Here is a 72,089-nt window from a genome sequence, read left to right as displayed (position 1 = left end):
GAAGTCCATTGCTGGGAACAGGTTTGTGCCTTTTATGGTAGCAGGGGGACAGGATGAGGGGCACGACCTCTTACCCAAGGCACAGATGTGAAACTGAATAAAATAATAACGAACAATTTTTCAACGGGAGTACAGACTCCCAGAGCTGCACTGAATAATGCTGATAATAAATAATATCATTAGTAGCTAACAGTTGCTGAGAACTTACTGCATGTCAGGCACGGCGCTGTGCACTTTGCATACATCGTCACTAAGCTAGGCACCTATTATCACTGACCACGGGCCTATTATCATCCTCATGCTACAAATGAGAAAAATGCGATTCAGGGAGGATGGGACACTTACCCAAAGTCACAGAACAAGTGAATTGTAGAGTGAAAATGCAATGCCAAGGAATCCAACCCCAGAGCCCAGGCTCTTAATCACGACGCTGGCTCTGAGCATAACCGCCATCACTTCTGAAGCTTGAGAAACTTAAATGTCCTATGGGTATGGTAGCAGAATTCTAAAGATCTGAAGTGCTGCAGCCATTTTAATATATCGTAGTAGGTATAGAAGGAAATAGGAAATCATGGTTTAAGATCCAGAGTTAGACACATGTTGACTCTTCTCCTTGAAGAAGAAAAACTGGAGTTCCTTAGTCAGTCATCCCTAAATTCTGGAAATATCAGCTAGCTTCCTCTGTTTTATTCTCTGGTGCTTTACCATCCAATCTCAAGCAGCATCCTGAAATGAAAGATAAAATCCTGGTTCCAGAACTTGCCAATGACTTTTAGACCATGAAGAAGGCAAAAGTTTAAGAAAGCAATTTTCTCCAAGAAAATTCTTCTTTCATGAAAAATAGCAGCAATTATGTCTAAAGGCATAAGAGACAGGCAGAAACAGAGAAACAACCATCAAGGTCTGTCCAGATGATGCACAGAGTCTAAAGTCCCAAAGAGGTTGCTTCAGGCTTAAAGCACAGGACAGTCCTTCTAGTAACAGGACCAAACACATGAGAATAACTTTCTCTGCTTGTTTAGGGAAATGGTTTTCATCACCTCAGATACCATCTCAAATTCTTATCCTTCAATTCATTATCTATGCCCCACTGAAAAACTGGTTGAAGGACAGAAAGAGAGAAAAACAGGAGATTCCAAGACACATTGAAAGAAATAATGTATGTCCTGTTCTAAATACTTGACTGCTTGCCTCACCCTTAACCCTTTCACAGAGAGCTGGTCCCTGGAGCAGACAGTAAACCTCATCCAACACGCCAACACACCCCAGATGGAAGAGGTCGATCCACTGGCTGGCTGTCCACTAACCAGATCGTCTCTCATTAATTTTAAATTAAGTCCCAGGAATCTATAAGTAATCAATGGCAGGTGCTTAGGATAAAACAGTATGCAGACTCAGGCTTTAGGCAGCCTTATTGGGCTTTGAGCAAGGGAAGAAATAGAGGACTCTGGTCAAGAGAAGGATGACCCGGATCTAACAAGAGAAGCAGCTGTGAGGATGCCATGTGGCCCCTGGAGAGATGGGGACAGCAGCCTCCGTGTCTCACTTTCTTTTGGGGATGCTCTTTACAGCTTTGAAATAACCTCACCCTATTCACGTGATCTGAGTTGAGTGATGCCTGTACCTTTCTGCCCAAATGACCTTGACTCTAATCATATTTACATTATCAATAATAATTAACATGCACTAGACATTTATTTTGAATCTGGCACTATACTAAAACATTTCCATTCATATTTCAATATTTCTCACATTATTCCTATGAGAGCAGTGCTATTGTTATCTGCATTTTATAGTTGAGGAAACTGATACTCTAGGAGGTTAAATAATTTGATTCTAACTTCCAGTTGAAGCAGGAATTATACACAGATGAATTTGACTCAAACTTCATACTCATAGCTGCCATGCTAGACTGCTCTTTGACCCATGCTGTGGTTTGAATGTTTGTCCCCTCCAAAGCTCATGTTAGAATTTAATCTCCAATTGAAAGGTAGGTGATTGGATCATGAGGACTATGCCTCATGAATGGATTGATCCATACATGGATTAATGGGTTAATGGGCTAATGGGTCATTGGGGAATAGACTGGGGGCTTTATAAGGAGAGGAAGAAAGCATGCACACATTATGCTCTTGCTCAGCCCTCGCCAAGTGATTCCCTGCATCGCCAAAAGACTCTGCAGAGCATCTCCACCATGAGGAAGGCCCTCACCAAAAGTGCTCCCTCGATCTTGGACTTCCCATAATCTAAACTGTAAGAAATAAATTCATTTCTCTATAGATTACCCAGTTTGGGGTATTCTGTTATAAGCAACAAAAAACTAACTAATACAAGCTGAGCAATCTCATGGATCTGGGAACTATTAAAGAGCAGCCCACACTTCTAAAAGTCTACTGCTTGGTTCTCATTGACAGTGACATTGTAAGAAAGATGGAAGAGTGTGAGCTTCAGTGCAGTACAGTTGGCTTTAAACCCTGCCTCTGCAGTTTACTTAATCACCTCCAGCCTCACTTTCTTCATCTATAAAATCATATCACACACAATAATGTCCAATCCTCGGCATGCGAACAGATTACATTAGGTGGCCAATGTGACAGACAGTGCCTAGATAAAGCAGAGCACCTAGTAAATTTTAATAAATATCAATTCCTACCCCCTATTTGTAAGACAGTTTAGAAGACTAAGGAGCTATATATGAAAAGTGCAATGTACGGTGCTCACAGGTTGATCTTCCCAAATGCAAAAATCCAAAATCTGAAGCTTTTTGAGCAGCAACATGATACTCAAAGAAAATGCTTTATGGAGCATTTCAGATTTTGGATTTTTGGATTAGGGATGCTCATTCAGTGTGTATTTTGCAAATATTCCAAAATCTGAAAATATTTGAATTCTGAAACACTTCTGGTCCCGAGCATTTTGTATAAGAGATATTCAACCTGTAGTATGTGAGGCATGTACATTAGTCCCTTCCCACCCCCACCCAATAACTTCCAAGAAGTCTTGGCTGTCAGTTTGTAGTACAGGCCAGAATCACTTGTAGGCAGCTTTTACATGAGGAGCACTGATCCCAAGTCAAGGCTTTTTTTTTCTAAAATATGTGTGATTCTCGGGGAGCTGAGAGAATAGTCTGTGAACAGTTAAGAAACGCCAGTCTGCTTTTACTTAGAGTTGTCAACAGTGAAATGTGTTACTGTAGGTTAATGAATTTTTTGCAAAATGATGCACTGTCACAGGGTGGGGGAAGGAGGGTGAGAGGAGGGAAGGGGGTGATTACCTGTGTGGCTTAAGCACAGCCTTCATTAACTAAACATGGCTCACTGCAGACAAGTGCAAGTAAATCGCAGCTGGACAGACGGATTCTCGCTGCACCTCTGAGAAGAGCGTCTCCCTACTCAGCCACCAGATATCAGTAAACACACAGCTGCAGGGTTTCTGAGGGTGGTCACCGGATTTTCTCCTTTCTCAGACAACACAAGAGCTTAGGATCCTACTTAATCCTCTTCTTGCAGAAATACCACCTCTCCCCGCTTGCATGGTAGACGATGTGAGCACAAGGAGGAGAAGATGAGAGCCCCTCCCCCCACTTCCACCTAGCCACTGAAAAATCTCATTTCATCCAGGGTGAAGCTGAGTTTCTGAAATTGGTGTCCTCCGTGTGCTTGATACTTAAAGTGTAGTTCATGGACCAGCAACATCTGCATCACCTAATAATTCAGAATCCCAGGCCCCACCCCAGCTCTCCTAAAGGGTAATCTAAACAGATAAATGCAGATTCTGACTCAGGAGGTCTTGGGTGGGGCCTGAGGTTTCGCATGTCCAGCAGGCTCCTGAGTAATTCCAATGCTGCTGGGCCACAGAGCACACTTTGAGCATTAAGGCTCTAAGCAACCTATTAACACCCCGCCCCTCACCCCCATTCTCAATAACTGGCCTGGCTAGGATTAGCTCTGTCCTAAGGCATCTGCTTTATCTCGAACTGTCCTCATTTGATACCACTGGAGCAAAGCCAGGCAACTGCCCAGAAATGTGTGCACCTCCTTCAACAGTATACTGTTATTCCTGGGAGGGAGCTCCCAATACCCAATCAATCATTGCTGAAGAGCCCCACCCACTCCACCCCATCTCCAGGGTGGCCACATGATCAGTTTCCTTCATGAGCAGGAATACTATGGATCACATCAAGGCCAGGACTTTCGAGAAGCGGGGCACCTTCTCCATTCTCTTTCCCCTCTGCCAGCTGTGGACTCTGAGGTCCTGGTGGATGACAGCACAACAAGATAGAAAGAACATGGGTCTAGAAGTCAACATGTGGAAGAAACCCACCCTCTGACCTCCAACCCTGCATCAGATTGTTACATGGGCAAGAAACAGATTTCTGTTGTTTTATGGGACTGAAACTTTGAGATTTCTCTGTTCTAGGAGTTAGTTTACACTTACTAATACTACCACAACCACCACCATTATAGTCTCCCCAAAATTATAATAGCTACATTTTACTTAGTCATGGCTACCACCTGTCAGGCTCTGTGCAAGACGCTTTATATACATGGTTTTTAATCCCCCACAGCTTTCATGACCTTCATTTTGCAAATGTAGAAACTGTAGCTCCAGAGAGATTATATAACTTGCTCAGGATCCCACTTCTGGTAAGAACAGAGCTGGAATTCAAACCACTGTGAACAAGAGCCAAGCTGGGGCGTCAAGAAGTTCTACAGAGATTTGTCTGCAAAACAAGATGAGATTTCATCCTGGGATAGTTATTACCACATTACCCTGCTGTCTTCATGGACCTTCCCAAATGGCTTTTCTCAGCCTACCTCTGTCCTTGGGACTCTCCCTCACAAGGTAATTACTAATAAAAGTCCTGATGGTATGCAGGAATTCTCCACCCACCTAGCCCCAGGCCTCTCCTGGAGCTGCCTTCTCTCCAGTGTCTCTCTGTATTTTGCAGCATGAAATGGTCGCTGTCAAGATGGTTTAATGTTCCTGGTAGGTAAAGGCTATTGGTTGTTTCAGCAATGCCCTTATTGCTGAGCTGGCCTCCTTCACCAGCTGTTTCTATTTTTGTGGGGTTTTATTCCCTCTTCCTCCTCCTTGCAGACACCTAACATGCAGAACTGTAAGAGCAGTGCCCTTCCCAGCCAGGGGAAGCACTAATGTATGGGGAGGAGGCTGGCAACATCCGTGACTGTACTCCCTACTCCACATTCCCAGTCCAGTTAGCCTCAGGCCTAAGTCCCTGCCATTGCATTGCTGGTCATCCTGGCGTGGCTCATGGGCCTGTCTTCCCTCCATCTTCATCTCATGGCCTCTGTCACTGCCTGCATGTAAATTCAGCCAGTAAGGTGGTCACTGTCATTGCACGGCTCCTCTGGTCATCCTCAGCTGTGTTCTAGAAATTACTCCAGTAGGGAGGGTAGGGGTGCAGGGTAGGTGGAGCCAGTGCCAGGATTTGAATTGGGGACAGAAACAGAATGGGTGTTTTTCCTAAGATAGCCAAGGACAAAAAATGATATGATAAGAAAAAAGAGGATCCAAAGTCCTTGCCCATGAACATCACCCACACCTGGTACCATATCTTACACGTAATAGGTGCTCATTAAGTATGAGTTGTTTAAATGATTGAATTAATTAATTAGCAAATAAATAAGTAGGTGTTAGATGCATGTGCAAAATGTCCTAAAGTGGAACTAGAGATTTCATATATCTAAGGGGTCAGGAAAAGCTCCATAGAGGATGAGACATCTAAGCTGGGGTGTGAAAGGATGAATAGGAGCTTTCTATGAAGATAAGAAACAGAAGAAATAACCTGCACTTTGCATCTACAGAGGAGAGCTGAAACTCCTGACAACATTACCTTAGGCGCACTCACCAATTGAGAGTGTCTTGTCTTTTTTGTGATGTGTTTATCTATATCTAATTAGATCCTCCTAGGCCTCTGATTACCATGCCAAAGCAGCTGATAAAAAAGAGAATCTGGAGAGCAGGCTCCTTCACAAAGCATTGGTGACTGAGTTGAGAGGAGCCCCAGGCAATGCTCCCTGAAATAACAGCAAACATTGAGAGCTGGCAGGGCTGGGCCGGCATTGCACATGTACATTACAAATGGTATCTTATTTAATCTTCACAACAACCCTTGGAGGGAAACTGAGGCACAGAGTGTTGGGTGGCTTTTTCCTGGTAACAAGGCGTAGAAGCAGTAGAGCCAGAATTCAAACCCAGGCATTGTGACTACAGAGTGCATGCTTTTCACAATGGTACCAGGGCGCCTGGGGACAGCATGACCCTTCCAACTCTGACCACCACAGGCTGAGGCTCCAGAAGGAATCATCTGCTCCAGTTCACAGGTTGTGCAGTGCACAAAGGCACCTGCTGAGTTGACCAGTGGGGCTGAAGACCTCTCTGTCAGGGTCACCCTGTGCCCCAGGCCTGGAGGGAGGAATGCTTTGACCTTCCCACCAGGCTCGGCTCCCTGAGTCACAGGTCCCTTGGGTGTGCCTGAAATTGGTGCCATTTTCTAATTTCTTGTGTCCAAAGGAGGCGCTTTTTCCTGCTTTGTCAAAGGCACTGTATAGTGCAGCATTCACGCTTCCCAGCTCCCTCATGGTGCACTAAAGCAGATAATTTGAGGGGCCTTGGGGTCAACCAGGCTGAGATTCAAATCCCTGCTCTGCAACTTACAGACTTATGCTGTATGACCTGAAGCAAATCATTTTACCTCTCTGCATCTCAAAAGTCCTCATTTATAAGTTTAGGATAATATTACATGTCTCAGCAGGAAATTCTGAAACTTGAGTTAAAAATGAAGTTACAAGGTTTAAGTGTTTGTTAATCCCCAGGAAACAAATCTGGGAGCCAGAAAACTAAAGTATTTCCCAGAGCAGAATGATGTGCTCAGTGGGGACATTTCACTACTACCTTTGGAAGTGTTTTACAGGTTTTACTTTTGTCACACACAGGAGTGGACACATAGTCTACCTGTCTAGGCACCATCAACCTGCCTTACCAGACTGTGGTGGTCCAGGGGTCCTCCTTCTGCAGTAACTGAAGGTCCTGCTCATATTCAAAGACTAAGGAAGTAACAGAGAGAATTCTAGAAGGGAGCTTGAGCACATGACCTTGGACTAGACACTAGACACTAGAGAGTGTTTTACACTAAAGACCCAGTAGTCTGAGTTCTTCCAATTCTGACATTGACCCTACATATTCCAGAGGTAGTTTTTATTTTTTTTCTTTTTACTTTTCTGAGTCTCAGTTAAGTCCAGGACCAGTTGAGGACAATACCACCTACAATAGGGTTATTGACAATGACATAATATTTCATTATCACAAAGAACAGTGCCCAGCATATACAAACACGTAAGAGTTTTTGAAGATGTTGTTATTCACACATCTCTTATTTACCTTGCAGTCTTGTTAAAAGAATCAAATGCAACCATTTACATGCAAATGCTTTGCAAGTTGTAGAGAGTGCTTGGCAGATATAAAAGACGATTGTCTCATTACTGACCCCTGACCCTTCTGAGCTTCAGTTTCCCCATCTGTAAAGCAGGGAGCATACCACCAGTCCCTGCTCCCTATCTCACGGGGTTCCTAGAGAATCAAGTGAGAGACGGGAAAGTGGATTGGGAGCTGATTCAGTCTACAGATTGGTATAACCTTTGGTTCTATTAACAGCTTACATACCAGCAGGGGGCTGCTTTCAGGAAGAAAGAAATATATGTATACACCCTTTCAAGAAATAAAGAGCTCGATCCCACAACTTTCCTGGCTCCCTGCAAGGAGTCCTGGGGCCATTTTTCCCAGACTGTGGAGCCTGAATCTGCTGGCAGCCAAACATACCAACATTTCTCAGGTCTCTAAAAGTGAGAAAGCCCTCACCTCTTCCTCGGAGCCCCTGGAGCCCACAATAGAGATAAGGAATCAGGAGCCCCTGCTGGGTCCCCATCATACCCCATCCCTGGCTCCAACCCTTTCGAGTGCTGTCACCAGCATCCTCACTGAGCCACAAGGAACAGTTCACATGCCAGGTGAGGCAGCAGGCACTGCAGGGAGGGGCTCAGGAAACAAAGGTCCTGGCTTAATTAGCGGCTTGTCTCTGCACAGCAGAGAGAGCTGAGAGAAGGGAAAGGCCAGCAGCAGGCAGGGTGAGGCAGGGCTGGACAGGCCCAGATCTGCCGCCAATGTGTGCTGCTGTGCTCAGGCTCCAGCTGGGAATCGGGATCAGCTCGCCTCACTCTGATTGATCTCCAGGCCTCTGAATAGGACAAGTCCCCCTGGACATGTGTCTCCATGTGGCCGCAATAGAAGTGGCATTTCAGGGGAGAAATGTCAGACAGAAAGGTCATGAAATAAAGATGCTGACTTCTTCTGCAGCTATTTCAGCCTTGAGCCCTGGGGCTCCAAAGGCCACCCTAGAGGCTCTTCACACTGAGTGGCGCTGCTCACAGGTTCACGAAGCTGTGGCTGTGCAAGCTCTAGACCTCCTGGCACCCCGGGAGGCCTCCACCCAGCTCCACCCACTCCCTGGCCCACGTCCACACTCCCAGCTCTTAGGGGCCCTGGCCATGACTGGTTGCTCTCAAATTGGATGCAGAAATAAAGACATGTCTAGCACCCAGAAGGGGAACTTGACTGAAACAGGGGAAGGAAAGGCTTTCTGACAATGCAGGTTCCTGAGCTGGCTGAGAAAGGGTAAGTAGGAATGAGCCAGGTGAAGGGGGCGATGGATTCCTAGCAAAGAGAGTATCCAGAGCAGATTCATGGAGGTGTGAGCCAGTAGAGTGAGCAGCTATGTCCCAAGAGTTGAGGATGCTGGAGGATGAGGAGAGGATGACACCATGAGTCCAGAGAGGGCAGCAGACTTGGCTTCCCAAAGGCTGGACATGGACCTGAGGACAGGGAAGAGCTGCTGCAGAACCTGCAGCAGGTGGCAGTGGGCTCGGAGGTGCGTTTAGAACACTGATTCTGGCAGCCACCCAAGACAGTATTGGAAGGATCAAGATGAGCTGAAAAGGAGATCCCTGTAGGAGGCAGCGAGGGCCCAGGAGAGAAGTGTTGGTGGCCTGAATTAGTCGAGAGTCTTGAGCATTCAAGAAATTCCCCAGGTGGAACACCTTCAACCTGGTGCCTGCTTAAATGAGGAGTTTGATGTCTGAAAGAAATGTATGTAGGAAGTAGAAATGACAGGCAGGCTATTGGCACCAGGGATCATAGGGACAGCAGGTGACAGGGAATATGAGCACCTGAGGGGGATCACAGTAGAGGAGGTCTGTTGAACTGGAGGGGCCTGGAGACTTGCATTCGGAGATGCAGAGTCAGCAGCTGGTTTGTCAATCCGTGGCTCCCTCCTGCCACCACACTGCAGGAACCATGTCTGGCTTCTTTACAGTGCACACAGTAGGTTCACAATGAACGCCCAATGAATGGATGCTTTGAAGTATAGAGCAAACCACTCAGGAGACACAGGAGGGAAGGGGGGAGTGTATTAACACTTATTGAGACAAAGATGCATCAGAGGATATACAGACCTTACCTGATTTAATTCTCAAAATATTCTGAAAGAGGTATTCTTGTTTCCACTTTACAGCAGAAGAAACTCAAAACCCAAAGGAGCAAAATAATTTCTCCTTTTTCATAGCTTCTCAGTGGCACTCCTTCACTTCAAACCCACCCTGGCTTGAGGAGCAGTGGTTAAGAGCTCCAACCTGCTCAAAGCCTGGCTGTCACCCACTAGCTATGTGACTTTAGGGAAGTTACGTAACAGCACTGAGGCAGTTCCCTCAACTACACGGTGCAAATGTGTATAGTACGTGTCTCCTGGAATGGTTTGAGGACTGAATGAGACATTGTGGGTAAGCATATGACACCGCTCAGTAAATGTCACTCCATGCTGCTCTGCATCTCCTCCCCCTGCAACTGCACAGCACCGTCAGAGGCAGCAGAAAGCTGGCCTGTGGTTGCGGTCTTGTTTTTCTTTTAAGAAAAAGGTCATTTCATCCACTGTCAGGTAATCAGACTCAGGGTTAGAGGCCATTCAATGGTATTTTGTCTTTTTTTTCCTGAGAAGTAGATCTAACACATTGAAAAAGAAAAAACCAGAACTTTCTCCTCAGTGTTGTTTGTGGATGAATTCATTCTTGTCAGCCGTTGATAATGCACTAGCTCTTCTATCATACCCATATTCTGGAACAGAACTCAAGAGCCTGTTTTCAATATGTCATCACACACACACACACACACACACACACACACACACACACACACACACACACACACACACACACACACACACACACACCTTTTCTGCCTTTGAAACAATCTCGCTTTGGCCTTGAAACCTTAGACCAGTATTCTCTAAGTGTGGTCACAGGACCAACAGCATCAGCATCCTCTGAGAGTTTATTAGAAATGTGAATTCTCAGCCAACTAACTTTCAACAAAGGTACCAGGAACATACATTGGGGAAAGGACAACCTCTTCAGCCAATGGTGCTAGGAAAACTGAATATCCATGTGTAGAAGAATGAAACTAGACCCAGACATCTTGCCATATACCAAAATCAACTCAAAATGGATTAAAGACATAAATATAAGACCCGAAACTATAAAACTCCCAGAAGAAAACATAGGGGAAACACTTCAGGAAGTAGGACTAAGCAAAGACTCTTATGAAAGTCTTATGAATAAGATTGCAAAAGCACAAGCAACAAAAGAAACAATCAACAAATGGGATTATATCAAATTAAAAAGCTTCTGCACAGCAAGGAAACAATCAATAGAGTGAAAAGACAACCCACAGAATGGGAGAAAATATTTACAAACCACACATCCAACAAGGGATTAATATCCAGAATATACAAAGAACTCAAACAACTTACTGAAAAAACAAGTAACCCAATTTAAAAATGGGCAAAGGAGCTGAAAAGGCATTTCTCAAAGGAAGACATACAAATGGCTAACAGACCCATGAAAAAATATTCAACATCCCTAATCATCAGGGAAATGAAAATCAAAACCACACTGAGATACCATCTCACCCCAGTTAGACTGTCCATTATCAAGAAGACTGAGAATAACAAATGCTGGCTAAGATGTGGAGAAAGGGGAACACTACTTCACTGTTGATGGGACTATAAATTAGTACAGCCACTATGGAAAAAAATATGGAGTTCTCGCAAACAGCTGCAGATAGAACTATCATACGATCCAGCAATCCCACTTTTGGGTATATACCCGAAGGAATGGAAATCATCATATTGAAGGGATACCTGCACTCCCATGTTTACTGAAGCTCTATTTACAATAGCCAAGATATGGAACCAACCTAAATGTCCATCAGCAGATGGCTGGATAAGGAAAACGTGGTGTATATACATAATGGAATACTACTCAGGCACAAAAAGGGATAAAATTCTTCCATTCCCAGCAGCATGGATGATCTTGGAGAAAATTATGTTAAGCAAAATAAGCCAGGCACAGAAAGAGAAATACCGCATGATCTCACTCCTAAGTAGGAGCTGAAAAATAAATGAAAGAAAGATAGACCACTCACCCACCCACATCCAGACAAGCAACACAGCTAGCCAAGATGCCCACGGGTCCTGAGGTGGGGCCAAGGGCCAGCCACACTCCCGCCTGCAAGCAGACCTCAGAATGTACTTATCAGCCATGTGTGTTTCTTCCACGTGTGTGACTTATCTGCTTATGCCCTTCATCAAATTTCTGCTTATATTTTTCTAATTTATTTTTGTATTCTTTTTTCAATTAAAAAAATAAAATAAATTTTTTTAAAAATTGTAGAGAAAGAGAGAAGAAGGAAAGAAAGAAGAAAAGAGAGAAAGAAAGAACAATCACAATAACATAATGAACTTTCAGGAGGAGAGACGAGAACTGTGGCTACTAGAGGCAGGAAAGGGGGAAAGGAGGATTAGTGAGAAATCCGTTAATGGATACAAGGAATGATTACGTTCTGTAATAATGAACATGCTAATTATCCTGATTTGATCATCACACACTGCATACAGGTATTGATATTCAGTTCTGTACCCCACAAATACGTGTAATCAATTATGTTCAATTAAAAAAAGAAAAAGAAATATGAATTTTCGAGCCCTGTCCTAGATCTATTGAATCAGAAGTTCTGAGAACTGGGCCCAGCTCCCATACCTTGGGGTACCTTGGACAGCTCTTGACCACCAGTGACATCTGTAATCTTGAAAGTAGTTTCAAGCAACAGGCCACCTCGTCCTACCCTGAACCACAAATTCTTTAGCCCCAAATCTAAAGCTGGAAAAAAGATCTTACAAAACCAATGTCCCATCGTCTTTGTTTACAGATTATTCCATCCTGCAAAAGTAGCTGGTGCTTATGTACATGTTTTTACTCCAAGACATGCTTTACAGCAGCGATCAAAACTGCAAACACCGACAGAGATTGGGCTACCAACTTGAATGTGTGAAGTGACCTGGTGTGGACAGTAGTTGGCAGTGGTGAGGCTTGTGGAAAAAAGAAGAGAATATTGCAATTTAAAAGAAGCATTATTTCAGCTGTGGCCTTGCAGGGCATAAGCCTAATGTAGTCAGATTTCCTAATATTTAAAGCAAAGCCAGAAATCCATATGTTTGAGTGAAATCCCCTCCAAGGTAGATGATAGCTCGATAGTGTTTCAAATATTGTGTGGGTCACACAGCTGTGGGTCAGACTTTACAGGCTGACTGTGTGTGACCTGTGTCTTTTATAGAAATACAGATCTCCTCTTCTTAAAAGGTCAGTTCATGGACTTTTTTTTTTTTTTTACTGCAATTGACTTTGTTGCTGATTGTCCTTCTTATTCTGGATGATGCCTTTTACCTAATAAGACTTCAAATCTCCAAGACCAGTGAATGCTCTAGACAGCATTGCTGAACCAGCGCTGACCACTTGACATTCCCTTCCTAAAAATCTGTCGCTCTTCCCAGTTAGAAGGGAAACACTAACAGAGGGGAAGATAAACCATTAACTGCTGTTTTTTGCATTTGTCCCAGGATTAGATTATCTCCTCCAAGGGCCCTCCTTGAGTAAACAGTGACACCCACTGGCCAAAAATCAAATCCCGTGTCATACTCACCTAAATAAAGAAACAGGTTAGCAAGATAGCTTGATTCAGGCTGGCGATTCCCAGTTACCAACAGACAGCTAAAAGAAATGAGTCCAGAGCCAAGAGAAGGCAGATCTTGGGAGAACATAGACATTAATAAGAACAAGAAATAAATGCAATTTGGAAATTCTGGACGTACATTCTGGATAGCTTTGGGTTTCAAACTACAGAGGTTTCTTTACTGTTCCCAGGGTCAGTTGTTAGATGCCAGAGCCAGAAGGGGCCTGCGGTTCTGCTCCATTGTATACAGAACCCCCAGCCACACGTGGCAACTGAGCTCTTGCAACGTGGCTAATCTGAATTGCAATGTGCTACACACTGATTTTGAAGACTAATTACTGAAAAAATTGTAAACCATCTCACTGATAATTGCTATAACTATGACATGTTGAAATAATAATATATTGGATACACTGGGTTAAATAAAATATATTACAAAATTAATTTCACCTGGATTTTCTTTTTTACTTTTTAAAACTATAACTACTAGAAAATTTAAAATTACCCGCAGGCAGCACAGTTATATCCCTTCTAGCCCCATCATTCTCACCCCTACTGAGTATCAGAATCCCCTGAGGGGCTTGTAAAATACACAGACGTGGGGGCCCCACCCTCACAGGTTCTGATTCAAATGGCTGAGGGGACATAATTGACAGAAACATCATGAACTGTCCTCTCCTTCAGTTTCTTTCTTTCGTTTCTACGTCTAAGCTGTCCTTGATCCCCCTGAATTTTATCGATCTGCAGCCCTCCTTAAGTACCACTTTCATCCTGCACTTATGCTTGCAAATATGTGATGTCTTTATTCACTTTACAGGCACTGGGTATCTACCGGGCACTCCAGACAGTGGACGCAGAAAGAGGAAGACACAATTTTCTTCTCTCTCGGAGCTTATGTTTGGGGTGGAGTGGGAGAGATCAATCAACATCAGTCAATCAAGAAAATATTAGCAGAGAACTAAACTAGAGTGCTACGAGAAAGAGACTGCGCAGCTGCTCCAGGTTAGGTGGCTTTGGAAGGCCTCTACGGACGGTTCAACTGAGGTCTGCCTGATGCCAGCCGTGAGACCATGAGAAAGAGCATCGCGGGCGGAGGAAACAGCCAACCCGAAGGCCAAGGAGGCAAGGAGGTTGGTGCATTCAAAGCACCAAAAGAAAGCCATGGAGGCTGAAGTGCGAGGTGGTCAGGTCATGAGGGTGAGCCCTCATAAATGGGATTAGTGACCTTGTAACAGTGACCCCAGAGAGCCCTCCAGTCCTCTTTCTACCATGCGAGAGCCCAATGAGAAGTCAGCCATCTGCAGCCCAGAAAAGGGCTTTCACCAGAACCAATTATGCTCCCCCCTAATCTCAGACTTACTCCCAGCCTCCAAACTGTGAAAAATAGATTTGTGTTGTTTATAAGCCATCCAGTCTACGGCATTTTGCTATAGCAGCCCAGACTGACTGAGACAAGAGGAATAAAGGACTCTACACCTGAACTAGGTTAAGGAAAAGCAGGGGTGGTGAAAGGAACATTCCAAAGAAAAAGCTTCTGTGCAAAGTTTCTGTGGCAGCAGGGATGATGCCCTAAGAACTGGAAAAGGCCCGTGTGCCTAGGACACAGCGAGCAATGGGGACTGAGGTATAAGCCAAAGACATAAGGCAAAGCCAGAGGATGAAGGACCCTGTCACCCCTGTCAGGAATGCAGGCATCATTCCTACCTTCAGTGTTGTTGGAAGAGGGCAGGGTTAGAAGTATTTTTAGAAAAGGGGGCATTTATAGTTTGAAACAATAAGGGGACACGTGTGTGTGTGTGTGTGTGTGTGTGTGTGTGTGTGTGTGTGTGTGTGTGTGTGTGCTTGATTATGCATGGAACATGTTTGAAAGGATATATAAGAAACTGTTAATAATGAGGAAAATATACTTTTCACTGCATACCTTATGCATGTATTACTTCCTCAGAACATAAAAATATTTTATAATGTAAGAACTAAGTTGACGGAGGATTTTTATGGCAGTGAAGATACTCCATTATGATGATGTAATAGTGGATGTATGTTATTACACATTTTTCCAAACCAGAAATGTACAACAGCAAAGTGTAAAACCTAATGTAAACTACTGAAACTGGGTGATTATGTCCCTATCAGCACAGGGTCACCACTTGTTACAAATGTAGCACCTTGGAAGGGATGTTGATAATTGATAATGTAGGAAAATATGCATGGGGTGGGGGGCGGGTATATGGGAAATCTGTGTACCTTCCTCTCAGTTTTGCAGTGAACCTAAAACTGTTCTAAAAAAAAAAGGGCTTAAAAAGTTAATGAGGATTTCTCCTCCCCCGCCCCCTGCAAAAAACAGCTAATAAATGAGGGCCCCTGCACTTACTGTTTTCTCTGGTTGGAACGCTCTATCCCCGGACTTGTTTGTGATTCATGCCTTCATATCCACCAGTTTCTGCTCAGATATTAGCTCATCAAAGAGGCTTTTCCTGACTACTCTGTAGAAGATGGTATCCTTGTCACTATCTAGCCCTAGCTTTATTTTCTTCATAGCACTTCAAATTATATTACTATCTCCGATAATACACACCTACCCAGGTGTGTGTTCCATAAACAGGAAATTTACCTGTCCTGTTCACCAATATGTGTCCAGGATCTTGTTTATAATACCTAGGACATAGTCAGTACTCAGTCAATACTGGAATGAACAAAGAAAACATTACTTAGCTGTAATGTGGAGGTGGGGAATGGAGTAGGACCAGAGTGGAGCAAGAAGGACGTGGTTAGAAGACCATTGCAATAGTCCTGGTGAGAAACAATGGCTTCAAGTGAAATAGAGCTGCCCACACCCTCAGAACATACGCTATCTGCTTCTGTAGAGTTGCTTGCTTAACCTAAGTAACTCCATTTTACCCCCTGTCTGACCTGCAGAATACCCCCTGCCCTTCTGCATGAGAAACTGCTGACCTTCTCATAGAAACAAAAGCCATTGCATAGAAACAGGAGCCATACACAGTGAACTATTACAACAGGAACCATGCACAGTGAACATGGGAACATACACAATGAACACCTGTATGCTTGATTGCTCCAATGGCTCATTCTTGGTTTCAGTGACCTAGCTCCCTAGCACCCGGACAAACCCGTGTGCCACCGGGATATAGTTTTTACCTTTAAAAACCCTACAAGAGCAAGGCCCAATGCCACTCTTCCTCGGTTGCTCCTTGGGAGACTGATGCTGGCCAGCTGGAGTGAATAAACTGCCCTTTTCTGCACAAGTGGCATGCAAGTGCATTTCTTTTGGGAGGGTGCCTCACAACAATCTCATTGAAGCTTAATTCCCACTGTAACTGTTGATGGTGGAAAGTCCTATTATAGTAATTGAAAGGTGGGGCCTTGAAGAGGTGATTGGATTGTAGGACCCTGCAGTAGTGAATGGATTAATAATAGTGGTCAGGGTCGTGGTTCTGAGGGTCTTAAAAGTAGAGCACCTGTGAATCTTTCTCTCTGCTTTGCCATTTTCTGCCATGTGAGACCCCAGAATTGCTGTAAGCCACCACCAAGATGACGCTCACCAGATCTGTTCCCTGGACTTTGGACTTCCCAGCCTCTGAAACTGTAAGCAATAAATTTTGTTTTCTTACAAATTACCTAATCCCAGGTGTTTTGTTATAAGCAACAGAAAAAAAAAAATACAGATTCAGAAAGAAAACAATACATTAAAGAATATAGTTGAATATAAGTCTAGAGCTAAGAGGAAAGCCTCAGCCTGGGGATATAAATTTGAATGACTCGTATTTAAAGGTGGTCATTAAAGCCATGGACGTGGATAAAATCTCCCAGGCAGAAAGAACGGAGTAAATATCAAAGGAAGCATCAGAGCTCGTATTGTAGAAATCCGTCACTTATGGCTGAGTAGAGATAAGTGATCCTGCAGAAGAGACCAGATGGAGTGGCAAAAGAGGAAAAGGAAAACTAGTGAAGTAGGCATGACGCTACGGGTAGTTTCAAATCGAGCCATATGAGGAGGAAGCTCCTTCTTCAGCTTACAGACAGGATCACTTTCTTGTAAGTATCCGAGGGAGTGACAGGTGGAAGGTGGGCTGGCTGGTGCTTGTGTCCTCAAGTAGGACAACATGGGTTAGGGCAGAAGTCTTGGGTAGGCAGTTTCTCCCCAGTGTGAGAAGAACTTCCTTTTTTTTTTTCTTTTTTTCTTTTTTTTATAAAGAAATTGAATTTATTTCTTACAGCATTGAAGGCTGGGAAGTACACAGTCCAGGGCGTGCATCTGGTGAGGGCATTCTTCTTGGTGGGAACCCTACACAGAGTCCCATGTTGACCAGCAATGGCAAGAGCAAGAGAGCCAACCTTCTCACTTGCCCTCCTTATATGGCCATCAGAACTACACCCATTATTCCATCATGGATCAATCCATTCAGGAGGGCACAGTCCTCACAATCGAATCACCTCTTAAAGGCCCTGCCTTTCAAATACCATAATAGGTGAAAATAACTTTTCAGCAACAATGTGCCCAGAGAGTTTTTCATTCATTAAGCAATGTTTCTGGTGTCAGGCACTGTATTGGGCAGCACAAAGACAAGATTTCTTTTGGAAAGGCAGGGGGTTTGTAAACAGGGCATGGGAATGAATTGGGTTAATTAAAATGATGGGCGTGAACCAGGGGCTGAGGGATTGGGTACCTCTTCCACCTCCCTGAAGCTGCTGACCAGATTCTTCCTCAGGTTATCATAGTTCTTAAAAGGCTTTTCTTCTCTGCTGGAGTTTAACTTATTTTCCTTTGTTTTTCCCTGTCACAGTTCCTGGCACATGATTCTGGATAATGTCCAGTGAGTGTGGAATGAACGGCCAATGGCGGTGGTGAAGCCTCAGTGCCATCCCCTGGCCAGCTTCCTGCACTTGGTGTCCGCTGCCCCCTGGGATGTACTCTCTCCCTCTGCACATGCTAGAGGAGACTTAGAAGCCAGACCACTCACCAGGTGAATCGTGCTCCCCCTCTTCAAGCAGAGTGACCTAATCCAGCAAATCATCTTCTCTCTCTGTGCCTTAGCTCCACCATTAGTGAGATGGGGAATGACAGTCCCCATCAAAGGGGAAAGTCAGGTGAGCAGTGCCTGCGAAGTAACAAGCCTTGAGCAAGTGTGAGCTCCTGTTATTCTCTACACATCCCAAATGTCCCCTCACCCCCAGCTATGCCTTCAAGTCCATTTCTTGCCCTATGACCTTGCTCACGGATTTTGTCTAAAGCCTGAAGTGCCCTTCCCAAGACTGACTTGGCCACCTGGCAGACATCCAGGCATCTTTCAAACCCCAGCTGCCCCCCAGCCCCCAAACCATGATGTGATCATGCAGTGTGGGTTTTTAGGTCATTCTTCTCTAGACTAGAAACCCCCGAGGCCAGGAAAGGGGTCTCACCCTCACTGTACACCTGCCTCTAATGCATGGTGTGACACATGGGAGATGCTGGTGGAGGTTTCATGAGGATGAGAACACTGGCCTTGAAATCCCACAGACTGTTGTTTGAGTCCAGGTTCTGCTCTGAAGTTTCCAAAGCCAACTTTTTCCATGCTTTGGGCCTCAGTTTGTGATCTGGAAAATCTGGTCCTTGCAGTTGCCTGACTTAAAATGTTTCTGTGATAATTAAGGTGTAATTACTGTTACTTCTGCATTCCCTTCAGGATTCAGGTGTTCAGTAAAATCCTTCAACAAGCTCGTAACCCTCCCCTCACTAGCCTGTGAGCTTACCTCTCCTGGTTAGCGTGTTTTTAGCTTCTTCTGCTAAGAGTCCAGCCCCTCTGCCTGGTTGTTAAGGCACTGAGACCTGGAATTTTCCTTCTGTCCCTTTTAATAAATGCGGATTCAGGTTCCTTGAATGGGCTGTCAGTGGGCAGTAAGAATCTGGACCACACAATTAAATGGAACAAATGCTTGGCTGTCTCTGTTAACAGCTGTGAAGCTCAGAAAACCCTTATGTCCTGAGAACTGAATTTCCAGCGTCTGTACACTCAGAGCACAGCGCACCGCTGCTGCAGACGGCACTGCTCCTGGCTCATCACATTACTTTTCTCTTAAACTTGGGAGTTCACACAGAGAAATCGAACGGCAGAGGGTGGGAGACGATGAAGTCCGCTCTTTAGGAGAATAATTAACCTGCAGATGTTTGCTGCCCTAGATGGAGAATCTTTCCTGCTTAACCTTAGCTTCCGGGCCCCTGAAATACCTGAACCCTTTTCCTCTTACTGCCTCCAACAGCTCCGTCTCCGGGGCCGTTGGCTCAAGTGGGGTCCTACAGAATCCAGGCTTGGTGGAAGTGAAGTTCTGTGTGCTTCCCCAGCCATTTAGACCACACAGGGGTCAGTGTGACGTTAAAAGAAGCCCAAACAAAATGCCAACCCAGGGTCCTGGAAGGCCCCCTGGGACCACCTGTGTTGCATGTCAATACAAATCCACCCTTGCTAGGGTATCTGATGTCTGTCTTAGACCAGATCAGAACTCATTGTTGGTGGCCCTGCTTATTCCAAAAACAATACCTAGCATCCAAATGCAAGTTCTGGGCTCCCTTGACCGGAATATCTTTCAAATGTCTGTAGGAGGTTGGTTACTTTTTTTCTGGTCATGCTAGCTCAGGAAGAACTGATACTAGCTCTAGTTTATGTTTTTACTTTCCAGGCTAAGAAATAAAACATGTGACACAGGGGGTAGGCCCTGCTTTCTGGAAGGTTATTAGTATTGGTTTATTAATTTAGCCAATGTTTACTGAGTACCTACTATGTGGTAGTTAGGAGGAGAGGCAGTTAACTAAATCAGAATAGATTAGGTTTCTGGGATGGGTGACCGAGACACAGGAAAATTTTAAAAACTAAATAAACAGAAGGTGACAGCTTACAGTGGTCAATGGTGAGTTCTGTTGCAGACCCAGACAGCCACAGTCAAGGAGGCTGAAGACCCACAGTGAGCTCTAGAGACTCGGGGAGCCGGCCGAGTGCCCCCTCCTTCTGCCTCTACCAACTGTGACACTGAGTAAGCACCTGACCCTTCCTGAATCTGAGGTCCTTCATCCACACAATAGAGATGATAATCCCTCTCTCAGGGGGTCAACATACTTAATAGTCCTGGAGCCTAGGAGGCATTCAGTAAACATGAGCTTTTTCCCTTAAGCTAGCCAGAGTGCTGGAGAAAAGGTGGGAACGTTGGAAGCAGACAGAACTGGATTTGAATTCCAGCTCTGTAGCTTACTTGCTGTGGGAGGTTGGGAGAGTCGCGTACCATCTCTGAGCCTCGTCCCCTCATCTCTTAATGGAGATGATGACGTCTGCCTCACAGGGTGGTGAGGGAAGCCCTGATGAGCCCTGGGGAGTCACCCAGTCCAAACTCTTTGGTGCAAGAGATTTCCCACCCTGAAAGGGCAGGGACCCATCAGGATTTGCTCACCAGTGTATCTCTGGATGCCTTTCCTAAAACACCCAACACATCGGAAGTAATGAAACATTTCTGTTGTGGCTAGAAGAAAGGAAGTCAAGTGTCCTCCTCACAAAGAAACGCTTAAGTTTGCCATGATGAATACGCTAACTACTCTGATTTGATTATCACATATGGTACACGTGTATTGAAACTCAACTTTGTATCCCACAAATATCTATAATCAATATGCTTCAATAAAAAAAATCTTTAAAAATATCTTATACTAAATACAGCTTGTAGAGATAACAATAAAAAAAAAAAAAGAAGAATTTTTGTTGAAAAAACAAACCTCCTAATTTTCCAAGGGAGAAACAAAGGCCCAGGGATGTTAAGTAATTTACCATTTCAAGGATAATTTTGCCCAAAGTCCAAAAGTGAGTTGGTGGCCAGCCATGGGGATCTTTCCAGTGCATCATGGGAAGAGAGGCAGAAAGAGGCAGAGTGCACCCCCAGAGACCCCGGAGCAGGGTGCGCAGCTCCTCCTACCTGTGGCCTGTGCTGGCAGAAAGTGCATCAGCCCCTCAGGGCCGGAAACATTCTTACAGTTTGATCAGAGCAAAGACTCCTGGGGATTGTGACTCACCAGGAGGAAGACCCAGAGTGCTGGGAGTCTCCAGCTCCCTTAAGCTCTGCTGGCAAGATGCAGGGCACCTCGCTCAACCAGCAGTGGCATTTTTCACCTCCACATCACGTTCTGATAAATGCAAAATGGGAGCAGATCTGAACTTGTTTAGATGAACTGGAAGAAAAATGAGGCAGAACCTTGGGGTGTTATAGCCTTTCTGAGCTCTATTACATGTGACACCATCTCATCTCCTACGCACTGAGAAAACTACGGAAATCATCCTTTTTATCATTGAGCCAGTGACAGTAACACCCAGGAGAAGCTGTCACATTTGGGGATAGAAAATCTATCTCCAGGAAGTGATGGTATGTGCCAAGACGCACGAAGACCCAGTCAGAACCACCTTGTAAAGCAATCCCAAAGCCTTGGCCGTGGGTGGCCAGGGGCCCATTCCCGCATCCGTGGATCCTCCAAGGCCCTCAGTCAGCCAGTTCCTCCTGACTCACCACCTTCTGGATTTGATCTGCTCGAGATCCCAATTCATTTTACTAAGCATGTGATCATGGGTAAATTTTATAATCCCTATGGGCTCCATTCTCTCATTTAAAAAAGAGAAGCAAGATAAGGGCTCACCTCTTTAGGTTGTTGTAAGCACTAAATTAAACAGCTCACGTAAAACATTCAGTAAAGTGCTTAGGACATAGGAGGCTCTCCAGAAATGGTTTTTGGTACTGCTGTTGTCGTTTTGTTTTTTGTTGTTGCTTGTTCATTGCAGTAAAATATATATAACATAAGGATTGCCATTTTAAGCATTGGTTACTAGAGACTGTTGTTGCTGTTTAAATGCGCATTATCTCATCTGCCAGTGGACTGAACAGAGAGGAATTTAACTTTAAAACACAAATTAGATGATGTCTTCACGTTTATTACTCTGGCTTTTAAAAACAGTCTTGGTGAACGTACAGGCATGTGACTGAGAAAGTGGGTTGAGAACTACCTGCCAATTTGGATCCATCCTTGATGGCCTTCTAGAACTGAGAACAGCAGACACATGCCAAGCCATGGCCATCTCATGTATTGCTGTGTCCTCTGTGATCTACTCTCTGTAATCTAGGTCATCGTTAATTCACATTTAGCCTAAATCCCTTTTTTGCAAGTGCTTGATGGCCCTCCTGCATCTCTGCAGTGGTTTTCAACCTCTGTGAGCAGCATATCTATCCCTCATTCCATCAGGTTAGATCCACACCCTCATTTCAGCCTGCTTGATTCCACAGATGTTTGATTCTACTATCCAAAAGATTCACTATCTCTCTTTCTACTAAACCTGCCTCCTTTATCTTTATCCAATCCTCTGAAAATGTTGGTAATCAGGAAAATAAATGTGTTGCATAGAGTAGGAAAGGGGAAAAGTGGCATTTGCAGAACGTCAACTATAGCCCCCTTTAAGTTTACTAGCAAGCAGTGGAGTTTAAGTTCCTAAAATCGTGTGCTCTAGGGTCAGACTACCTGGCAGTTAACACCGTATAAGGTCAGGAAAATTACTCAGCCTCTCTGAATCTTAATTTTCCCAACTGTAAGATGGCAGGGATGATGGTAAAACCAACCTCACAGGATTCGTTGGGGCTACTTAATAAGCTAATGCATGTTTCTGACACACAGTAGTACTCAGTAAACATTAGGTTTTATTATTACCTCATAGAATCTTCATGACAAGACTGTACATGTTATTCTTTCCATTTATAATTAAGGGAATTGAGGCTCAGAGAATTTAGGTAACTTGCAAGTAACCTCAATAGCAAAGTGGACCTGGAAACCTATCCCAGGTTGCCTGTCCCCAAAGATTCATCAGTGCCACCACATAAGGCTGCCACCCAGGAAGGTGCTGCATGCACATTTTCTGATGAGTGTGACTTCTCTCATCGGTTCCAGTCATCACAATTCAATGTTTTCTTTCCTGTACAACTGAGGAAGAGACAGCAAAAGTAGGTGTCAGGCAAGAGGTAGTGGAAACAATGGCCCTAAGCGTCTATCCTTCTCTGTTAATTTCCCTAGGAGCAGAAGCTCATCTGACAAGGGAGAATCCTTAATAAGCAATTCCTCTCGAAGGACCAGAGCGTGGGTTTGTTTAATCGAAATTCACAGCATGTCCCAGCAGACAGCAAAATATACTTGGCTTTAGATAGGAATAACCTTAGTGTGATGAGTTCTACAACACATAAACACACACAAACACACATGCTCAACTGAGATAAAAACAAAAAATAGATGTTCTTTGCAGGGTCCACTGGGTGAGATCCTACCCAGCAAAGATTCTCTACCTCTGAGCAGCTGCTCAGTCAAACTTCAGACAAGCGTTAGACTGTTACCTTGGCCTCTATGTGTGAGGGAAATAAAGGATGATTCTATCAAAGGTTTGGGAGAAGCAGGAAGGGAGTCAAAACACTAGAGAGGCCTTTACATCACCTGTGGGAGATCACCAGCTCAAAATGGGATTCTTGCAGATTAAAATAAGTCATGTTCCTATATGCAAAGCAGCCCCAGACAGCATGATGGATGGGGGCTAAATATATCCCAGCCCTGCATAATTTCTTCCTGCTCTTCCTTACTACTGGCCGCTATGTGTGATGAGTGAAGGCTGAAAACCTCCCCTCCTTTCCCAGGACCAGGTATCTAGTCAGCAATGAGCAGCTCTGAGTATTAGGCTTGGCAGCTTCCTGAAAGCTAAAGGAGAGAAGAAGCCGATGGTCCAGCGTTTGAGTTTAGACCAGGGGCTGCCAAGCTTGTCTGCACATTAGAATCCCCAAGGGAAGCTTTTAAATATTCCAAAGCCCCAGCCACATTCCAGGTCAAGTAAAACACAATGTGCCAGGTGGGACACAGGCACCAGGAGCTCGGAAGCTCCTAAGGTGATTCCAATGTGCAGACAAGTTTGGAAACCACAGCTTAGACTTATGATTCTTCCATGGGGAAGATTTTGTCCTCCAGGGGACATACAGTAATGTCAGGAGATATTTTTGTTTGTCACAACTGAGGGACAGTGCTACTGACATCCAGTGAGAAGAGACCAGGGATGCTGCTAAGCAGCCCCACAACAAAGAACCATCTGGCCCAAAATGTCAACAGTGTCCAAACTGAGACACCTGAATTAGACCCTTGCTACTCAAAGTGGTTCACGGGCCAGCAGCATCTCAGGCTCTGCCCCAGACCTACTGGATCAAACTCTACATTTTTACAAGATACCCTGGTGATTTGTATGCACATTGCATTTTAGAAGCACTAGTGTGGATTTTCTTATGGCTGTTTTATGTAGTGGGTGGTCTCTTCAGTTTACACTGGTATGCTGGGCTTTTCATACAGAGTAACCATTTCTTTCACATCCAAAATTCTCCCATAACTCCTCAAGCTTGTGTACAGGAACTGCTCAGGTTTCGGAATCAGACAGATCAGGTTTGCATGCTAGCCCTGTATAGGATTATTTTAAATAACTTAACCTAGCTGTGTCTCACTTGCCTAATCTGCAGATGGAGAAATAACGTAAAGAGGAGATAAACTATGCAAAATTAGAGATGGCATCAGCAGTGTGAGTTGGAATTTGAGCTTCACTGACTTATTAGATTTTTTACCTTGAGCAATTTGTTTTCCTTCTTTGAACCTTAATATCCTTGTCTATTAAAAAAAATGCATAATCACACCTGATCATGGAGAAGATTATCCAGATGATGGATTTTTTAAAGCTATCCGGAAGTAGGAGCTTACATGCGGTCATGTGCTTGCTTCCTGAAATACCACAAGAGCTCTATAAATGGGATAATCTTTAAGGCAAATTGCACACCAAAGCCTCAAAAATCCCTTCCCTGGATCAATCTGGTGGGGCATATGTTCACAGTCATAGATTCCCCTTCATCCATTCCAGGGCAAGCACATAAGGAGGATCTTGTCATCTGCTGTTTTGTCTCGTCGCCTCTGTTGAGACTGCAACTCAAGGGTGGGCGTCACGCTCGCCTTCCCCTGCAATACCACCGCAATCCCATTTGCAGTTGGGTGATGTGCACAAAAAGTCCTCCACAAATGTTTTCCACTAGTGATTCAGGATTCAAGGCCCCAAAACTAGTAAGGGGGACCTGGTACTCAAACCTGGATCCCCCAGTCTCAAAACCCACTCTGGCTTAATGTCACCACCACACTTCTCCATGGCAGGTGTTCCTGCCCGCTAGACCCCCTGCCACCCACACACAGAATGCAGCAGTCAATTAACAAATGCCTGGTGGTGTTTTCTGGAGGGGCACAAGTGTTCGTCTTTTCTCCTCAACTGGTCTGTAAATGCCTCTCAGCAGGGGCTGTGCTTTTTTCTCGGGGCCCTTAATACACTGCTGAGCACACAGCCGGAGCTCAATAAATCTCTGTTATTCGATTGACTGATTGGTGAGACAGTTGATTGATTAAGCCGTGGTTGACTGGAGTAAATCAGCATAAGGATAAGAATTCCACAATGCAATGACATAACTTCCAACTCTGTCTTCAGAAAACTCCTGTAACTTCCTAAGGATTTTATTACATTCAGGATAGACCTACTCACCCAGCCCTCACTAAGAACTCCCAGAAAATAAATCAGACACTCTACAAAATGAAAATGGTGAGGAGGGGAAGGGGACGCAATAAAGTCCCATCCCCATAAGGCTTCTTGGTCTTTTGCTATGCGGAAGAAGCCCAACAGGGCACTTTGGAACAACAATTCGTCTGAGCATGGAGAAGTGAGAAAAGGAGCAGCCAGGAGGAATGGGAGCTGAATGGAGCACAGAGAACAGCCCACAAGGTAGAGCAATGAAAAGTTTCCCTAGTGGGTTTGCAACAGGAATGACTGCCCATTCGGACAGGTGGGACAGGCAAACACCTGGCTTCAGGGGCTGTATAGAACATCATCAACACCTACAGGTGCATGAAGGCCACACCAGATGAGCCAGAACAGTTTCAGCTATTCTATCCAGGCAGCAATGCTCCTGGCTCCGAGTGACTCGGCTTTAACCCAGGAACCATGGAGCAGGAGTGTGGGGGGGCTCCAGTTCCAACCATAAAGCACAGATTGGAGCCACCGGACTTGAGCACAGAGATTTTCAATTCTACTTTCTGACACAGACTAAGAACCTGCTATGTGCCAACTGTGGCAAAGCCACCATGAAAGAGACATAAGTGAGCATTGACTTTGCCCAGGTTAAAGAAAGGTATCCTATGTGGCCAAGTTGTTGTAAGAGAAAGCAAGCCAGACCAGTACTGCCACCACTCCTGCCTCCTTCAGACTGGGCCCAGAGGTCTACAGGAGAGATCTTCAATCATTCCCTGAAATAAGGGTCTTCTAGGCCTTCATTGGGGTTGGATTTGCCCAAACTCCTCACTTTCCTTGGGAAATGGCGGACAGCTGTGCATTCACCAGGCCAGAGCTGAAAATCACTAGATCTTAAGCTACGGGGAGAGACCAGCCAGACAGCCAAATGAGGAGCCATAGGACCCTAAGGAGAGAAACAAGAGCAAAGGAAAAGCCCAAACCCAAGACCACAAAGCAGTGAAGGACTCTAGGACTTATGACATGAGGAAGAAACAAGTGCTGAGAGTAAGAGAAGGGCCTATTAGGGAGACATTCTCCAAAGCGAGAATGTTTTTTTTTTCTGGGCTGCTGTTCATGTGCCACCCATAGGAAAAGGCTATTCATGGGGCCCAAAGAGAGAAAACAGCCAAGATCTGCCTCTAGGTTAGCCTGGAGATGCCATTTCTTTCTTCGGGGGAATGACAAGAAGTCTGAGATCACTATTTCTCACACGTCTAAGAGCTAAGATTTGGATCAGTCTGGAATTTTTTGCAGATTGCCTTGAAAGTAACACAGGAAGGGAGAGACCCTGTTCCAGTACGATGGGGAAATGACCTGGATATAGGAGTATCACACTCCGGAAGGAAAAGAGTGCATTTAAAGGAATGATAGCATGGTAATGCTATTTTGTAATTACTGGTGATGAAAAACAGAAACTGTAAGATTTTTAGATTTACATATCCATACACACTCACACCTTCTCCCCAAAATAAAGTTTGCTTATGGTGAAGCTAAACAGTTCAGCAGCCCTTCTCTAATAATGCAATAGAAGGATCCCCTTCTGTCACTGTTAATACTTTAAAAAGAGAAATTTTCACAAAGTCTGGTAAGAATAAAGTGTGGTCCTTCAATTATAAGGTAGGAAGGCAATGGATTTTTGACCACCATATCCCTGGGAGCACCTTTTGACCAAATGCTGTATATAATTTATCTCATCTGACCCTCGGAAGGGCCCAGCGAGAGAACGCTATTATCTCACTTACTGATAACAAAATAGAGATTCAGACAGGTGTAACAATGTTCTCAAGATCTCACAAGTAGCAAGACTGCAATTTCATGAAACATTTGCAATTGACAATCTGATACTGGCTTCTGCCCATTTCTCCCACCAAACCCTCACGCACCCCAACACCCAACTGTCCTGGGTGGGATGATGCATCTCCCCTACACACCATCCGAAAAGCAGATGAGTTTAAAATCAATCTCCCGAATGACCAAGTAGCATCCTCCCTTCCATGCCCAGACCCTGATTCCTGAAACAGATGAGAAAATGCAGTCTTTTCAGAGCACATTGATATGCACCCCGATTACCCTCCTCCTTTTCCATTCCAGTGGCACATAAATTACCAGCTCTGTTGTCAAATGCTGCATGTAATTGTGTTTAGCATAACATCCCGGGGGAAAAGAAAAGCCATCGCTTTGCAACCGGCCAAAACATGCCTGGATACACTTAGAAGGAAGGTCGAAGCCTGGTGTCCACCCTCTCTCTTCCTCCCACCCCCAGAGCCTGGCAAGCTGAGGCAGGGCCCAGGCTCGTCAGGAGCCACAAACAGAAACAGAAATCAGTTCAAAGAGGGTGAGCAATTCAAAGGAAGAAACAGTGAGCCCGTTGCTTGTCAAACCATGCAAACCTAGGCAAGAAAAGTATTTCCACTTACTTTTTGGAGCCCAAAGTACAGGTTCTTTCCGGGCCTATCATAGTAAATCAGTGGAAAGAAACAAACCTTTTTTTTAAGTAATTACTATGAGCCAGATCATGTAATAATAATCCCATCAATCCTTGCTGCAGCCCTTGGGGTAGGTAAAAACCTAAAGTCAGGACCGCTATTTGACTTGCCCAAGGTGACACAATGGATAAGCACAGAGCTGGCAGATTTTTTCCCTTGTACTTACCTTTCTGAGCCACATTCTTTATCCCGGCAATTCTCCCTCCCCACGCCTCCCCCAGCGCACACCCAGGCATTCATTCACCTCATCTATTCCCTCAGAACCTGGCTTCAACCTCTGGCCAGTTCGAAACCAACCAACCAAGAGGCAGTCCTTGGAAAATGCCCCCAAATTAATATAGTTCCCTTGAAAACCAAGAAGAAATTATCCTCACCATCACTGTCAATTAGAATTAAGTTTTACTGCAGAAAAAAATGAAAAAAAAATATTATGACTTAGACAATTTTCTCACCTAAAAGAAGTTCTGGTAAAGCACTCCAACATGGTTGAGGAACCCAGCCTTTCTCTATCTTTCTGTTTGTCATCTTCAGAGTGTGGCTTCCATTTCTAAAGTTCCCTCATGGTCCAAATGGCTGCTGGAGCACTTACCATCACCTCTGAGTGCCAGGCAACTGGAAGGACAAAACAAGAAAGAACAAATGAGCTACACCTCCTTTAAGGAGCCTTTCTAAATTTTCTACCCAACAACTTCAGCTCACATTGTGGCAAGAAACGCTCACATGCTCATACCTAGCTGCAAGGGAGCCTGGAAAATGTTGTCTACATTGGGCACATTGTCACCCTGACTTACACCAGGATTCTTTTCCTATGGAAAAAAAGACAAAATAAAGATAATGGGTAGCAAACAGCTGTCTCTGATATAATCACCACCACCACCATTATCATTCTTTACTAAAGACTAATACACACACCTTTGCTCAGTTCATTCCACAATAATAACCCTACAAAGGGTACCATTTCCCCCATTCTACAGGTCCAGAAACAGGGGCTCAGGGAGGCTACGTAACTTACACAAGGTCACAGAATTGAGATGTGAACCTGGAAGATAGATTTATTGTTAATAATATTTGTCCCAAAGTCAAACTCCATGACGTACCCACTTGACATGAACATCTAATGTGATTTAAGTTAATCAAGTAAAATCTTGTTTTTTAATTCAGAGGCTAATGTTTACCCAGATATCATGTCACTAATCTATCTGGATCCAAAGCCCAGAATTCTAACTACTGCACTACACTTTTACCCTCCCATGCACCAAACAATGGTAGAGAAATTTGCAGAATCAAAGAATCCTCAAATAAGCCAAAAAAGAAGCTACCTGACATGCTTGAGTAAGAACCAACTATAGTACCCTCAGAAATCTCACCTTAGAAGGGTGAGATTATCCCCATTTTACTGAGGAGGATACCAGAAAGGCTGTCAGTGATCCCACACACAAACATACATGTACAAACACACACACACACACACACACACACACACCCCTAATCCTCCCTCTCTCAGTTGAGTAAGAATCATTCCCCTGAACAAAGAAACAGATTTTCCCTTCTTCCTTTTCCTCTACTTAGAGCTAAAAATTCATTTCTCTCCTTAGTTTATTCCTACTGTGTCCTAAAATCTCCTTCATAGTTATTTTTCTTAGGATTTATTTTTCATGACTATTTTAAGAGAGAGGCTGACCTGGTTATAAATCTCACTCCTTGGTCTATACATCCTCAGGCCTAATTAGATGCCGAGTTCCCAAAAGGGGTAAGAAGGGCAGCGGCCAAGAAAAATATAGCTTCCCAGTTCTTACAGAGAACAGTGAACATTCTTATTAGACTTATAAGAAAAATGTCAAACCGTGGAAAGCCTTAGCCAGTAGCATTCTGGCATTAAATGGCTCAGCCTGGAAGACCTGAAACCTGCCTAGTATGGTTCCCTTAAATGTTCTACATTAGGATTATGTTAATACATCATGTCAGTAACAACAGCAAACATACCTGAAAAGACCATATATAGAATCGGACCTGGAAAATCATTTCTGCCATTTACTGGGCACCTTTTCAAGGCCTAGCACCAGTCAATAGGGAGGACATAGGAGCAAGAAAGCCCAGGACCCTGTCCTTAAGTAACTTATAGTCTAGTGGGTGAACCAGATATATGAGCTAGCAATTCCAAACCACGGACTTAGAGCACTGCCTTCTCATGAGTTGAGTGCTTTCAAAACTCAGAAGAGGTTCATCTGCTCTCTCTAGGGCTGTAAGAGGGGACTTCCTGGAGGAGAAAGCACTAGAAGATGAGCCTTGACTCCTGATGTCATGCAGAGGTAGTGAGCCTCCCTTGGAGAACCTCAGTTCTCACTCTTAGAATTTGTTTTGATCCTGTAAAGCCAGGCCAGGTGCTGAGAGCCTCCTGATTATTTTCCCTAGGGCAGTGCCCTGAACTGCTCAGTGCTGTGAACCATCACACTAAACAGCAGAGTCAAGCTGGATTCCACAATACCCACCCACTGTTGAGATCCATGTGCTTTCTGTGAGAGTTTGTGCACTATATGCACGGAAATGTGCAGGGTGCCATTATCATATTGGTTTCTGGTGGGTATGCATTGCCTGTATGGGGCCACCTGCAAGTAATTTGTCCTGCAGGGTTTGTGGGCAGGACTGTTGGTGGAGTCAGTGAGCTGGTAGCAGCATCCATGGTCAGCTACTGAGAACTGCTGCCAGTTGCTGAGCACCCCCACCCTTTTTCCCTCAGTCCCCTGATGATTCATCTGCACCAATCCCCTTATTATTCTGGGTGGAGCCAAACAGAAGTAGGCTTCCTGTGCAGTGTCCTGCAAGACTGGGGAGTCCAGGCACTCCCTTCACCTTCACTTTCCCTCACAGAAGAAATCACGGGCTGAGGGGGCCACTCTAGGATGTTTTGGTTCCACCAGGGTGCTGGAAGCACTCAGCTGGATGCTAGGGCTCCCATAAAAGTATTCTAATCTGCAGATGGTTGCCAAAGTTGATGGTTTCTGTGGGAGGATGAAAGCTGGAACCTCCAATTCCACTATCTTGTTGGACTTTCATTGTTGCTTAGTTGGACATTCAGGATGTTGGGGGAACTGATACCTTGAGATGTTGATAAGATTGGCATGGGGGGTAAAAGGAGAGAAGAGAGGTAGCTGGGAACTGGGGAAAAAGTTAAGCAAGAAAAAGAAATACTGCATAAAGACTCAAAAAATTGTGTTTTCTCTTTAGTGTGTGATTTAACATTTTCTCAGTTTTCAAAAAAATATTCAGTAAAAGTCAACACTAATTACTAATGCACGTAGAGGTAGATCTGCTTCTGGGGCTGGGACAAGGTCCTTAATATAGCCTCAAGAGTGAGAGCCAGGGTTCTCTAAGGGAGGTTCACTACCTCTGGATGACATCAGGAACTAGATGACACTAAGAGAAAAATTAACACAATGGCAAAAGTAAGTTTTTGCTTATCAATAATTACTTTAAATATAAATTGATTATATTATCCAGTTAAAAGACACATAGTGATTTTTTAAAAAACAGAAGATCCAATATATGCTACAAGAGACTCACTTTAGCTTTAAGGACACGCATAGGCTAAAAGTGAAGGGGTCAAAATGTATTTTCAGGGCTGGCCAGTTAGCTCAGTGGGTTAGAGTGCAATGCTGTAACACCAAGGTCAAGGGTTCGGATCCCAAAACTTGCCAGCCACAAAAAAAAAAAAAAGAAAGAAAGAAAAGAAAAGAAAAAGAAAAATATATTCTATGCAAATGGTAACCAAATGAGAGCAGGAGTGGTTATACTTATTTCAGACAAAATAGACTGAAATAAAGTCAAAAACTGTTACAAGAGACAAAGAAGGTCATTATATAATTATAAAGGAGTCAATTCATCAAGAGGATATAACAAATGTTAATATGCACCCAACATTAGTACACCTAAACATATAAAGCAAATATTAACAGAACTGAAAGGAGAAATGAATGGCAATAAAATAATAGCAGGGGACTTCATACCCCACTTTGGACAATGGACAGATCATCCAGACAGAAATGATAGAGAAACAGCCACTTGAACACTGTAGACTAAATAGACCTAACAGAAATGTACAAAACATTTAACCCAACCGCAGTAGAATGCACATTCTTTTCAAGCACACAAAGAACAGTCTCCAGAATAGATCAGATGTTAGGCCACAAATAAAGTCTTAACAAATTTAAGAAGATTAAAATCATATCAAGAATCTTTTCCAACCAAAATGGTGTCAATAGAAACCAATACAGAAAGAAAATTAGAAAATTCACGAATTTGTGGAAATTAAGCCACACCCTCCTGAAAAGCCAATGAGTGAAAGAAGAAATCAAAAGAGCAATCAAAACAGATCTTGAGACAAATAAAAATAGAAATACAACCTATCAAAACATGAATGTAGCACAAGCAGTTATAAGAAGCAAGTTTATAGTAGTAAATGCCTACATTAAGAAAAAAGAGATGGATCCAGGGAAGCTGAACCCAGCTGCAACAGTCACACTGCCACCACCACCCTGGGGCACCACCGGGACCCTGAGGCATGGAGCCAGGGGAAGCCAAACCCAGCCACAACCACCAAAACACCATTTCCATGCAGGTGGCCCACCATAGCCACGGCTGCCGCAATAGTGGCTAGCCTCTATAGCAGCAGTCATAGCCACTAGTACAGATGGCATGCCAGACAGTCAACTGCATTGACACAAACAGAGCCACCAGGGGAACCCCCCCGCCAAAAAAAAGAAGAGGTCCTCTCTCTCCACAAGCACATTCCAGGGTAATAGAAGAAGCATCGGCTTCTTTACAATAATAGGGAGGACTTGACCATACTTATCTCAGTAGTGGATGGATCGTCTAGGCAACGAATCAACAGAGGAACAGTTAATCTATCAAATGGAGAGAACAAATCTGTGGTTATTAGAGGGGGGAGAGGTGGAAGAAGGGGAGAGACTGGATAATGGGCATGAAGAATAAGTATGATTTATAATAATGAAAATGCTAAGAAAAAAAGGAAAAAGAAAAAAAAGAAAAAAGAAAAATCTAAAATAAACTAACTTTACAACTCAAAGAAGTAAAAACATTAAAAACTTTAAAAAATAAAAAACTGAGCCCAAAGTTTGTAGAAGAAAGGAAATAACAAATATTAGAGCAGAAATAAGTAAACTAGAGACTAGAAAAACTATAGTAAAAATCAACAAAACTAAGAGATGATTTTTCTAAACCGATAAACAAAATTGACAAACTTCAGCTAGACAAAGAAGAAAAAGAGAGAGAAGACTCAAATAAATAAAAGTGTAAATGAAAGAGTAAATATTATAACTGGTACCACAGAAATACAAAGGATCATAAAAAATTACTTGAAAAATTGCATTCCAACAAATTGGATAGCCTAGAAGAAATAGATAAATATCTAGAAATATGCAACCTATCAAGACTGAAAGATGAAGAAATATAAAATCTGAACAGACCAATAATAGGTAGGGAGATTGCATTCGTAATCAAAAATCCCCCAACAAAGAAAAGCCCATGACCTGAGGGCTTCACTGATGAATTCTACCAAACATTTAAAAAATAATTAACTCAGCTCAAACTCTTCCAAAAAAAAAATTGAAGAGGAGGGAATATTTCCAAATTCATTCTATGATGCCAGCAATATCTGACACCAGAGCCAGCAGACACTGCAAGAAAAGAAACTTAGGGGTTAATATTCCTGATAAACACAGATGCAAAAATCCTCAACGAAATACTAGCAAACCGAATTCAACAGCACATGAAAGGATCATACACCAGGACCAAGTGAGATTTGTCTCTAGGATGTAAAGATGGTTCAACATGCACAACTCAATAAATGTGATATAGCAATTAAGAGAATAAGAACATAAATCATATGATCATCTCAGATGATATAGAACTGATGACAAAATTCAAAATCAACATCTTTTAATGATTAAAAAAAAACTCTCAACAAATGAAGTATAGAAGTACAGAAGAAATGTATTTTAACATAAAAAAGGCCATATACGACAAGCCCAAGCTAACACACATGATAAAAAAAATTGAAAATTTTTTTCTAAGATTTGGTATGAGATAAAGATGCTCACTCTTGCCACTTCTATTCAAGTGGAATAGTACTGGAAGTCCTAGCCAGGTCAATTAAGCAGGAAAAAAATAAGTAAAAGACATACACATCAGAAAGGAAGAAGTTAAACTGTCTCTGTTTACAAATGACATGATTTTACATATGCAAAACCCTAAAGATGCTATCAAAAACAATTAAAACTAAAAAAAAAAAAAATTCAATAAAGTTGCAGGATAAAATATCAACACACAAAAATCAGTAGCATTTCTATATGCTAATAACAAACTACCCCCCCCAAAAAAAATCAAGAAACAATTCCACTTACAATAACATCAAAAAAATAAAATAGCTGGAAATAAACTTAATCAAAATGGTGAAAGATCTGTACACTGAAAACTATAAAACATTGATGAAAGAAGTTGAAGAGGACACAAATAAATGGAAAGATGTCTCATGTTCATGGATTGGAATATTGTTAAATGCCCATATCACCCAAAGGAACCCCTATGAAAATTTCAATGACATAGAAAAGCAGAAAACAAATTTGTAAAGTTCATATAAAACCACAAAAAAAAAAAAAAAAAAAGCCAAAGCAAAGGTGAATGGAAAGAATAAAGCTGGAGGCATCACATTACCTTACTCCAAATCTACTTCAAAGCTATAATAATATAAACACCATGGTACTGGCACAAAACAGACATATAGACCAATGGAACAGACTAGAGAGCCCAGAAAGAAATCAATGCTTTTATGGTCAATTGATTTTCGACAAAAGTGCCAAAAACATGCAATAGAGAAAGACAGTTTTTTCAATAAATGCTTTTGGGAAAACTGGATATCCAGATGCAGAAGAATTAAATTGGACCCTTACTTCACCCATATACAAAAACCAACTCAAAATGAGTTAAATGAATTAAAGACATAAACATAAGACCTGAAACTATAAAACTGCTAGAAGAAAATACTGGAGCCATGACATTGGTCTGGGAAATATTTTTCGGATAATACACGAAAAGCACAGGCAAAAAAAAGCAAAAATAGTCAAACGGGATCACATCGAACTAAAAAGCTTCTGTGCAGTGAAGGAAACAATCAACAGAGTAAAGTGACAATCTATGGAATGGGAGAAAATATTTGCAAACCGTATATCTGAAAAGGGGTTAATATCCAAAATATAAAAGGAACACAAGCAACTCAATAGCAAAATATAAAAACAGAAATAACCTGATTTTAAAAAAATGGGCAAAGGACCTGAATAGACATTTCTCAAAAAAGACACACAAATGGCCAACAGGTATATGAAAAAAAAATGCTCAAATCACTAATCATCAGAGAAATGCAAATTAAAACCTTAAAGAGATATCACCTCACACCTGTTAGGACGGCTATTATCAAAAAGATAAAAGAGAGCAAATGTTGGTGAAGATGTGGGGGGAAAGGGAACTCTTGTACACTGTTGGTGGGAATATAAATTAGGACAGCCCTCATGGAAAACAGTATGGAGGCTCCTCAGAAAATTAAAAATAGAACTATCATATGATCCAGCAATTTCACTTCTGGGTATATATTCAAAGGAAGTGAAATCAGGGTCTTGAAGAGATATCTGCATTCCCATGTTTACTGCAGCATTATTCATATAGCCAAGATATGAAATTAGCATAAGTGCCCATTAACAGATGAATGAATAAAGGAAATATGATATATATGTGGTAGATAGCCCCAATGGAATGCTATTCAGCCCTTTAAAAAAGTAGGAAATCCTGTCATTTGTGAAAACACGGATAGATATTATGCTATAATACATACATAATATGTGTTAAACGTATAGTGAGAGAATATGTGAGAGAGAGTTGATTCTTCTGTTACCTCTGCCTTATTTTGCTTTTAACTTTTGATTCCATTATTATATTTATTTTCTTATTTCCAAAAGAGAGAGGGAGAGAGAGAGAATGAATTAGAAAGAACTTACCTTAAAAGAAATATAGTAAGACCTTTACTCAAGATACAAGACAAAACATTTCTGGTTAAGGAAAACTGCCACAAAATAAAAATGAATAACTTCCCAGCTGGCTGGTTAAAAACAGGCATGTGATGGGTTTACGAGAAGCAAACTTTCTCTCATTCCTGAAATAAGAAAAGAATATTGCATGAGTATGCTCCTTGAGGGAGAACTGTTTTTATGGTTAAAGAAAAACAGGGAGCTGAGACCTATGTCTTAGTAATACTCTTTCAAGACTGTATTGAATCCCAAAGCCCTACATCTTTCTTAAAGAATATTTTGCATTTGAAAGACCAAAAGCACCCATCAACTCAAATTGGCACTTCCTCCCAGTTGTATTTGATAGAAGTGACAGGCTTCAGTTTTCCCACAGGCTCACAGCTAATTCACAGATTGAAATGTCATTATGTGGTCTCCGCATCACAGAACGCTAGGTGGGGGTTAGTAGATGTCACCACAAAAAAATGAAAAAATAAAAGACTGCGACTTCTCGATCCTCGTTAGCATGAAAACATAATTATGCATTTTATGTTTTTCAGAGGCAAGGGTCACACCTGTCAGAACACCTATTGGCTTACAATCTTGTTGTCATCATCAGTAAAAAGGAAAGCATCAATTTATTTGAATGGCCTCTGTCAGTGCTGGTCTGAGCATAGGCTGTATGAAATAATAATGATCAGTACTAAATGAGCGATCATAATAATAGTTGCTGTTCCTTGAGTGCTCTCTGTTCTACGTGCAAGCCCTTTGAAAACAGTATGTTATTTAATTCTTACAGCAATCCTGCATATTGTCCTCATTTCATTAATGAGAATCAGAAGTTGACAGAGGTTAAGTAACTTGTCTAATTCAAACTAGTTGCAAGACAAAATTCAGACCCACACGTATCTTGCTCCATGCAGCTTGTGGAAAAATATAATGAATAATATCCTCCATAGAAATTTTACCACCATAAATAAGAGCCATGCAATGGCAGACCATGGCACCATGACAATAAAGCTTTATTCTGTAAAAAAGATCCTATAGAAACAAGAGCGGTATAGTGGAGTTGTCAACCCAGCCCTTTCTATAAAACCGCTCCTTACCACCTACCCAATACACATGGATACAGCCAAGGATCCTGGCTTTAAGTTGATTCAGAGTCCTCGTGTGATGGTTAATGTTGTGTGTCAACTTGACTGTGTCATGGGATGCCCAGACGTTATTTAAACATTACTTTTGAGTGTGCCTGTGAGAGTGTTTCTGGAAGAGATTAGCATTTGAATTGGTAGGCTGAGTGAAGCAGATGGTTCTGCCTAGTGTGGGCGAGGCTTACCCAATTAATTGGAGACTTGAATAGAACAAATAGGTGGAAGGAAAACAAAATTCTCTCTCTCTCTCTCTCTCTCTGCCTGACTGCTTGAGCAGGAACATGGGTCTTCTCCTGCCCTTGGACTGTACTTCATGTCCTTAGTGCTCCTGGTTCTTAAGCCTTCAGACCAGACTAAAGCTACATGGCAACTGTCCTCAGTCTCCAGCTTGCAAGCAGTAGATCGTAGGACTTCTCAGCCTCCATAATCACATCCATGTATTCCGTTTCTCTGGAGAACCCTGACTAATACACGTGGTTCTATATTGTTGGTCCATGAGTGACTCAAGATAAAGGAATTTAGACATCCCTCTCCAGGAAAGTTCAGTTTGAAACTAAGAGAATTCAGTCTGACCCAATCTATTGAAAAGAGGACGTAAAACTTCCAGGGCCATGCTATGGGCTGACCATGGTTTCTACCATGTGGCCTGGAGGCAGATAAGGTCTCTCAACCAAGAAAGAGAAACGAGGTGGCCTTGATGGAAAAGGAGGGTTGGTGAGGTCTGGAAAGCCTGTGGGCATCCAGTTTCTGGTTCCCATTCATTCTCTCTCTCCTGAGGGTCAGCTTCCTCTCTCTCCTGGGCTTTCTGAGACAAATCTATATGCTTTTCACAAATTCCCCCTTTCATACTTAAAAAAGACCTTGTTGTTTCCCTCTGATGGAACTGAAAGAATCCTAACTATGTCGGGCAACCTGATCAAAGCAGGTCTGGCACCCCTCGTGGTCCAGGTTAAGAAATGCGACATGAATGCTGGGGAGGTTTGAGGGCTGAAGAGAGCACATCCCTCAGTTTCCCCTCCCAAGTGCTGGTAATCTCTGCTTTCAGTTTGAAAGGAACTGAAAAACTATTCTAAAGTCAGTCTCAGGCAAGAATCTGCAGAGCCAGCCTTCTGTGTTCTTGGCTGAAGAATATCCAGATTCTGGAGAGCCGGCCTTGAAGAGTCAGAGACCACATTTTTGACGTGACAATTAAAGATAGTCTGATAAAGCAAGAACTTTCGTGAGTGGCCCATCCCACCATGTGCGGTTTAAGGCCTAACAGTAAGGTTCGATGTTAAGTGCTACCTTGATACCTGATAAAACTGGGAGGGTCGAGAATGGCCTAACCACAAGTTCTCTCCCTCTACTCCACAGATAAGGACCCCCAGCAAAATAACCTTCCTCACCAAGTGAACCAGGTGCAGTTCCTCCTTATCCCGGAGTACGGGGTCTCAGTTCCCTGCCAGCTCATTAAATTTTTCAAACCAATCAACCACATCCTCCCACAGGAGCCACAGACACTTTCCACAGAGACCCTATTCTCTTATACTGCAAAGCCTGCCACCCACAGCCCCTGGCTGTGCATTCCAGTCCCGAGTACAGCACAGTGTCTTCCTTCCCCAGGCTGTGAGCATGTGGGATGAATAAACTGCTCTCGATCTCATCTGTCCAGTGCTGGATGTCATGTTAGTGGCCACACCCGTAACCCTAGGGTAGTTCCCCAATCGAGAACAGAAGGCAGTTCAAACACAGCATCACAGAGATCTGCCAGAGGATGGCCTGTGTGAGTAAGGTTTGCCTATACAGACAGCAATATAGGCCACTAAAAGCATTCTCTACAAAAGAATGCTTTCCCACACTCCTGAGGGGACGTGGAAAAATCCACTGCGAGAGCAACGGGGCATAGCTGCGGAGACCACATAATGACATTTCAATCTGTGAATTAGCTGTTACAACACCGCCTGCTGAGGCCTTGTACAAAATGATTCATTGACAATGACAGGCTCCAACTATCAAATAGTTACCAGACCATTAACTTCAGAATAACCCATATTGAAGAAAGGATAAACAACCTACACTGAGGTTTTGATGTTAACTTCCAATTCTTATTTATTCAAAAAAAAAAAAAAAAAGTTCAGCCAAACGAGACCAGGCAAATTTCTTGTTCGAATTACAGCCACACACATGTCTTTTTCTTCTTTCTCTGCCCCAGCTCTGATGACCCTCTTCAGTGGGTTATTGACTCAGTCTGTGTGTTCATCTAAGAAATGTCAGTGGCAATAGCATCTACTGCACAGGGTTACAACAACATCTGCATAGCACTTAGCGCAGCCTAGAAAGCATTTGGAAAACTTCAAGAACAAAAAAACTAGAACCTTGACTGGTCCCAACCTTTCTAGAACACTGACTTGATGAAACCTCCACAGAGTTGCCATCAACCCAGGAAGACTTGAGTAACTCAGACAAACAAGGGTACGTAATGCATGATCGAAAATGTTAAAATATGCAGAACTGATCATTTTTCCAAACAAGCATGGGGAAAAGAAAAAATAGCATGGCTGGGCCTGCCAGCTAAGTTTTTGTAAAAGGCGAAAGATTTATACGTTTTGAAGAGAAACAAAGAGTTAAGTTTTTGAAAAGATGGAGTTGATCTTGGCCTTAATAATGCACAAAATTGTTAGAAAGAGGGGAATGGATCTACACATGAAATAAATCCCTAGTAATTTCTCACTGGGCACAGGTCCTGGAAAATACTGAAATTGGCAAAACTGTATTTGGCAAAATCATGTTTTAAAAAGTGGAAATGTCATTAATCATATATTTATCTATAATATACATTACACGTATATTTATCTATCATCCCCTTACTCAAGCCTTACTCTCTCCAGCAGGGTGACCTTCAAGGGCCCTGGTGTCCTCTCTCTAGGGTCCACATATATTAGTGTTATCATTTCCTCTCTTTCTCTTCCCCAAGCCAAAGTACTCCTTTTCTAGTCAGAAGGATGGGGGAGGTTGGAGGGGAGTTATTCATTTTTTGTCCTCGATATTTTTCCTAGACCACGCATCCTTTCTGTTCCCCATAAATACATTCCACATGTCCTACTGCTTCACCTCCCCAAACTGCAATCCTCTGGCAGTCCACACCCTCGCACTCAGGAAGTACACTATATATTTTTTTGCTGGTTGGGTTTGGGATGTGTTCCTTTCCTTTCCTAAGCTGCCAAATAAATAACATGTAGGTTTTCCCACTATTTACAGAGACTAAAAGAATAACATAAAATATATGTGTGTGCATGTATGCCTGTATAGGTTTATTCACAAACATCCTCACAAATTAATTCATGCACATATGCTAATACGTAGTGAAACAGGCTTTGCTCCAGAGGTGAAAAGATATATGTCCTATCAATATCTTCAGAACTTCCCAAATAAACTATTGCACTAGAATCTTTATCTGAGAGTCTGCCTCTGGGGAAACCTGAACTATGAGAATTGGATGGCTTGCTGGAGGAAAAGATGCCTGCTGGAAGTTACCCTGCCTGAGAGGAAATACCAGGCACAGAGTCCAGAGAGGAGGATGCTTTGAGCAATGGAAGCTCCATAGGCTTTTTCTGACTTAAAAATATCTCATGCCTTTGCCTGACTTACATTGAATTAAACTGCTTTACATACATGGAAGTAAGTTTTCCAAAAATCACCTAACAATGGTTTTATACTACAGAAAGGTGATTTTCTAGATATCTGTGGTTCTGAAAGTGTGGTTGCTGGACCAGCATCAGCATCGAGGTAATTTGTTAGAAACGAAAATTCTCAGGCCCACCCAAGACCTCAGAAAGTCTAGGTGTGGCCAATGGCCATCTGTGCTTTAAAAAGCATTACAGGTGATTCTCATGCACTCAAGTTTGAGAACCACTCTTTATGCTATAGAAAGGTGTGGGGACAGCGAGCTGCTTCCTTCAACAGGAAGGGGGGGCCAGATCATGGGACAGAGGGGCTTTCTGCCACTTACTGAGTTTGATTTTAGGTATATCATTTATCCTTCCTGAGATCCTATTCTATTCTATTCATTCATTCATTCATTCATTCATTCATTTATTGCCTGTAAAGCAGTGGTACATACCTCACATAGGCCACCAGGAAATGCAGTAATGAGTGTGGAAGGTCCTCATAATTGTTAAAATGCCATAGAAATATAAGGCAAGCAGACAGGCAGCTTTTAAAAAGCCAGCAGCAAACAGAAAGAAAGAAAGAAGAAAGAAAAAAGAAAGAAAGAGAAGGAAAGAAACAATAATCACAATAATTCTTTGAACTTTCAAAAGGACAGAACAGACCTGAGACCCTTAGTGGTGGGAAAGGGGGAAGGGGAGGGGGTGGCTTAAGGAGAAATTGGTAAAAGGACATTAAAAATGTCTACATTGTGTAATGATAAAACAAAAAAATAAATACATTTTTTAAATTTAAAAATTTTAAAAATAAATAAACCAGCAGCAGTAGCAGGAGAAAGCTTGACTGGAGTTTCCAGCATATTCGGAGTGGCCCTCCGAGGGCCTGAACAGCTGCAGGGATCAGCCCCACATTTCAATAAATTCAACAGCCATTTGTCTGCCCTTGCCAAGGCGCACCAGAGCCTCTTTCCTCCTTTGCCTGCAGCCTCCTGGGACAAGGCTCCGGGGACAGGCGGCCACTTCCGTCTGATGTCCTCCCCACACTGTGACTGCAGATGGCCATGATTTACACAGGGCATGTTTTAAAGGCGTCTGGCTCAGCGGTTTCTCGCTGCACTTTTTCAAATGCACCGGTGGAGACGGGAGCGGGGACGGGAAAGGGACAAGAGGAGGGAGCATGAGCTCTCCACGACCGACCGGCAGCGTCCTCTGCACACCTCAGCTCGGCTTCCTCCAGGACAAAACCGACGCTCCTGGGAAATGACGGGGCAGTTAGGTCACAGACCGAGCAGGGTCTGCGATCTGAGCAGGAGGCTTGATTCCGAGGCAGATAAGCAGTTCGCTTGTGCCTCTGCCCTGTTTACAGAACACACGTGCCAGCATCCAAGCATCCCTGAGCCCTGCTGGGGACGGCTGTCAGTGGGCTCTGGGGACACTAAGGGCCACAGCGCGTGCATATCGAAGAGCAGGTGGACTGTCCCGGTTCAGCTTTGGTCTCCTGAGGCAGAAGGCTGGAGAAAAACTGATGAGCACAAAAAGGAAATATAACACAACGGGGCCATGACGGATCCTGATATTTCAGGCATCTCAGATAGAAGCAGACTTCCCTCACTGCCTGTAACCATCACGGTGCTAAGGTTTTCCAGCAAAGAAAGGGAGCAAACCAGTAAGATTTCCTCGTTTTGTATTTGGTTTCTTCAAGTATAAATGCTGGGGAGAATGATGCTACTTTACAAAAGGGAAAAACACTTTTGCAGTATTTTCTTCTATAAAGTCAGACAAGATGACCTCCAAATAACTCCCAGTTCAGAGATCCTAGCATCCCAGCAATTCTATTTGCTAGAAAATATAGAAGACTATAACCCTTGGATACAGAGCCACAAAATTCTGGGAGCTATTTTGACTTAATGCCTGCGATTATTTTCAGGTGTTTAAGGCTTTCACCTAAACGGTGTGGCCTGGTCCAAGTTTCAGAGTCATAGATTGAAATGGCATTACACTTTTAGCTCTCAGTTTCTGACAAGAGGACGAAGGGAAGAAAGAGCTGACAACTGTCACCAACGGAGAAAGGATGACAAATTGCCTTTCTAGGCTCTGGATAAATTTCCTACATTGATTTAGAGTTCGTAACAATACCAAGAAAGGAGGGCAGGAGAGCCGTGTGCTTCTGGCCTTCTGGCTCCATACAGATGGCTCAGAAATATCACTGGCCCTGGCTCTCCAGCCAAAAAATCCCGAGAAATAGGAGAATAATCCAAAAAAGGAAGAATAGTTCAACCCTGTGGTTTTACAAACACAATTTCTCTCTTTCCTTCTTACTGTCACTCTCCTAAGCCTGTAGCTATGGTTTTTCACATTTTTTATTTGTACAGATGCCAGTTTAGCTCAGGGAACAAAATAAACCATAGTTCTCAATTAAATATACTCTGAAAACTGGAAGTTCATGTTTGGCCAGAGGTTTACCCACATTAAGCTGAGGTCTGCAGCCAGGGAATCCCATTTAGCTTTTCTTTGTATTTTATTCCCACTGTTAGAGGATCAGGGCTGACACATGATCTCCACTTGGAAGGATTTTTGGAATCTGTGTGTGTAACAGCACCATGAGAAGCTGTAGAAATTCAGTGCTGCCCATCTTGCTGCAATGGGACTGCAAATAAAGAGACCATATTATGCTTCCCTAAGATCTCAAAGCAGATCACTGATGGGTGTGAGAATATCCAGTCATCCATGCTGCTCTTTCAGCCTTTATAAAAACCCACCTGAGTCCTCTCTCTCTTTGGGCAGCCATGTGTTCAGTCCTCATAGGACAGAGACAGGAACTGACCATAAAGTGCATGGTTTTTCTTCAACAAATGCCACATCCAGAATTCAGGGTTTACTGGAAGAGAGTAGGTAAATATATGCAGGGAGCATGGGGCCTCCTGGGAGAGGAAAGGCCATGACCTTGACTACATTCTCTTTTGAGGCTCCACCTATTATCATGCCCTTAACAGCCACCAAAAGTGTGGGGTAGTAGAGACTACATCCAAAAGATGCTTAGTGTTATTTGCTCAGTTAAACATTCAGAGCCTGATGAATGGACAGAGAAGTTCCAGCCAGAGCAGCCTTTCCAGCACATTCAGAGCACATGATGATAGACGCTTCCCCTCCTGAGCTCACCTCACAGGCTCCTTCTATCTACTTTCCAATGGGCTGCCAGCTCCCATGTGCGGATTCTCTCTCTTGCATCCTGTTGTAGGACCTTTATTCTCTTAAACTTCCTTGGGCCGAGCCTGTGGCGCACTCAGGAGAGTACGGCGCTGGGAGTGTGGCGACACTCCCACCGCGGGTTCGGATCCTATATAGGAATGGCCGGTGCACTCACTGGCTGAGTGCCGGTCACGAAAAAGACAAAAAATAAATAAAAAAAAGAAAACTTCCTTGCCTCCCCAGCACCCTGAGCTCCCCAAACACACACACACCCACCACATCCTGCCTTTTCTTTCCCAAGTCTTTCAGCTGAATAAGTCGTGCCTTCATTCCAGCCAGGGTTTTCCTGTAAGGAGTAAAGGATGATAGGGATCCTTAAGACCAAAAATGGGATGGGTGTAAAAGAAAGCCAGCACAGAGACTCTTTAGCAGACAACTACAATTGTCTGTGCAAGATATGAGGGTGCTTGGGACAAGGGTCGAGGTAGTGCAGAGGGCAAAAAGGAATCAGACTCAGAGAGATTAGAGGATTTGCTGATAAATTGGATGTCAGCTGAGAGGGAAATAGAATGATGACTCCTGCATTTCTGTTTTGAGTGACTGGGTCGATGGAGGTGACATCAGTAGGTCATCAGTAAACGTAAGTCTTGAGGTGCCTACTGCACGTGTAAGCAGAAATGCTGAATAGACAGGTCTACTAGTGTGCAGCCAGGGACGCAGATCTGGGACAGTCACAGATCACAACCCATATGTACCCTCTAGCACTAGTGAAGGGGGACATTTCAGTTATATGAAATCTACTGAGGCCCTAACATGTGCCAGGTGTAATGGGCAAATGAAGACTTGGAGAGACTGAAAAGTTTGCTCAAAGAGACCAAATTAAGTGTCTGATTCAAATAGAGATCATCTATCTTTGTATCTAGTCATTTATTGAACACTTATGTGACTACCATGTGTCAGATACTGTGGGTTCTAAAAGATAATAGTATCAAAGAGATAACTGGAACAGAGTAAATGCCGATTGAAAGTTGGAGATTATTAGCATTATTCATATTTGAGAAGCTAATTGTCTAGTGGAAAAGACAGACGCAAACATAATTATGGAGATATTTGGAAAAGCAACATTAGAGACCAGACGCGGCATTATGGCAGTACTGACAAAGGCTGCCTGATCCCAGCTAGGGGGCTGTGTGCCTCTCATGCCCATCCACACTCCTTCTGTTCACTGTGCCCATAGTTAGGCCAAGGGCACCCAGCTCTGCTGTGGCAGAGCTGCAGCTGTAACTCAGTTATATTACTCCCAATAGGGACATCACACACTGGCGACACTGCTGTACTAGAATGTCGGTCCGCCACCAGCTGACCCAAACAGCCCTAGCCTCGTTCCTTTTGGTGGGTGAGCGAATGGCCCAGATTCCTCTTTCCCTTCTGTCCCCTTTGGAAGGAGACGGGGGAAGAGAGCCGTGAAGAGAGGTGAGCACAGCCGCCGGCCCCAACCAGCCCATTAAAGGACACTCAGACGCAGCGGGGATTCTGTCGAGCAGTTCCGTTTATTATCACACAAGCACTTGCTTTTAAAGGCAAATGGGGAAGGGAGGTTTTAACATAATCCTATCAGCTTAAAGGTTAGGAGAGCATGCATCCTGTCTCAATGCCTAGCTATGCAACCACGCAGTGTTCACGACCGCAGAAGCACGTATTTGGCCAATAAGGGCTAAGGCAAGGTTCCCGCAAACACCCCCACCCTGCTTCCTCCCTGCGTCGTCTTAGGCTGCCACGTTAATACGCCCTTGTGGGCCCATAATGGCGCGCTTGTAATGTCATTTAAGGTGGCGTTAGTTTTTAAGGCCAGACACTAGAACTCAGCCTTCACATCTCAATGAAAAGTGAAGACCCAGGCAGCCCCACTGCTAGTACAGTGACCCAGGTGCTCTGTTTAGGAATTTAGTGTTTCATATCCACTGGCCTGCTGGCATCTGCATGATTGCCACCTAGAGACGGAGAAGGCCATTCATGCCTTAATTCTGTCTCTAGAGGAAGGGCGCCCATACATCTGTGTCTGTACAGAATATAAAACGCATCAAATGCAGATAATTGTACTAGGAACACCACGTGCATGCTGTGTATCAGAAACTGCTCTAAGCACTTTTCATACATTGTCTTACTTTCTCCTTATGACAATCATGTAAGGTAAGTAAATTATTAGCCCCACTTAACATGTGGGAACCAAGATCACGCACTTGTAGTAGATGGTAGACCAGGATAGGAACCAAGCAGTGTAACCTCAGAGCCTGCACTCTCAGCCACTACATTACACCGAATGGACGCTGCATTGACCCTCATGGCTGTGTGTCCTTCTGCACACCAGCACTTACACCTAGGACAACAGCAGCCTGGGGAGGAAAATCCCCCACCATGCCTACTACCGCTGGACCTACCTTCTCCCCTCCCACCCTCTGCAAACACTCCCTATCAAGCTGTCCCAATCTACATAATTGCTTTGTGTTTCTCTGCACAGACCTGATTTACACTGTCCAGAAGCCTGCATAAAATAATGGATTCTTCATAAATACTAGGAACCCGTTCCATTTTACTGCCAGTTTTAAGCTGTTAAACTGCCCACCAATCTGCTGATAAAATACAATAATGTGATTTATCTCCAAGCATACAGAAACATCTCAACAAATTGGATTTACTTTACCTTCTAAAAAATGTTGTTTTGGGTTTTCTAAGATGTCCTTTTCAGCATGGTCCTCATGATAAATTGAGATGACTTTGAGAAAAAAGAGAGAACTTCATTTATGCCCACTCTCCCACCTGATTCTGAGAAAGATTTGTCTGCCCCATACTGTCTCTGGAGCCTTTGCTGAGCTGTCAAGGGCTACTCTGTAATCCTCCCCTTCCACTCCTGTCTTATCCATGGGTTCTACCTCCTGGGAAAGGAACTCGGGGACAAAGTAATTAAATAGGCCACTCCTTCCTCTTATCCTGTGTCCCTCATCCTTAAGACCGTGGGACATTCTGCACAGCAAAGTAAACAATCAGCAGAGCAGAAAGACAACTACGGAATGGGAGAAAATATTTACAAACTATACATCGACAAGGGATTGATATCCAGAATATATAAGGAACTCAAAAAGCCACACAGTAAAAAAATAAATGATCCAATTTAAAAATGGGGAAAGAAGATGAATAGACATTTTTCAAAAGGAGACATACAAATGGCCAATAGGTATATGAAAAAAGGCTCAACATAACTAATCATCAGAGAAATGCAAATCAAAACCACACTGAGATATCACCTCACCCCATTTAACTGGCCTTTGTTACAAAGATCGAGAATAACAAATGCTGATGAGGATGCAGGGAAGGGGAGCTCTTCTACACTGTTGGTGGGACTGAAAGTTAGTGCAGCCATTATGGATAACTGTATGGAGGTTTCTCAGACAACTACAGATAGATCCTCCATATGATCCAGCAATCCCTCTACTGGGTATATATCCAAAGGAATGGAAATCATAGTGTGGTAGGGACACCTGCACTTCCATGTTCATCACAGCTCTCTTTACAATAGCCAAGATATGGAACCAACCTAAATGTCCATTGACAGGTGGCTGATAAAGAAAATGTGGTCTATATACACAATGGAATACTGCTCAGCCATATGCAGTGGCAGGGATGAGCCTGGAGAAAACTATCATAAGTGAAATAAGCCAGACACAGAAAGAGAAATACCACAGGTCCTCACTCATAGCTGGGTGGGAAGAAAGAAAAGGAAGGAAGGAAGGAAGGAAGGAAGGAAGGAAGGAAGGAACCACAATAATACACTGAACTTTCAAAAGGAGAGAACAAACCTAAGGATACTAGAGATGAGGAGGAAGAAGGGAGGGGGATTTCGGAGTGATTAGTTGGGTAAGGGGCATAAAGAATTACGATTTGTAATAATGAATATACTAATAATAATTAAATAAATAGAAAAAACCCATGGGACATAATGCCCCAAAGTCTCCTGTCATTTATTCCCAGCCTTCTCCACTCCACCCTCATCCCTCTGCAGCTGAGAACCTCACCCCCTTGCCCAAACCCGAATCCTTCTCGACAGGCCGTGGAGTCTCTGCGTGGTTGTAACCCCTGCCTTCACTCTCCTTCGTTTCCCTGAATGGTTCCCACGTCCCCTTCACTGACAAGAGCAACCACAAACTGTGGAAAATGGGAGTTGTGATGGAGCAGAAACCCTAAATAAGCTATGAACCATTGACATGTAGAAGATCCAGACTCCTTTTCAATCCCCCTCTCTTTGTCATGCCTCATATCCAATCTGGTCACTTGGTCACCACGTCCAATCAACTCTGCCTGTGAATCCGACCCCCCTCTGCTCTTTCATCTGCCAAGGCTCGATCAAGGCTGCTTTGCTTTCAGACGAGCTCTGTTTAAAATTCTACAAACTGGTCCCCCAGCCATTAATCTCTCTTCCACTTCCTCAACTCTGCTACTAGAGTTGTTTCTTAGAAAATAAATCTGAATTTTCCCTTCCATCTTTAAGCACCTCAGTTGTCTCCCTATAAAGGGCCAGATTTTAGGTGTCATAGGTCATAGCAAATATGCAACTCTGCCATGATAGCCCAGAAGAAGCCATAGGCAATACATAAATGAATGGGTGTGGCTACACTGCGAATAAAATTTATTTACAAACACAGGCTGCAGCTGGTTTTGGCCCTGAGGCTATAGTTTGCCAGCCTCTGGCCTAGACTATTACGTGAAGATAATAAAACCACACAAAACAACTATGAGCATTAAATGGATAAAGGTGTGACAATCCTTTGTAGATAATAAAGCATGATTTAAGCAATGAGTTACTTAAGATTTAGTTTAATGTTTTCAGAGCATGTAGACTGGACGTAGTTTTCAAGACTAGATTAACATTTTATTAACATGCATACATCACCCTGGGCTCCCCAGCCAGGGTGGGGGATACTGAGGGCCTCAGCCATGCTTCCCTGACATCTGCATCCAGCCCAGCAACGACCACCGAGCCACCACTGGAAGCGCCCCAGGGTCCTGAGCCAGTGCAGTGGGGGTCTGAGGGTCTCAGCCCTGCCCCCCACAAAGTCTGCATCCAGCCCAGCCATGACTGAGCCACTGCCAGAAGCCCCCAGGTCTCCCCTGCCAGAATGAGGGGTGTGCCACAGGCCTCAAAAGCACCCTCCATCCCTCCTTCCTCCTCCTCCCACCCTATCCCCCTCCTCTTTTTCCTCTACCCCTCCTCCCCAACTATTCACAACAACATCTTAGAATGTAAAATAATAATAATAATAATACATAATTTTTTTTAAATCCACGTGAAAATTTTTGGCAAAAAATTCTCATAACTCTAGTCTTTTGACTATCAACAAAGAATTACTGATATGTCAGGCACTGTGCTAGAGGACTAGGGATGCAAAAATGGTAAGACATCATTTAATTTGAGTCCACGGTTTAGCAAGGGGAGCACACATGTACAACGATAACGATAGCAAAATGCAAGAATTGTTTTATACAAAGAGAGACTTGGTGGAAGTCTGTCTTCCATGTTGTCTCATATCATTTAAACACCTTTACAACATGTACACGGACCTCCACATTTTGAATTCTGCCTTGTCAAAGTAGTGTCAAAAAAGAAAACATTCCCAGTTTCCCTTGCTGTTAGAATGTAGGCACGTGGCTTTCTTTCCACCAATCAGACACATCCTCGCTGGATTTGAAGTGAACTACATGAGGAGACAGGGAAGGGTGCCGGACCATTCAGTGGGTAAGCATGGCCAGAGAGGTGCTATGGTTCTGGGACCAGAGGCCCAAGCAGTTTCTGTACCAGGACTGGACTGGAGTGTTGTTCTGGGAAACTCTACTGGAAAGTAAACCTGGAGCCTATCTCCCAACCCTTCCACCAACTCGTTGATTCCTGCGTCCAGGTCCTGCTGCTCCAGACTGTCTCCTCAGATGTCTGATAATAAACTTCCTGCCTTGCACCAACCATTGGGACTGACAAGTCTTATGTTTTGGAGTGGAGAGCAGTGGGTCCTGGATGCTGGGAAGTTTTGATGAGCCAGCCAGGACTTGTATTCCTGGTAACAAATCCTGACAAGCCAAGCCAGGAGCTGAGTGCCCTGGGAGGCCTAGCACCCCACTTCTCTGGGAGTAAGGCTGGGTCCACCCATGGGTGCCAGCCACCTGTGGTAGGCCAGCCCCATGGCTGGGATTTTGGGGGACTTCCCCTGATGTTCCAGTGGCGGCATAACCACTAATTCCCTGTCTTTTGGTTGGTGAAGAAAGGCAACATTAGTGGGGGCTTTGAGTAGCTCTGAGTTGGTGGAGCTGGAAAGTCCCTTTGGGAGTCCTCTTTTCTGCACGGTTCATTTGTTAAAAGTACTATTTTGGGTGTAAGAAATGATGCAAGGATGCAAAAGCCAGCATTTTCTTTGTTTGGGAGAGCTGTGTCTGTTTGGGTTTGAGTAACCAAGTTTATGCCTTTGGGTCATTAAAGATCTGGTGACCAAAAAGGAAATGTTTTGTTTTGTTTTGTTTTCCCTGAGTTTTTTAGGCAAGTTTGAGAAACAGAAAACTGTAATCAGAAAATTATCATTGGCTAAGTCTCTGGACAAAATTTGTCTATCTGTGCACAGAGTTCTGCAAGTGTTAAAACAGAAACATGTTAGGGAAAGAATCAAGGCCACTCAGAGTGTTTGTTTTTCTTATACAATTCAGCCAGTTCTAGCTAATTGTAAGTATTTGAAAATTTAACACAAAACTCATTTGCAACAAACTTCAGGGGAAAAAAAGTGATAAAATGGCTTTTTTGAAAATCTCAGACCACTACGAGAAATGTCTTCAGAATAATCAGCATACGTTTTTGCCTGGGTTTCCTGATCCAACAGAATTATATTTGTTTCTGCTAGAGGTTTGCTGTGGGTTGATTGAATTGTGTCCCCCAAATTTCATATATTAGAAGCTTAATCCTCATTGTAACTGTTGAGGGTGGTATTATGATAATTGAAAAGTGGGGCCTTGAAGAGGTGATTAGATTGTAGGACTGTGCAGTAGTGAATGGATTAAAAATGGTGGTCAGGGGCGTGTTTTGGGGGGCTTTAAAAAGAGAATGAATGAGGAGATTCCTGCCTCTGCTCCCTTTGCTTTCTCTGCTCCACCATTTTCACAATGTGATACTCTGGCGTCACTGTCGCCACCACCAAGACCCTCACCAGATGTGTTCCCTGGACTTTGGACCTCCCAGCCTCTGAAACTGTAAGCAATAAATTTTGTTTTCTTTATAAATTACCTAGTTCCATGTATTTTTTTATAAGCAACAGAAATGGGCTAATACAAGGTTTTTAAGGTTAACGTTATAAACTCAGCCTAAAACATAATGATCTTTGATTATGCAATTTTTAGATAAATGAAGCTAGTTTAGTATTGTTATAAAATGGAACAAGTATGTAGAAGAGGGGAGATGTGAAGAAAGCTATGGATGTGGAGATGTAGTTATGGTTAGGAAGGTTTAAAAATAAGAGAATAATTTTGTGTGAGGAAGAACCTTGTGTAGTGAATTTTTGTCCTAGAGCAAAATGACTGGTTATTTAGGAAAGAGTAAGTATAGGACAAGACAGAAAATCTAAAGCATATTGTTGAAGGTCTGAGTAAGTCATAATAATGGTTTGTGAAGGGTATATTTAAGAAAGAATTTTGTAAGTGTAACTAAGCTGGCTATAGTTAAAAGAGAATTAGCTAAGATTGAACTTTGGTTTTAAAAGACACTGATACAGTACTGAATTCCCCCCACCCCCATATTAGAGCAACAAGGTTTTTCTTGAAGTATTGATCTGCTCTTAGCAAAATTGCAAGAAGTTTTGATTTTTTTTCCAAAGGCATTGGCAATCAGATTCAATGAAAAGACTGTAACAAGTGTTCTTAAACACAGGTTTAAAAACACTTTCAGATCAACCAACTAAATAAAAGTTTTTCAGAACTCATAAGAAATCTGATGAGTTTATAAAACTGCTGATTAAGTTCAAGCAAAGCAAAAATGAATTATATGAAGTTAAATAACTGATGAAAATAATGTTTTTAACTTTCATTGTTGTTTCTTTACTTAAATGTTTTGTTTTCCGGATTTAAGGAAACTTTCTCTCTTAAGCTATCTATAACTTACAGCAATTCAGAAAAATATAATTTTTTGAACAACAATGGAAACATTTGCCTTTTTTCCCCTATTTGATTCCTCCAAAATTTATAAACTCTTTGTGAATATCCTTATGATTTTTATGGCGATATGGTTATTTGCATAAGTGCAATAAGAATTTGCTCTCTCTTTTAACAGGATACAATTGGAAACAGTGGTTATAAACTAGCATGTCTCTTCTAAGTTCCTGACCCCACTTCATGTTGCTCTAAGTTGGCCTAACTGCTGTTTCATCTTTCCTCCCAATGTGGGACCTGGGAGTGAGCTTTTCCAGCACTGAGGGATCTGTGCAAAGAAAAGTTGCCGGAGTCCAGCTCCGCAGGATTCGTTGGACCTGAATAGGTGGTGTGGAATAGGATGAGGAAAAAAGAGAAAGGCAGACCACAAGTGTCTAGTGCAAGTGTGGACACCAACCACATGAGTCTTGCTTTATTTATATGTTTTATTTAATCTTTTGCATGATGATTTATCTTTTAATCAAAACATTTCTTATTTCATCTCTATAGAAAAAGAAAAATCAAAATGTTCCAAAGCACTCATGCTGTGACAAAAACATCTATTCATGCATCAGTAGTTCACCCCAAAGCCTGTGGCTTGTGGCCAGGAAACTACAATAGCAACACGCTTGGCTTTAAAACATCAGACTTTCGGTCTGAATCATAAACCTTAACCTGCTTAGCTTACAATTTAACCCCTTTTTAATCTTACTTATACTTACTACTCTTAATTTTAATAACATTGGTTAGTTATGGTTAACAATTTAATATTGCTTATACTCTATATTGATCATTTTAATTTATAATTAAAATTATAATGTTTATAACATGAATATTATAATAAACTTTAACTATAAATCTTATTAAATTTCTATGTTATTGTTACAAATTTTTTGTTACAAACTGATTTAAACAAAACCCATTAATATCAAAATTTGTGTTTCTCTACTATCTAACTTACTTATCTTATAACAAAACCTTTTATTTCCCTGCCAATAAACTCCGGGAACAGCACAGGGGACAAAGTGAGAAGTTAAAGGACCCTTCTTAAGTTTGTTAAAATACACTGTGTCATTCCAATCCTGGAATGATATGTTCTTGGTGAGTCAAGTGAAGCAGTGGGAACAAAGAAATCAGTAACTGGTTGTGATCAATTAGTTGTAAACACCACTGCACTCAGACCCACTGCCTCCCTAGGAGACGTGGATAGAATTTTTAACACAATAACTTCATTCCACACGCACAAGAGCATGATCACGCCTATAGAGCTAGTTATTCTAAAATTATGGGTCAATGCACACACCACTAACAGGAAAGACCAACAACAAAATTAAGTCAAGCCAACCCATGCCGGGAACATACATCAAAAACACCTCTAGTACTGACAATGCCTTTTAAATAAACCAATTAATTTTGATATATTATTAACATGTTCTTTGAGAAACTCCAGAGCCCTCAGAATCCCGCAAAGCCACACGCCTTGTCAAGCAACCAAAGGTAAACAAACAGGAAATTCCACAGAGCCGTGTCACACACACGTGACCCCCTTGCAGCCTGTTGAACAAGGGGTATCAGTCCTCAGGCTCCCATGCCGTTCCCTGTAGCAGGATGGCTCTCGACAAAAAGTCAAGTCAGGAAATTGATCACCAATGCTTTTCAGTCAGGAAATTGATCACCAATGCTTTCATGAGGAGTGTTTTGATCGAAAGGGTGGAAATGATGTCTTGGCTGCACAAGCTGTTCTCTAAAAATATTCATAGCCTTAAAGAGAGGGCTGATGACTTGGACAGGACATCCTGTTCCTGAACAACGGATTCATGGAAGTTCTTAAAATTGTTGATGTACCAGTTAACATATAGCTTGCTAAGTCTAAGTAAACCACCTGCTGTCAATCAACTGTTAAGACAATAGATAAGCAAACGCCCTTGGTCCCCTCCACCACTCCAGCTGGGTACCAAAAGCTGTGTCCTCCATCATGTCAAATAGCTTCATTCCACATTAATCCTTTCTCTGCCCTGATCCAGCTCGAAGCAGTACGGTGAGTCATCTGTCCTGTTCCACAGAAACGGAAGGAACTATTGACAGTGGAGAAGTTGTTGGAGTGAGCGGGACTGAAGCCATGCTGGGACTTACAACCACATGGAATCTAAAAGATTTTTAAAAGACACGGCTTTTTTTTCCTTAGCACGCATTTCTCTGAGTTTCCTCTTTTCCCACGGTTATGGGATATGTTGAAACATGGTTATGGAGCAAGATGACATTATTTACATGAATGTGAAGTTGTTTTCCAGCAAGCCTCAACCTGCAGTCTTGCACGTACACCCAGACCCTGAGATAACAACAAGGATGGGAGCAAAAACCAGACGGAGTCTTGGCAAGACTGCACCTGAGACCTTGCATGAAGCCCTCGCTGCTCATGCACCTCTTCCTCCTGCTTCTCATTTTCCCACACTCCATTCCCTCAGCCCCATCTTTAAAAATCCCTGAGTAAATCTGAGTCTTTGAGATGCTTTAGCCTGGCCATCCTCCTTCAGGTTTAGCAGAGAGGTGGGTTAGCCTAACGTCTCTCCTCAGGTCACCAGTACTCATGAATAAAAGCTGGCTTCCATTTTCACTGACATTTGACTTCTGTTTGTTTTCTGTCTGGGGGCAGGCAGCTGGACCTGTATGCCTGGTAACAAATTTTGGCAAGCCCAGCCAGGAGTTGGGTGCCCAGTAACAGGTAAGCTTTCTAATTTGCTCAATTCCTTCTAAACAAAATCAATTCTGTCATCTCCCACTAAGAACCTGACTGATACATAAAGAATGGTCAGGGTTACCTAGAACTAAAAGGCAAAAGAAAGTTTCTCAGAGACAGTGATGTTAAAGAAGAGCCATTCTGGAAGGACATTATGGACTGAATTTATTGCGCTTCCAAAGGCCCAGAAGCATGACAGTTTGCTTTGTTCAGGAAATGAAGGTGAATGTGTTTGAAATATTTGCAGCATAAGAAAAAGTGACTAGGGATGGCACTGAAAATGTAGGCAAGGATCACAAAGTTTTCTCTACGTCTTAATCAGGCATTTGTATACTGAATAAAGAGCAAACCATTAAAAGATTTCAAGCATAAAATTGTCAATATCACCTAATGTTTGCATTTTAGGAAGATCTGTTGGCAGCAGCCTGGAGAACTGAATGCAGGGAGGAAGGACCAGGGCAGAGGGAACAGTGAGGAGGCTGTTGTACCTGTCCAGGTGCAAGGCAGTCAGACGGAAGTAGTGGTGGCTTAAATGTGGGAAACAGCAGATTGATTTGTGCTGCTGAGATTTTGATTTAATCAGAAAAGAAGACACACAGCAGATTCACCAATATGTTGCCTCTCTACTAGGGAAGATAATATTCCATTTGAAACATCTAAATTGCAACCTTGGATCTCTATTTCCCCAGGGCAACACGGCATAGAACCAGCATGTGCAGGCCCTGTGGATACTGTCATGAATGTTTATGTGTCTCCAGAAGTGGACTGAAGTGGTGAGAAAAAAAAGCCTGATTTTATGACTAGTGCCACAGCATTCCTTTCAAGAGGAAAGGTGCCTCTGAGACAAGCTAAGATAAATCCCATAAAGTGACATGGTTATTCATCTCCACAGAGTCCCATTTCTCACTGGCTTTCCACATCCAACTTCCATCCCCTTGTGTAAGGCAACTCATCAAGAAATTTTCCTACCTGAGGAAGATGAAATTACTAGCCATGCATGTCTTCTAGCACAAGTTGCCAGGTTTCTGAGTAATTCTACTATTCCAAGTAGAGGAAGAAAGAACAGGAGCATGGGATTCCAGGAACAGGAGGGTGAGAGAGAAAGTAAGCAAGAGAAAGAGGGACTGGATGTAAAAGCAGGTGGCCTTTCCTGCTGCCCATTCATGTGGTGCTTTTTTCTCCTCCCTATACTTTAAATTGTAAAAATATGACATTTAAAGGAACACCCCTGAATGTGTGAAGTGGAGGACCCTGAGCTTAGAAAAAGATCTTTCCTATTAAGCTGAAACCAAGAGAAGCCCCCAAAAGATCATAGTTTATATACATGCAACAGACACCACTGTTTGGAATGTTCATCGTTGAATTGTCATTATGTAGCTTACTTCTCTCCTTAAAAAATTGTATACAAATTGAATATTTGTAAATAGTGTTTTCTTACTGATTTGCATTATTATATTAGAGGTACTTTAATTTTCAGTTTTGCTTGCCAGAAGTTTCTACCTCTTGCTTAATTTTATTTAAATTGTATAGCTTAGAGTTTCTAATTTAGAATAAGAATCTGTTTTTAAGGCTAAATTGTTTTGTAGTGAAATTAATCATTTCTTAATTTGCCTTTTAAAATACAGACATTTAAAATCTAGCAGGTTCTCTTAATTGGAGAGAAACATTACTATAATTTGTAAGTTAACTATCTTGCCTGCAAATAAAATCATTTAATATTTTTTCTTCTTTTTTTGCTGCCGGCTGGTATAGGTATTGAATCCTGGACCTTGGTGTTATTAGCACCATGCTATAACCAACTGAGCTAACTGGCCAGCCCTTTAAACTTTAAATAAATAAACACATTTGAAAAGATAAGTCATTAGTAATTGCATTTATTTTTGTGTATTTAGTTCTAGCCTTTGGCCTCCACCTGGATTGCTAACTTTAGAGTTCTTAACAGAATATATTTCTTAGGTCCCCAGGAAAAAAGATTCTGGGTCCGATCTCCATGCTGGAGGTTTACTGGAGAGACCTGGGTATAAATAGCACCTATCATCAGGAGTGAACAAAGTAGAACTGGCCAGAGGGAGAAGTTGGGGGCTGCACTGAGTAGCTGTAGAGGTCTCAGCCCCCCCTGGGAGCAGCTCGGGTGCTGGGATGGCCCCTCAGGGTTGTCCCAGATTAAAGCAGGGTCCCACCTTTATACCCTGCAGCAACCATTTAGTGAATTCAAAGGATGTCACCTTGAGTGAGGATGCTTCGTTCAGCCCAGAGCAATGTCCAGGGAAGAATTCAGCTATGAGTCACAAGCAGACAAAATTCTGGCAACTAGGGGAATGGATGCCTCTGTCCTAAAGTCCCTATCTAGTCATGCATTCCAGAATCCACAGTACATGAGCAACATGACAAAAGAGCTATGAAATCATGAGCTTTAGTGTTACATGATGCTAGGTGTAAACCATCCTTCTTCCACGTACCAGCTTTTTAACCTTACAGAAGGAACATCTCTGAGCCCGAGTTTCTTTAACTTTAACCAAAGGAAAATACTAACACCTGACACTGAGGTTCAGGAGAGGATTAAATAAGATACCATGTACATAGTACAGAGTAAGCACTAAGTAAATTAAAGTTATGATTATTAGCATTCAGCTGATTCTTGGTCTGTTGATATGTTACATCTGGTTATCATGTTTAAAGACTGAATAATATTACATCATAATGAATAGTTGCATTATTTTACTTAACCATCGTCTACTATTTGATATAAAGGTTGTTGTCAATTAATCACTATTAGAGATAATGTAAAAATCAGCATCTTTGCCACATAACTTTTGTTTTGTTTTGTTTCCTTAATTCCCTTAGGAAAAATCCCAGAAATTATATTCCTGTATTAAGTGATTTTGACATCTTCATGGCTTCTGTGTAATCCTAATTTTCCAACATTCTCTGCAAGGCTATTATTATGAGCCTCTTCTCTCAATGAGAAGTTTGGTTGGTTGATAGCAATTTCAGAATTTCAGCTGTTTTTTCCAGCTCAGTTCATATGATTGCAGGATCTTTTACTCAAAATATAAATTTATGAAATAGCAAACAAGTTGAAGTTGTGTTTTGTTTATGATCAATTACAAACACACACACACACAGAGAGAGAGAGAGAGAGAGATTCAGAAATCAAATTCAAACAATTCAGGTCTTTGGTTTCATAACCGGGGTTCTTTTATAGTTTTCCCCATTGTACTAAAATATCTTATGGTTCTAGCTGCAATGTTTTAACATAAATTTAAATAATATTAAATGGAGAAGGCAATTGTTTTAATCACATTAACACTATAACCAAAAATGATCACATTAATGGTGATTAATTCTGGATAGTTTCGTAATAGGGGATTTCATCTTCTTTACACTTTTCACTATTTTACAACTTTTCTACAATAAGCATTCTCTAAAGTACATGTTCACATCCATCTTGCAGAAAGCACAGAGGATCAAGAAAAGTCTTGGTTATTTATCAGACTGACATGATTACAAGATCTGCTCAGCCACTTGCTAGATGACCCTTTGAACCTTAGTTGCAAGCTCACAGGCTTCTGTGACGACTAAAAGATGTTAAAGCATATACAACTGTCCCTAGCGATGGGTAGGCACTCACTGAATAAATTCCCTCCCCCTCTCAAATAAATGGAGGTGAGGAAGGCGCCATCTAGTGGCCCTTCCAGTGGAGGACATTTTCTCTCTCACTGCACTGACTCCAGCTTCTTTAAGGCTGTGCCTCAGAAGGATTAAGAATAAGGAGCAATTATAGAACAGATACTGGATAATCAGTTAATTAGCATTTCAGAGATAAGGAAACAGGAGACTCAAATCCCATAGTGTAAATGAAAAGCAGGCTGTGTCAAAAGGATGCAGCTCATAAAAAGGCTCCACTCAGAGCCGAGGGAAGCTTCCCTCTCCCAGCCTGTCTGGTCTTTGGCTTTCTCCTCTAATCTTGCTAAACCCTCATCATCCTCCCCCTCCTCCTCACTTTCTCTTCCTTTTCTCTATTATCCATGTTCCTACTTCCCATATTTTCCCCAAAATTCCCTATTCTTCCCCCTTTGATTGAGCACTTTGGGGGTTGCATTCTTTGTTTAAATATCACAGGAATAGACTCTTTGATTTTTATACCCCCAAAACTAGTTCATTGAGGTTTTTGTTTTAAATGGTGTCTATAACCTGAAAGAAGTATTTTATCTGAGTCAGTGGAAAGTCACAGAAGGAAAGTCTCCCCCAGGGTGTAAGTGCCGATCCTGGATGTGTCAAGCCTGTCAATTTGCTCTGTGAGCCTGCTTTCCAGATATGTCAGCAAGAAAGCCCAGGGAACACAGAAAGGATTAGCAGCCTCCCTTCTCCAATTCTGGGGAAGATTCTGATACATCCATTGTCTCAAGTTAAGAGGCCTCAATCAAAGTAATAGATCCAGAAGCTGATGTGGGGTTTGGGGGTGGGCATTGGTAGCAATCAAGGAAGGTGGATCTCAGCAGCCCTAGCAACCAAACATACCTCCCTCTCTGGCTTGAGCCCCCAGTTGGCAGTGAAGGGGTGGTACAGTTAACAGTCTCTTCTGTTTTGAAGGGTCTGTGGTCTTCTGATCAGATCTAAATCAAGAATATAATGGGTGGTAGGGTCCACACATGCCTGGACCTTAGACAGCAGGGACACGGGTTGGCAGAGAGTTTAGATTACCACAGAAAAGTAAGTTTTTAGGAGAACAATAACTATTTGGTCAGTATCTTTTTCTAAGACATCTATCCACTTTCTCTTTGGACTATTTCATTTTTTGCTTGCAAAGGCAGAGAGACATGCAATTCCAGACATTTAGAGTAGGAGGTGCAAACTTCTGCCTATGTGTGTGTGAATACATAGATAACAAGCATCCAGAAGAGGCTATTAGAATCCCTGGTCTTTCAAAAGAACCCAGCTGCAAAGAGCTGCAATTCACAAGAAAAGCACTGCCTTGCTGAGCACCCATACCCCAGCTTCCATTGTCTGGTCTTGACTTGCTCCTACCAGTTTTGACATTAGGGCAACCCAGACTTGCTCCACTCAGATCTAATACCACTTATAACAATCCACGAGAATTCAGACTGGCCAACCCCTGACCTGGCTCAGGCCACACAATCAAGCTTTGGTAGACTGTACCCTCTTGCTATCTTTCAGTGATCGGGAGGCCCTGGTCTGCCTGGGTCCTCCTACATCAGCACTGACTATTAGTACTGGTCTCATCAGAATTCGTGACTGAGAAAGGACAGTATACGGGAAGCACTGTCTCAGAGCTCTTCCCTAGAATAAAGACTTGTTAATTGTCAGGCAATTGACCATGCTGAAGTTTCCTCAGCCTGAAAACTTGAACAAAAGAAAGGAGAAAACACTGGGTGGGCAGCAGATTAGGGTTATGGTGTACTGCATCAGCTAGAAAAAGACAGGCAATCCCACTAACATGGTAGACACACCATGGAGGCACCCATCAAACCACACCTACCTTTGAGACTAGAGTATTGTCATCCACAGCAGCAATGTAATGTAAGGCAGGGCCCAGGAGCCTTGTACGTTAGTTAACTCTGATGGGATCCAAGACTTACCATTTCAGTTATCTGCATTAAAAACCTCTCACCACTGAGCCGCCACTGGGCGGTGTGGGGCTGAGGGCCTTGGCCATGCCCCCCGACATCTGCAACCAGATCAGCAACGACCACCAAGCCACTGCCAGAATCACCCAGGGATCCCAAGCTGGTGTGGTGGGGGGCTAAGGGCTTCAGCCACAGCCCCTTGACATCTGCATCCAGCCCAGCAATGACTGAGCCACCTCAGGAAACCCCGTGGTCTCCCTTACCAGAATGAGGGGGGTGCTGTGGGCCTCAACCATGCCCTCCCCTTCCTCCTCCTCCCACCCTATTTCCTTTCCCCTTCTCCTCCGCCTCTCCCCACAACTGCTCCACAACATCTTAGAGTGCAAAAAACAGTAATATTAATAAATAAATAAATAAATATTTAATTACTGGAGGGAGGGCAAAAAAAAAAAAAAAACTACTCCAAAATTCAATGAATTAAACCAAAAGTCTTTTTTTTTTTTTAATTCTGTATTATTCTGTGGGTTGACTGGCGTTCAGCTGGGTGGTTCTCTCACTCTCCTTACCTGGGGGCTCTCATGAGGCCACAGTTGGAGGGTGACTGGGGCTGGAAGGCTGGATGTCTCTCTCTGTGTGGTCTCTCCACATGGGCTTCTGGACACTGATCCTGAGAGAAACAAGAGGACAAGTCCCACTGTCTGATTGCATCACACTTATTAAGGCTCCATCTGCCAAAACAAGTGAAATAGCCAAGCCCAGAACCACAAGAGCATGGATAATGGGAGGTAAGTGCATTGCGGTCACAAAATAAACAGTCTACCGTATCTGCACTCAGTGAGCTGTTTTTGTGCTCCTCATATTTTATCTATTTGGTTCTGTTCTATTCTTCATCAGTATTTCATATAGTTTTTAGAACTTCCCTCCTTCACTCAGCTCAGTCCAATGAAACAGATTTTTTTCCCCATTTTAGTCGATTTTAAAACAGCAATACCCATGCCCCTGCTCTCCTCCCCCAAACACATGCGTGCACACACGCATGCACACACAGCATGATGATGGCAGTGGAAATCAGTTGGACAAACACCCATGGACAGCTGAGCCCCTGGGAAAGCAGTCAAAACCATGTGTTCACCTATATTTACTTGAGACTCTTCACCAAAAACCATCTCAGCAAAAAGTTTCCGGCACCCTGAGTTGGTTTCTCCTGTTAAGCGAAGCTGGTGCCCCACATGATGAACATTGTTAGAGTCCAAAACTCTACCATGACTCAAAGACTTTCAATACAGTAGCCAGAGCCCAATTACTATCTGTTGCTGCTTTCACTTCAATGTCATCAGACTGCTGAAAAGATATTCACCTGAAAATTGAGTGAAGCCTCTCTATTGTCACGGGACCAACACCGTAATGGTACCCATAGCACAGTGACCTGCTGCAGTCTCTGAGAACTTCGGCTAGGAAACAAAGTCAATCTCTTTGTTAATGGAAAACTTGATTAAAATGGAAATTCCATGTACCTCTCCATTTATGTAACCACTAAACAATGTGGGCAGAGTTCTATAGGCATTTCTGCTGCATTTTCCACTCTGTTTCTTTTGTGTATAGGGAAAATTCACACCAAAAAGAAAATCCATTTAAACTAAATAAGGATTAGGACAGGTTCAGCCAAACACAAACAGAAAATTTGCAGTCCCAATAACAGAAAATTCCAGGACCTTAATCTGGCAGCGATCTCATCACCCCACTTTCAAATATGTAGGAGAGGACAATTGGATTATACTGCATGCTCTTAATATTGAGTTTGATCATTTATAGCACAGCTTATTTCTGCTCTTTACTGGGATAAGGAAAATGGGAGTTGCCCTAACCCAAGGAGCTGGTCAGCACCAAAGAAACATCCCTCACAATCAAAATGATCCTTGCTAATTCCCTAGGCAAACATCATGTTGAAGATCTACAGATCATCTCTCAGTAATTCCAGCTCAGTCAGCTTTTTCCCCAGCTTTGGAAGAGATGGCTGTTTTTTCCATTGAACTTGGAGGTGAAGTACTTGGCTTACGTGTACGAGAGATGTGGTGCAAAGACTTGTGTGTATTTGCTTATTTGTGAGTTTTGGGGGGAGCTGCCTGGTACGGGGACTGCACCCTGGACCTCGGTGCTATCAGCAGCACACTCTAACCGACAGCTAATCGGCCAGCTCCTGAGTGTATTTAAACACTAGAATCACACTCACTGCAGTGCTAGGCTTTGTCCATGAGGAGCAATCAGAAACTGAGCCCTACCGAAGAAAGAGCCAATTCCTGTTTTCGATCTGAGTCTCACTCTGGTCTGAATCACACATTCATTGAATGGTGTGGGGGCTGAACTGGGTGCTCCATTCGTGTGACTTCCTTCCTTTCTTCCCTCCTCCTGACCTCGCTCCACCAGACAAAAGTCGCTGCAAATCTGGCCTCTTTCTCCCTGGCTGTCCGACGGCCCTGTTCCAGATTTTAAGTGGTTAAGAGCATGGATCTGTCTAGGTTCAAATCTGGCCCCTCCACTTATTAATCTGTGATCATTACAAGACACTTAATTGCTGTGGGCTTAATGTTCTCATCTGAAAAATAATAAGGTTTCCTCATAGGGTTTTTGTGTGTGAAGCACTTAATACAGTTCCTGACATAGTACGTAATCAATAAATGCTATCACTAGTAATAGCAGCAGTAGTAGCAGTGCTTAGTCACATTGTTGCTGCTATTACTACAACGACTCAGGTGATTTGGGGAGGGGGGGAGCTGGCTGGTACAGGGATCTGAAGCCTTGACCTTGGTGTTGCAGGGCAGCACTCTAACCAGCTGAGATAACCAGCCAGCCTTACAACTCGGCTTTTAATGCCCAATCTTAGCTCAGTCAGGCCTAACTCATCTACAGGCAGAAGTGTGAGATGTCCTCTGCCTTGGTTCAACATCATCAGCTCCACACCAAGACCACATTGCAGCACACGCCTCTTACCTTAGAACCCCAAACATCTGTTTTCAGATGCTGAACCCACGGTGCAGACTGTCTCGGTAATCCAAACTGGAGCCCATGCTCGATCCCCTGCTGCCAGGTTTTCCGCCTGGGACCCCAGCTGTCCTCCCTTACTGATTGAGACCTTTGATTCATCATTAGGCCTTCATGGCCTCCTTTCAGAGTCTGTAGCCAGCTCTCCTGCTCACTCCCTCTTCTCTGCCTCTCACATCACCAGCTGAACTCATTGCAGCTCAGGATCACCTAGGATCACACATCATGGGCCCTGCACGGACCCGGCTTCCAACATTCCCAGTCCCACAAAATGACAGTATATAGATAATAGTTACTGACCACATACCATACCAGGCACTGTTCTAAGAACTTTACAGGAAATAACCCGTTTCATCCTCACATGAACTCTATGAAGTAGGTACTATCAGTTTTTCATTTTTACTGATAAGGTGACTAAAGCACAGAGAGGTTAAGTAATGTTCCTAAGAAAACACAGCTACTAAATGGTGGTGGCAGGATCAATCCTAGAACTGTAGCTTCAGAATCCACATTACAATATACAGTAAAGCCCTCCTAAAAACTGTGTGTGTGTGTGTGTGTGTGTGTGTGTGTGTGTGTGTGTGTGTGTGTGTGTGTGTGTGTGTGTGTGTGTGTGTGTGTGTGTGTGTGTGTGTGTGTGTGTGTGTGTGTGTGTTGGGAAAAATAGGAAAATGGTCAGGGCCCCTCAGACATCCAGAGTCTTGCCGAGCATTTGCTGTAAATATCCTCAGGTGTTCCTTGTTACTACTTAAGGTAAGTTGTGTATGGGCACCCAGGTGTCCAGGGTTGTGGACTTAAGTATAAAAGACTAACAGCTCTGATCCACAGTGCCTCTCAGAACTCTCAGAGAAGCCTCTAGGACAGTTGCTCCTAGATCTGAATAAAATCCATTCATTTTTCTATACCCACTGCTCCCAAAACCTTTTTTTTTTTTCTATTACCTAGCTCACAGACCTGCGTGTGGAGGGTTTGTAACCCAATCTCTGCAACAGACTCGAGGGGTCTGTAAGCCCTAGCTTTACAGTGTGTGTGACACAGTATAAGGAAAAAAAATACATTTGAAGGTGCCAGGAAAATATAAACTTTTTCTTTTATCCCAGCATTCAACACAGGGTCTTGCACATAGGAGGCAAACCAAAAATATTTACTATTGAATAACCCTAGTAACTGGAAAACCTCTTCCTCAAAGGTAAGGCATCTTGCCCAAAGACAAAGCCTCTCAGTTTCTTTGTTATTACCAGCAGCCAGGTTCAGTTTGCCCTCTCTCATTAAACAAATGACCTGAAAGTCCAAACGTTGGCACAAGGATTGGAAGCTTTATTCAGATAACCAGCATCGAGGGGACGATCAGGCTAAAATCATCCTGCCTTCTGATGCTTGCTCTGTGGTTTAGAAAAGGGGAAGAGGTGGATAGGTGAGGTAAGGGTTTTGTCTTGTAGGCAAAGGTGGAGGCTGGTCATGGGTTCAGGAGAGGGTCTGAGTCCACGATGGACTGGGTGCTTTGGTGTCACAGTCTGTAGCTGGTGGACCGGTCAGCTTCAAGCCCTTGATGTTATTTTGGGGTTGGAGTCCTTATCTCCTAGGGAGACCTCAAAGACAGTAACCTCAGTCAAGCATCACTGGAACATAAAAATACCTGACTCAGACCTCTAACTAATGTGGATGCAACTTTCCTTTAAGCAAGAATGTGAGTGAATAAGCAGCTGGAGTGCTTTGCCTTTCTCTTGGATTTTCTCTGTTTGCAGTTGATTAGGGAGGTAAGAAAAACAAGAAAACGGTTTCAATCCTTTATTGTAGGTGCAGGGCAATATCTACAGTAAATTAACATGAGAGGGTATATAATGAGAGATAAACAGAAATAAACTTTTGAAAAGGATCCTTTTGAGGCATGATTTCATCTCCAGGCAGTTTCAGTCACATGGTCTGTTTCTCATTGTCTCTGCTAACCTCAAGGAATTGATGATTATCTGTTCCCAAATTAATGACTAACTGAAATTTTCTGCTTGGTCCTAGTTACCCTCAAAATGACCATTTTCCGGCTAAGGTCCCTTTCATCTTAATTAGATCTTCTGTTCCTGAAAACCCTTGTCCTCTGGATTTTTGTCCCTAAGGCCTGCAGATGGACCTCCCAACACTGGCACAACCTCCTAGTGACATCCCACCAATCTTTTATCCCACCTCCACATGGAGAGACATTTGAGACCTGGGGCTTGCTTTGAAGCTTGGCGAATAGCCCTGATACCCTATTTCTCCCCTTCTGCAGATCTTTCATAGAATTCATGTGCCCCTCATCCCATCCCTCAAATCCTGACCTTTGCCTTGCTCCCAGGGTTGAACCCCAAGCTTTACAATAAGGTGGGAGTGCAGCAAGTACTGCAGAATTCCCTAGGATTTTTGAAGGGAGGCAGATGTGCAATCTGCCACATCTTATGAGCTCCTTGGAATACACCGGGTCATTGAGTACCAGCCAGCCCTTCTTATTGCTGAGTTCTTTAGAATTGAGCTAGTTCCTTTTCACACACAAAGAACATCAAAAATTATCAGTTCCTGTTAAACACTGGACCATTTGCAGAAGTTTCAACAAGAGATATAGATCACTCAGTTTTTTACTTCGTGAGTCTGAAAAGCATTTTCTATGAATACTCAAAAGGTACATTTAAAGTATACCTTAACATATCATGTGATTAGAATTTGGTTTAAATTCTAACTAAACTATGCAAATAGCCAAAGCATGCCTTTGAGACGAGATACAATTTCAACATTATTTTCTCAGTACCGTAGTAGTTACTTCATGCTGGGTGGAATCTAATCCAAAATCGATTCTCATCATCCAGGAATCATCAATCAAAGTGACCTAAAAACTGTCATCAGGAGAATGAATAATTTGGAGAGAAAAAAAAAGCACTGAAATTGTACAGCTTCTCTGGGAAAAAGATAAAAGCATGTTTCTAGTTGACTAGGTCTGCCTGGAATCACCCAGAGGGTGAACAAAGAAACCAAGCACCGTCTTAGCTCAATGAACATTTATAATCATCGTAATAAAACAGTACAGTGAGAAACCTCTTCACGAAGTGTGCATAATCTCATTTAATCCTACAACAACCCCATGACATCAGGATCATTATCCCTATTTCATAGCTCAGAGAACAGAGGTTAGAAGTCATGAGACTTGCTCAATATTACAAATCTCATCCATTTAATAAACATTTATTGAGAAATCACCATGTGCCAGGCATTGAGATGCACACTGGGGAACCAGAGATAAATAGGACCAGAGATAAATTTGGAGATATCAAATTCCCTGGTCTTCCCCATTCTTTTTTATGCAAGCCTCTGGCCAGCTCTGAGCTCAGAGCCTCAGGGGAAACATTTGGCAGGATGGGAACAAAACTAGCTGATATGTCTTCCTGGCTCTGATGTTCCAAATGCCTAAAGTCTTATGAAATCCTTGAACATTTTAAGAAAAAATAGTGTGTTTTGAAGAAATGTGAATGAAAAATTTGTCCGAGACTAGACCAAGATTCCTCTTGTGCTCAGAGGAAGACAGAGGTCTGGGGTCCTGGGAGAAGAGGGGGGCCGTGTCTTTCTCCCAACAGTACCACTAGGGATGTGCATGACCCTAGAGGGGAAAGGGCAGCATGTTGTCTAAGAATCCTGGAACCTAGGAGCCTCACCTGTGCAGCTGGACCAAAGACAGCCCAATGATTTGATGGGGCCACATACACAAGGATAAAAGATGGCTCCACAGTGACCTGTTGGAACTGATGACTATGGTGTGTCACATGACCCTGGAACTGGGAAACAGGTCTGAGGTTGGAGGCTCCAAATAGAAATAAAGTTGAATTATAGAAATTAGATACTCTAGCTCTCATACACCTGAGTTTATGAACTGAGATTCATATCCACTACCCAGACAATGAAAAGTAGTGGTAAAGAAGTCTCACTTCTAGAAAAGTGTCATTATTTCCCAGCAGACTGATCCTTTTGCAAGTAACTAATATAAACTCTGGACACAATACTGTAATACTACCCAAAGCCTCTGCAGAGTGAACAAAGGCTGGCAGAATTTGCAAGGGAGCTAAAATTTGGAAGAGATTGGCACCAGGTGAATTCCTCATTGCTATGGGTCAAATGTGTCCCCCAAAAGTTCATGTATTGAAAACTTAATCCCCATTGCAACAGTGTTAAGAGGGTGGAAAATACAATTATGGTGTTTGTAAGGTGGGGCTTTAAGAGGTGATTGGACTGTGAGGACTGTGCTCTTGTGAATGGATTGATCCATGCATAGAGTAATGGGTGTAGTTCTGATGGCTTTACAAGGAGAGAAAATGAGCAGGTGAGCTCTCTTGCTCAGCCCATTCTCACCATGTGATACCCTGGTCACTGTGGGACCCTGTAGAGAGTTCCCACCAAGAAGGCCTTCACTAGATGTGTCCCCTGTTCCCTGGCCTCTGAAACTATAAAAATAAATTTCATTTCCTTACAAATTACCTAGTTTCAGGTATTCTGTTATAAGCATTAGAAATGGGCTAATATACCCATCTTTGTGAATTTGGCCCATAGGCAAGCTGTAATCATGACATGGCATGGAGCAGCTTCTGAAAAAAAATCCTGTCATCTCTCTGGCCAGAGGAAAACAAATCCAGGGCTGCCAAGGCCACTGAAAGTGAGGGGGCATTTCAGAAAAAAGAGAACCAAAGAAGGGGAGGCCAGTGCCATGTGTCAACTCTACCCCGACCCCCAGCTGACTGCTGAGTCATGAATAGCAGGGTAGGCTACAAACATCTCAGCTTAGCAATTTCTCAGGTGGCTGGTAACAGATTTGCAACATAACCAGTGCCACTTTAGACAAGCCCAAGTACAAAATGGCACCACCCACTTCCTCCCCTCCCCTCCTCCCTTCCCTTTATGAGAAGCCTCCTGACTTAAACAGAACCCTCTTTTGCTTCCACAAGGACACAGTTCGCCACCCCGATCCACATTAGCATAATGCCCCTCCTTGATGGTATCAGCCAGTCCTTGGTGCACTATACAAGCTCTACCACCCCCACACCTGGTGCTGTCCCCCTTTTCAGGGCAGCCCTGGGCTGCCTGCCACTCTGAGCACAGCCCAGCAGATTTCTTTCTTTAATAAAGCTTGAACGGTACCCAGCATCTCAGCTCACTTTCTTTCACTATGGTGCTGAAACCAGGGAAGGGTTTCAGCTGATGTTATTGACGATCCCCTCTCTGTTGGGGTGATTGGTCCTCAGCCATCCTTCCTGGACCTGCCAGAACTGGGTACACTCAGGACTCTCCTTTTGCCATTTCACCAACACATCCAACACCAGCCTCAATTCAGGGTGAGTCAGTGGGTCTGTCCTGCCTACTTCTATGGTTCCCCCGACTACTCTACGACTTTTGTCTCTACAAAGCCCAGGTGTCTGGCTGAGGGAACTCTTCTAGTGCCTCCCAGCTATTGAAGGATGCTCCTCTAGTCAGTCAGTGGCTTTTCTCTTGAAAAGAAGGTGGGCACCAAAGGGGATGCCCTTTGCTGACACTCTTCTTCTACCAGGACTGACTGCCCTTTCTCACCCTCTACACAGGATCCTCACAATCCAAACCTCCACACTCTATGCCCTTGGTCTGTCTCCTGGCCAATTTCTTGGCCTCCAGGGAGACATTAAAACTCGAACACCTCATTACAATGGATCCCAGTGGCCACAAAATGGCACTCGATTTAGACACTCACCGAAGTGGCAAAAGCTGTAGAGATTCCTTGTTCAGGCTGTTTCCTATCTCTGAATGCGTTCTTCTCTCTGTCAAAACTGTCCTATGTCTCAAATTCTCCTAGCTCATGCTCAACCTCCCCTTCCAGACTCGGATCAATCTTCTGCTCCATCAGCCCTCCACATTTCCCTCTCTTCCCCACACCTGGCCTCCAGATGCTCGTCCTCAACCCAACTTCTCTCCTTCTCCCCCTTCATCAGGTAACAACCCTGCCTCAGCTCCGGCTTTTTATAACCCTTCCATGAAGTGGCCAGGATGGAAGGAATTGTCTGAGTCCATGTACAGGGAGCAGGTCTGGATGGCAGCTCAGGTACATGCTCAAAATAATAGGTGGCCTGTGGGAGCCATTGCTGTTCCTTGCACAGACCCAAATTGGAACTACAAGGCTGGCCACAGGGATCGGGATCTCCAGGATAACATGATCACACACCTACTTCATGGCCTCCAAAAGGCTACTCACAAGTCAGTCAATTACAACAAGCTTAGAGAAATCACACAGAGATCCACTGAAAATCCCAGTGAGTTCCTAATCCGCCTCTCTGAGTCTTTACATGAATACACACATATAGACCCAAACTCCCCTGCAGGCATGGCCCTCTTACACTCTCATCTCATTACCCAATCAGCCCCTGATATTCAAAAAACCATAAAAGAGATCAGGCCAAATACCAGCTCCTGGCTAATGCCATCTGTGGCTCACCTACTCCAAAGCCAGCTGCCTCTAGGGGCAAGCCACCCAAGAACTGCTTCAAATGCAGTCAACAGGGCCACTCAGCATGGGCCTGTTGTAACCTGTCCTCACTGCAAATGGCCAGGTCACTGGGGGATTGACTGTGCCACTCACCAGAGAGGAAGTAGCCCAGTTCCCAACCTACAGCCTTTGGCTTCATGGCCATCCCTACCAGATTTTCTAGGCTTTGCCCAGGAGGAGGACTGACGATTCCAGGGCCCTGAGACCCCCATGGAGATCACCATGCGTGAGCCCAGGGTAACTTGTAGCAGGCAAGCCAATCTCTTTTGTCATCAATACAGGGACCATTTACTCTACCCTTCCTAAGTATGCAGGACCAACAACCCCATCCTTTATCACAATAGTAGGGATCATGGGATCAGGATACCACCCACAGATCACTCAACCCCCTTTCTTGTGCCCTACAACACACCCAATTCACACACAAATTCTTAATAATGCCTCAATGCCCAACCCCCTTACTGGAATGGGACATTTTTTTCAAATTCAAAGCTACTCTTACCTTAAGCACTTTAACTCCAGATACAACACTCCCATTACAGGACATACCCAGATGTGGCCCCTGAGGCTCCCACCTTCCCCTCCCCCTCAGACAAGGTCAATCCCTAGTACAGGACGCTTCTTCTCCCTCCATTGCTACACACCATTCCACTGTCCTTGTTAAATTGTGGAACCCCTCTTTGTTCCCTGATGTCCCACAGTACCCCATCGCTAACAAACACCTAATAGGCTTAAAACCCATCGTACACAAACTTCTTTCTTCTCATGTCTCACGGCCTACCCACCCATCCTTCTGGTTATAAAGCCTAACAGCTCATACCATTTAGTACAGAACTAATCCTGACACCCGTTGTTCCCAACAACTCACCTGGACAGTACTGCCCCAGGGGTTTTGGGATAGCCCCCACTTTCTGGCCAGGCCTTGGCTCAAAACTTATCTGAACTTCCCCCAACCTCCAGCACTTTAATACAGTATATGGATGACCTCCTCCTTTGTAGCCCCTCCTATGAGGATTCACAGGCCCACACTGTTGCTCTCCTTAATTTCCTGGCCTCCAGGGATATCAAGTGTCCCCCAGCAAGGCCCAAATTTCTTCCCCTTAAGTCACCTGCTTGGGAGTCCACCTCACCCCCAACACCAGAGAAATAAGGGTGGATCACAAGAGTCTAATTTCTGAATTCCCTACTCCTACCACAAAGGGTGACATCCTTTCTTTCTTGGGGCTTGCAGAGAATCTTTGCCTACGGACTCCTAACTTTGGCAGCTAGCAGAACCACTTTATGGGGCAGCCAAAAGGGGTCCTGCCATTCCCTTAGATCCCACAAAGCCCATTCATTCTCCCTTCCAGCGATTAAAAGCCGCTCTCCTCGCAGCCCCAGCTCTATCTCTACCAAACCTATCTCATCCTTTTATCCTATACATCACCAAAACCTAAAGATTGGCAGTCTGGATTTGGGGACAAGAGGCAGGAGATATTTTCTCCCTGGTTACATACCTCTCTAAACAACTAGACACCATAGCTCGAAAATGGGCCCTTATTTATGGACCTTGGTGGCAGCCGCCCTTTTAGCATAAAGAAGCTCTAAACTAACTTTTAGACAACAAACATTCAAGACCTTCTCAGCCACAAGGCCAAGTCAATTCTCTCCCTTTCCTGCTTTACCTTACTTTCATTGAAAACTCCCAGT

This window comes from Cynocephalus volans, chromosome 2 (genome assembly GCF_027409185.1).
Source record: "Cynocephalus volans isolate mCynVol1 chromosome 2, mCynVol1.pri, whole genome shotgun sequence".
Taxonomy (NCBI): Eukaryota; Metazoa; Chordata; class Mammalia; order Dermoptera; family Cynocephalidae; genus Cynocephalus; species Cynocephalus volans.
Note: the sequence above shows the minus strand (reverse complement) of the source record.